Below are 72,089 nucleotides of genomic sequence, written 5' to 3' on the forward strand. Positions count from 1 at the left end.
CATTAATTGATGAAATGGGTGGAAGGTATATTTTCTTTAACTGTTATAGTATTTTTAGATATAATATAACTCAAATTAGTGATTCAAAAAATGGTAGAGAAGTTTTAAATTTTAAATTTCCATATAGAAGGTCAATAAACTCAACCCTCTGGAGAGTTAAATTTAATTAGATAAAAACTATTGTTTATTTTAATTTTATTAAAGGTTTTAAAAGTTTAATATTATTTTTATTAGTGATGATATAAAATAATTGTTTATACTTTTAATATAAAGCAAATGATAAAAAAAATCCCCTAATCAACTTAACATCAACATTACTGGGATTTGGTGGGACCTGAGGTGGTTAGAGTGTGTATCGGATGGCTGGATAGTGGTAGTTTTCCGAGAGAGATACATGACACGAATCTGGTGCTCATACCAAAAAAACGGAACCCTGAGTACGTATCGGAACTAAGGCCGATAGCTCTGTGTAACGTCATTTACAAGATCTTGTCTAAAACTATTGCAAATCGTTTGAAAAAAGTGCTTCACCTAATCATCTCCCAGGCTCAAAGCACTTTCATTCCAGGGCGGCTGATTACAGACAAGGTGATGCAAGCCTTCGAGGTTAATCACTATCTCAATAGGAAAACACAAGGGGTTAAAGGATAAGTGTCGCTAAAGTTAGATATGGCAAAGGCATATGATAGGGTGGAATGGGATTTTCTCAGGGTCATGATGCGGAAGTTGGGTTTTGCTGAACGCTGGATTGAACTTATCATGGAATGTGTTACAAAAACTTCCTATCATATTACGAATGGTGGCCACAGGATTAGACCAATCACTCCCAGCAGGGGCCTAAGACAGAAAGACCCACTCTCTCCCTATCTTTTTCTGATCTGTGCAGAAGGGCTTTCTACTTCGCTTACTGCTCTAGAATCTCAGGGTCGAATTCATGGCTGCAGAATTGCTAGGTCGGCTCCATCTATCTCACACTTATTTCTTGCAGATGACAGTTATCTTTCTTCCAAGCCACCCAGGAAGAGGGTAGAGTGGTTAAGCACTGTCTACAACAGTATGAGAAAGCTTCAGGGCAACAGGTCAATTTCACTAAGTCCTTTATTGCATTCAGTAGGAATTGTAGCCAGTCTTGTAGAGTCAGTTTGAGCTCTCTCTTTAATATCTCACAACAGACAACTCCTGGAATGTATCTAGGCCTCCCATCCATTATTGGCAGAAACAAATCACAGGTGTTCGCTTACCTAGCTGACCGGGTTCGGTCTAGAATCTACAGCTAGAAAGCAAAATGTTTATCAAAAGTCGGTAAGGAAGTTCTAATCAAGTCTACCATCCATTCATTACCTGCTTATGCTATAAGCCTCTTTCTGCTACCTAAAAAGCTGTGTTCTCAACTTGAAAGGATGATGAATTCCTTCTGGTGGGGTTCTTCGAAAGTTGACAGTAACGGACTACATTAGAAGTCCTGGCCCAAGCTATGCAGACCCAAAGCTTATGGGGGTATGGGGTTCCGTGATTTTCATCATTTTAATATTGCCCTACTAGCAAAACAAGGTTGGTGGCTACTGTCGGAGCTTGACACTCTTGTAGCTAAGGTTTACAAGGCCCATTACTACCCCGAACACCTCCTTTCTGGACACTGAGCTCGCTAACAACCCCTCCTTTGTGTGGAGAAGTATAATGGCTTCACATAGCCTACTTATTTTGGGGGCTAGATGGGTAACGGGTACTGGGAATGACATAAGAATTTGGGAGGACCCATGGTTGCCAGACGACACATTTCTATATGTGGAGAGCCCGCGGCCTGACGGCGGAACTGTATGACGGTCAGTAGCCTTCGCACCCCTGACAGCCGTCAATGGGACATGAATATTGTAAATGGATTATTCAACGAAAGAGACGTTGAGTTTATCAGAAGTATCCCTTTGAGTCGTCGAGAGGTAACTGATTCGTGGGGCTGGCACTAGGACAGACGATGGATATTTTCAGTAAATGCTGCTTACCGAAGATTGAGAGAAGTAGAGGAAGGAGATCTTTCTATTGGTTTAAATATTAACTGGGCTGCTGTGTGGCGGTTATGAATACCACTGAAGGTCTGTGTTTTTTTATGGAGATCACTGTTCGATTGTCTCCCTACAAAGGTGGCTTTATCGAGGTGCCACGTTCCGGTTACGGTAACCTATCCGATGTGTCGGGGGGAGGCGGAAACAACATTGCATGCTCTGGTTAATTGTCCATCCAGCAAACGCGTGTGGAATTATGCAGCGACGGGTATAGGTGGAAACCGATTCACAAACTTTGCTGAGTTCTAGCACTATATCTGTAGGCCTAACGTCTTGGTAGATACAGCTCAGACGACGGTAATTTGCTGGTGTATCTGGTTAAATCGGAATAATATGGTTTGGAGGAGTGCAGGAGTTCGAGCAGGTTTAACATATCACAAAGCGGTTACCCTTCTTCAACAATGGCGAGCTGCTACCCGTCGACAGATGTGCAAGATCAGGCCGTACCAATTCAAACCAGAAATGGGTGGCTCCAGCTGAAGGCTCGTGGAAAATGAATGTGGATGGAGCCTGTTTCAACGAGGCGAACCTGGAAGGTTATGGCTTTGTCCTCCGAGACTCGTACGGGAGGTTTGTAGCGGGGGCTAATGGCGTTTTGCAGTGCTCTCTCGACCCTTTTCTGATCGAAGTCCTCTCGTGCCGTGAAGCTCTTAGCTGGATAAAAGAGTCGGATTGGGAAAATATAATTCTGGAATCGGATTTTCAAACTCTAGTGTATGCCTTAGAGCGAGAAATTAGTAGCAATTCGTGTCTGGACCTGTTAATCGACGACTTCCAGTACCTGATACAAAGTATTACTAGTTGTTCTGTCACCTTTTTCCGTAGATCGGCGAATCGGTTAGCTCACACTTTTGCTAGAGCTGCGGTTTCCCAGTCTGATAGAGGGATTTGGTTAGACTTTCCCATGTTTTTGCATGTACTACTCTTTCAATTGATGCTTAATAAAGACTAGTTCTTTAAAAAAAAAAAACTTAACACCAACAATATTTCAAAAAAAAAAACTTAACATCAACAAATAATAGAATTATGTTTATACTTTAGAGGTGGAGAAATTAAATAGCAAAATTGAACATAATTATAAAAAAAATACAATTGAACCCTTCTCATTGCCTTTAATTTTTTTTAGGTATTCATCTTTTCCTATTATCCACATTTGAAAACCACCGCATGTGCATGTGGATACTGAATTGGACTTAGGTGCTGTTTGATAAAACTGAAAATTAAGTGCTGAAAAAATAAATATTGAATTTTAAGTGCTGAAAATATTGAATGATTTCATTTTAAAAAAAATATTAGTTGATAATGTTTAACTTAAAATGATAAGTTAAATATTTTGACTTATCAAAATAAGTGGTTTTTAACTTAATTAACTAATTTAAGTGGTGGAAAAACAACTGTTATCAAACACACTTAAATTAAATAAGTGCTTAACATTTTAATTTAAGCAATTAAGTGGTTTATCAAACAAGGCCTTAGTCTTTCGCTTGTTTGACTAAACTGAACTATTGGCGTATTGGAATTCCTCAAAGTCATATATTATTGGTTTCTTTAAACTAACTTATTGGTATGGTCAAAATTATTTCAAATATTTATATTTGTTATGATTTCCCACCCCAAAAATAGTTTACTTCATATTTTTTTTTTTTTGAAAGAAATTTACTTCATATTTGATAGTTATTAAACCACAAAAATTTACATTGCCTTAGTATGGAGTATAATATTGTAAGATCATGTTAACACTTGGCACTTGTATATTCTATCCCAAAATGCGGGAAAAAATTATTATATGCTTGATGTACTATGTCGTTTATGCGTCCAAACAATAACTCAATGTCTCTTACACATTTTAGCATATTGACATACATTAATATTTTAGATGATCAGCGCAACAACTCTACAAGACCTCCAATCACAAAGAAAGCACTCGCAAACAGAGAAATTAAAAAAATCCTTGCAGAACAAACAACATCAGCATCATGATATTCTTACAAAGAGTATCTTGTCAAATGGATAGCTCAAGAAGAAGAAGAAACCTGTTGGGACAAAGAGTGTAAGAAGGCGATATCTTTGTAATCATACTATATAATGGGGGGAGAATGACTCTAGTGTAGTATTGGAACATTGTAATGGTCGCTGCATATAGACCTCGACTTGGTATAAGAAACATTATAGGGGGGACTGGCCTGTCACCTTGGACTTGTCACTAGGTATTTCAGTATTCTACCATCTCTACTAGTTTTCCTCATACTACTACGAGATGAGACCTTTTGGATGTAACAATGCTGCTTATATATGAATGAGATCATTCACGTATTATTCACTCTTTAATGCTTTATATCTTGCCTATGATTGTGTATGAATGTAATAGTTTGCCTATATGATTGTATTGTATGTATGCCATTATATCTCGTATATATGGCTTGTTTCTAACCCTTATCTGTGATTATTATAGATAGGGTGAACTATTTCTCTCGGCTGGCTTATTTCGGGAAGGATAAGCAAGCGTCACACGGATCCCTTCGACTGGTCCTGTAACACATAGGCATCGTAATAAGCATTTATTGCTAGAATCCCTTATTAGGCAGTAGCGTGAATCCACTCCCCAAAATTTTACAACAAATACTTTTCAATTATCTATATTAAAAAATAAAAATAAAATTAGTCAAATGTTGATTAATTTTTTTTTATGGAATATTGATTAAAAATTAGTTTTTAATAAATTATGATTAAATGTGTATGATTATAATTGTTAAAATCGTACTTGTCAAATTATTATTAATTATCATTTTAGACTTTCCAAATATCAATTATGTCAAAGATATTTAGTGTATTACTACAAAAATTCTGTTAAAATGCCAAAAACTAATTCTTCTATATATAAGTTAATCACAATTTCTTTCGTCAAATTGTCTAAAATATTTTACTATGTTATTAATATAGTTACAAAAAATCAACAAAAAAAATGTACGAAATTGTTTTAATTTATCGACGAACTTGTTTGAAATGTTTGATGTGACGGTTAAATAATAGTCAACCCAGTTTTTTTTTTCAAATTTTATGTAGCGCATTATTAGAATTGATCTTGTCTGGAAACGTTAGTGTTAAATTTGCGCAATTTTATACATTAGGACTAAATCTGTACTTCATTTGAAATGTTAAGGTTGAATATTTAGTGTATTACTAAGAAAATTTATGTTAAAATGCGAAAATCTAAATATGCTACATATGAGTTTATCACAAAAAAGTTTTTGTGAAACTATCTAAAATATTTACTCTATTATTAATATAGTTACGAAAAAACCAACATAAAAATGTATGAAATTGCTTCAATTTATTGATAAACTTGTTTGGAATGTCCGATGTGACAGTTACTTAACAGTCAAACCAGTCTTTTCAAATTTTCGATAGCACATGGCTAAAATTGATTTTGCTTGGAAACGTTATAGTTAAATTTGCACAATTTCATATGTTATAGCTGTTGGAAAATTTTGAATAAAATTATATATTAATTTATATACCAACAAATATCTCCTTTCATGAGCAGTCGTGTTCGTACGTGAACAGTCGTGTCTGTCCGTGTACAGTCGTGTTCGTTCGTGAAAAGACATATCCTTTCGAGTTCTATTTATATAAAATGGATTGTCAAATTTAATACTGTTGGAGAAAATATTCTCTATATTCTCTGGAATTCTACATGCTCTCTGTCTGTTCACATTGTTCTTATTTTCCTACTCCGGTGATAACTAGGCTACACACGATTTGAGTTCGTTTGCGTAATCTGTTGTATCCTGGGAGATGATCGTCAATAGCGACGACATCTGTCTTAAGGAAACTGCTAATACATGCCTTAGATTTGTCTATCTCTTTCCTTTTAATTTCTAGTTTTACTGTTAGTATATTTTTCTGTGTTTGTTTTATTTTTTGGTTAATCACATCTAATATTTTTAAGACAGACGTAAATGTTTGTCTAACAATAGCTAAATCTGCAATTTGTTTGAAACGTTACGGTTAAATATTTGGCTCTTATCACATAATATATAAGTCATATCCTTTTTACCTAACACGATATTTAATCATCCTATTTTGAAAACACATTATAAGGTGTCCATCTTTTGTTACTATTAACATTTTAGTCCTTTCGTCCATTATGTTAGTATTTAACCGTTCTATTTAATATAAATAGACAAACAGAAAATTGTTGGTCCCTTATAACGTGACAAGGTTAGTTCCAAGAGGGGGATAGGAACTATTTAAAATTTTGTCCGTAAAAGCTGACTTCTTTTCTTGAAAAAAGGTTTACACAGCGGCGCTAAATAATTCTAAGATACAAGGTTAGTCAACTTGTGACTAAGTTTGCTTCTTTACTTGAGTCAGGAGATAGCACTTAGAGTCTATTCCTGAACTCAGCTTCTTAGTGCACTCAACTCAGCGTGAGTTTGTTACTTAGTCAGTTTTATAGCAAGCAATATATGTAAAGGAGTTTAAGGTTAGAAATAAGTTACTCAGCAGACTTATCCTGGTTCGGCCTCTCCGCCTACGTCCAGTCCCCGGAACTCGTTCCGAGCTTTTTGAATTCTCTACTAAGCTCTTTAAAGGTAGAGCACCAAACCTTTTACAATAGAAGCTGAGTATACAAGAGTATCTTCCTCTATACCTCTACTCACTCCTATATCTACCGCTGAGTACTATAACCGAGTACTCAGCCTCTCCTTTCTATTCTTCTAGAAATGATAAAGTGTTTGTCCTAAACAACAATTGCTAAGACACTTTAGATGATTGAAAATCACTCTAGACTTTTACACAATAATATGGAAATTGGTGTAAGGTTTTTGCTTTGCTTTTCTCACAGAACTTCGTGTATGAATTTGGACAGCGTTTCGGCTAATTGAAGATCTGCGTCGAATGAAGCAAATGAGAGGCCTATTTATAGTGACACTTGAGGCACCGGTTATTTCGAATTTCGAAATACCGTTGGAGGGAAATAGCTTCCTGTCGTTGTCACTCAGTACGCGCTCAGTGTCGTTGGCCAATGATATTCTTGCATCTTCTGTCCACGGCAGTGCTCGGCATCTTTTCGTCTGGCAAACAGAATGTTTCGACATTTTTGGCAAAGTCTTCCAAACAGCTTCCTGTGCCTTCTGAACTTTACCCAAAGTAGAAATACTTTGTCTACAAGTTGGTTCTTGTCTGCCGCTGTCTTGTACTTCTTGTCGACACACTCAGCAGCTTCATCTTGAAGCAATTGAGAGAAGGCTTCTCGATCCTTCTTCATGTTGAGCTTGTGCTTTGTATAAAATGACCGCGTTTTGTATCTTGGGCCGTGATGTCTTGATGTTTTGACTTGGGCTTGACTTCCACTTATGGGCTTTATATCTTAATGTCTTATATACCAATAAACTCAACATTGAACAAACACATTAGTGTAATTAAATCAAAGCATTTAAATTTAATGTGTTAGAATATTTTTTATTAATTACTTAAATAATTTTGTCAAATCAAAATCATGTGGAAAGGTGTTTCAACAAACTCCCCCATTTTGATGTTGGCAAAAATATTCAGTCAAGAACTTAGTGTTGAGCTCCCCCATGATATTTGACCTTATATTACTCAATATGCTCCCCCGTAAGGGTTGAGCGGCTGACTTAGATTTACTTTAAACATTCCAAGGTTTAATCAAGTAAGTCTAAGGCCAGTTTTCAGAATTAGGTCAGCTCATGGAACATATTCTTTTTAACTCAGTTTATGCAGAAGGTTTAGATATCAGAGAGCGCTGAGTATTTCTTTGTTCAATGTGTTTTAAGAAGACATGTAAAAGAGGTCAACTTATAGATCAACACAGCATACAATCATAAAGCAATGTAGACAAATAGCACAGTTGATTTAGTGAAGATGCATTAACTATTCAGCACAAAACATAAGTATCACATAAGATTAGTCAGTTGTTGAAAAGATAGATGCATGCATTAGTTTTGTATTCAGGTCAGCATAACACACAGAAATACATAAGGGAAAGACTACAAGTTTAACAAAGAAAATTGAATCTAGTCAATCCTAGTCAAGCTATTTCTTCTTGTAGTTAAGTTGGGCTTCATGCTCTTTAGCTTTACCCTTTCCCTTGTATTTTTGCTGACTACCTGAAGCTTCCTCTGAATGTTGAGTTCTTTGTACTTGTTCTTTCTCCCCCTTTTTGCCACCATCGGCAGGAGGAGGAATGAAGGTGTCTTCAATGGCAGCTTGAGTTAAGCGTTTAGAGAATGCCTTAAGCTTTCGTGTGCTTTCATTTATGCCGTCAAAGATTGGAACACCATCATCCAGAATAGGACGTGGAATACTGATAGCTGCAACACTCATCATACTCAGAATATATGCTTGAGACTTTCCAACCCAGTGAATGCTGTCAGTGAGCATTGCAAAAGCTTGATGAAACATCTTCAGCAAAGACGAATCAAAATACTGACGCTGAGCATTGGTGTGTCGCACGTGGTTGAAAGTAACTCGAGAGTACTTCAGGATTTCGTTTGTTTTGAGCTGTTCAGTTTCCATCTCTTCCTTGCTTAAGTTAGCAGACGCACAGCCTCACTAATTTGCTCAATGGAGGATTGGGAGGAGGAAGAGAGTTAGTGATTGGTTTTCTCCTGCTCAGTATGAAGCTGGTTGAAGAGTTGATGAACTTCGGTAGAAGTTGCATACATTGTGTTCGCAGCTGACAATTGATGAAGTTGACCCTGTAGAGAGTTCATGTGATTTACCATGGTCAGCTGGAATTCGGCCAGCTTCGTTATAGAGTCCTGTCTGGGCTGTTGAGATTGTAATGAAGTCATGACACTCAGAAGATCCTTCAGACCTTTGATCTTAGTAAGAAGCTGAGTGACAGATGAAAGCTGAGTGGGCTCAGCATTAATAGACCCAGCGGCATCGGCGTTTGTTTGATGAAGGTCCTGGAGAAGGGCTTGAGCTGAGTCAATGATTCTTCGACCAGACTCAGAGGCAGTGAGATAGCTAAAGGATTCATCATTTGTTGGCCCAGATGCTGAAAGAGGAGTAAAACCGAATGGAGGTGGTGTTTGGTTCTGCTCAACATTAGGAGTGCCAGTATGATCAGTGGCTGGTCTTGAATTAAAATTCCCAGTAGAAGCTGACTGGATTAGATTCTGCACTTGGATTTGTGGAAGAGGAGGATCGGCAGAATGTGTTACTTGCTCAGGGTCAGGCTGAAGCTGACTGGATGTTGGAAGTTGAGGAAGTTCAGTGTTCACCTGAGCAGGTAATTCCTTAGCTTGCTCAACATGTTGAGGAGCAAGATCTTCGAGCATTTGCTCGGCATCATTTTGGCTGGGGGAAGCAGTTAAGTCGGCATGTTCCTTCGGCTGAGAAACAGAGGCTTGATTTTCTTGTTGCTCTGGTTGAGACTCAGTAGGCTTAGAGAAGAACTTAAGGTGAACTTCTGTTAGGTCAGTGATCTCATCCCTCAGAGGTGAGTCACCCATGAGGTCAATGACGGGGGCTCGATATGCCTTCTTCTTCTTAAGTCTTCTTAGTCTCTTTAGCTTTGGAGGAGTAGGGTCAGCAGGGATGGGCTCAATAGAGTCAGTAGGTGAAGTTTCCCTTTGAGCAGCGGGATGATTGGCCGTTGGATCAGCGTCTTCTTCCTTAATCTCCTTAGTGTAGATTGTGCCATGTTGGTCAACGTCTGATGGCTCATCATGCTCATCCTCTACTGTTACCTCATCATCGAACTGACCACCCAGTTCTTCTTCTTCTTCAAACTGACCACCCAATTGGTCTTGTTCTTCCTCTTCATCTGACTATTGTTCATTGTCAATGTCTTGACTCTGTACATAATGTGAGTTAGGAGGAATGACGACGTTAGTTGGAAGGGCATCGATTGGACTTAATTCAGAAGAGATCTTCTTCTTCTTTCTTAATGGTTGCTCATCAACATCCTCTCTTTCTTCTACCTCAGGCTCAGCTTGCCTTGGTATTTTCTCAGCTGACATAGGTCCATCCTGAATTTGTTGGGGTTGAGGCTTAGTTCCTCTGGATACAAATTTAAGCTTCTTTGGTGCAGAGACAGCTTCTTTAGAGGTGCTTTGAATAGCTTTCCTCTTTCTTTCCGTCCTTCCCTTTCGAGTCACCAGCCCCTCAGTTTCCTGGACAGCGGCCCCTTTCCCTTTCTTGAGCACAATAGGTTGATCGTAGAATAGACCAAACAGTGTAGCTGCAGCTATCTCAGTGCCTATTGTGTGGATTTCCTCAACTAAGCTCACCCTGTGATCCTTAAGGATTTTGGTGATGATGGAGCCTAGCCTAAGGGTTCCAGTGCTTTTTTGAAACCCACTGATTAAGAAGACAGGCATGTTTATCGGCGTGTAGGTCAGCATGTGCCAGATAAAGCACTGCTCGAAGTTTATCACTAAGTTGGTGCAGTTGATTTTGGGGAAGATGAAATTGGTCAGTATGTAGTGGGCCATCTTCTGATTCCGACCTATGGAGGTACTTGAAATTTCCCCTATATGACCAGGAGGTTTGCAGAACTCAACGGCGTAGTTGGTTTTGTCTTGGTCACCAGATTTACGAAGAATTGCTCCTTCGTTTTTCAGCTTGAGTAGCGAGGCCAGGTAAATAGGGTTGATGAATATGTCCTTCCCTTTAACCTTGGTAGCCATATAGTCCCGGTCATCATCCGCGACTTTTAGGTTAGCGTAGAATTCTTTAACTAACTCTGGGTAGGTTTCTTCGCAAACTGAGAATAGCTCGGTCCAGCCGTTGTTCTTTATCCAGTCACAAAAGGGTTGCTCAGCTTCCACAAAACCCCTTGAGAACCATCTGGAATGGTCTACCTTATACCCCCTCACACTCTCATAAACTTGAGTGTAGGTGCGTTCCACAGGCTTCTTTGCCTTATCCTTCTGTTGTTTGCCTTTTGAGGAGGCAACTTGGTCAGCTTTGGTTTGCTTGCTCGGCGTAGTGACCTTGGAGTGGTCACGCTGGGCAGGGGATGAAGGATTTTCATCGGAGCGATTAACGGCACCGGAGACATTCTGAGAATCTTTCGTCATGATTCTTAGAGAAGTTTGAGAAGTTTGGGAGATTTTAGAGAGAATATGAGAATACCAGAAATTTCTAAGCGTAAAGAGATAAAAGTGGGAAATTATCCACTATTTATAGAGGTGTCGAATTGATCCTAAACGTTGAGGTGGCCGTTTGACCTCGAGATACTCAATCGACAAGTATTCTGGCATTTATGACACATTCGGGGCATGTGTTTTCTAATCATCGCGCTTATGTCATCCTAGGTGGCTATTTAATTCGCGTGTTATGCATTAAAGTTTGCAACGGATCTTTACTCAGTGTTAAAGATCTCAAACGTTTAAATTTCTGAGTTGACAGTGTTACGCAAAGGAATAATTCTTATGCTTAGTAGCTCAGCTTAAGATAAACACTCAGCATGTAAATTTACTCAGCATGTGATGGTTATTGGTTTAGCATAAATGATTCATCATGGTAATTTACTCAGCATGCATACATACTATACTTGGAATTTATTGAAGAGGATTAAACATACCAATGGCTTCTCTAAGTATGTTGAATTGCTCACGAGCTAATGGCTTTGTGAAGATATCAGTAAGCTGCTCATCCGTTGGGACATAGGTCAGCTTGATCTCTCCCTTGAGTACATGATCTCTGATGAAATGATGTCTTATGCTGACATGCTTCATCCTGCTGTGCTGGATTGGATTCTTTGATAAGTCAATGGCACTCTTGTTGTCACATTTGACTTCAATCGTTTTAGTCCGAACGCCATAATCTTCAAGCTGTTGCTTAATCCATAGGACTTGAGCAACACAGCTTCCAGCAGTAACGTACTCAGCTTCAGTGGTTGACAGGGCTACTGACGCCTGCTTCTTGCTGAACCAGGACACAAGACAGCTCCCAAGGAAGTGGCATCCTCCTGAGGTGCTTTTTCGCTCAAGCTTGTCTCGTCCGTAGTCATCGTCAGTGTATCCAATGAGTGTGAAATCATGAGTATTGGGATACCACAAACCTGCATTCACTGAGCCTTGCAAATATCTAAGGATTCTTTTTACAGCTATGTAATGAGATTCCTTAGGGTTAGATTGATATCTAGCACAATAACATATAGAGAACTGAATGTCCGGCCTACTAGCAGTTAAGTAAAGTAGAGAACCAATCATACCTCGGTACAATCTGCTGTCTACTGACTTACCATTTTCATCAGCGCAGAGGACAGTGTCAATGCCCATTGGGGTAGATATTGACTTACAATTCTCAAGTTCATACTTCTTCAATATCTCCTTAGCATACTTAGTTTGACTGATGAAGATGCCATTTTTCCCTTGTTTGATTTGAAGTCCAAGGAAGAAGTTGAGTTCTCCCATCATTGACATTTCAAACTCAGTCTACATCTGGTTACTAAATTCCTTGCACATTGACTCGTTAGTGGCACCAAAAATAATGTCATCAACATATATTTGAGCCAGCAGGGTATCTTTACCCTTCCTCTTAATGAATAAGGTTGTATCAGCTTTACCTCTGACATAATTTCTAGTCAGCAGGAAACTGGTCAGCCTCTCATACCAAGCACGTGGTGCTTGCTTGAGACTATACAGAGCCTTTTTGAGCTTATAAACGTGGTTTGGGAACTTGGGATCCTCAAACCCCGGAGGCTGATTAACATAGACTTCCTCGTTTATAACTCCATTAAGGAATGCACTCTTAACATCCATTTGAAACAATTTAAAGTTCATATAACTTGCATATGCACATAAAATTCTAATAGCCTCTAGCCTTGCCACTAGGGCAAAGGTCTCACCGTAGTCAATACCTTCTTGATGACTGTAGCCCTGAGCTACAAGTCTTGCTTTGTTTCTGACCACGTTCCCTTGTTCATCCAGCTTGTTGCGGAAGACCCATCTTGTTCCTATGGTCTTCTGGCTTCTTGGTTTTGGCACTAAGTCTCATACTTCATTTCTTCTGAACTGATCAAGTTCTTCTTGCATTGCATTCATCCAGAATTCATCATACTCAGCTTCAGCGAAATTCTTTGGTTCCTGGACTGAGACGAATGCCACGTTGCTGAGGTATCTCCTGAGTTGATTTCTCGTCATCAGGGTGTTCTCAGCGGCATCAAGAATGGCACTCTCTGAGTGTCCTCTTGGTATTCTGATCTCTTTTGGTAGATTGATGTCGTGTGCTGGTTGTGTTTCAACAATCTCTGTAGGTGTAGATTGGTCAGTGAAAATAATTTGAGTTTCACTTTTACCTTTGGTCAGCCCTTGAGGTAATGACTCAGCGGCTGTTTCTTGGTCAGCGGGAGCTGAGTGGGGATCATCCTCAGTCAGCTGCATGTCTCTTCCTGCAGGGTTAGTTTCATCGAACTCAACGTGTACTGACTCTTCTAAGACCTGAGTTTGTTTATTGAAAACTCTGTATGCTTTGCTGTTTGTTGAGTAGCCTAAAAAGATAGCTTCATCAGCTTTTGAGTCAAACTTAACTAGGCTGTCTTTGGTATTTAGAATGAAACATTTACAACCAAAGGCACGAAAGTATCAAATGTTGGGCTTTCGTCCTTTCCAAAGTTCGTAGGGAGTCTTCTTTAATATGGGTCTAACTAGAGCCCTATTAAGTATGTAGCATGCTGTGTTGACAGCTTCTCCCCAAAAGTACTTTGGAAGCCTATGCTCACTCAGCATTGTCCTGGCTATTTCAACCAAGGTTCTGTTTTTCCTTTCAACAACCCCATTTTGTTGAGGCGTTCTAGGAGCAGAAAAATTATGGTCAATGCTGTTGGCTTCACAGAATTCAACAAACTGTTGGTTCTTGAATTCTCCACCATTATCACTACGGATGTGAGCTAACTTAAGGTCTTTATCATTTTCAAGTTTTCTTACTAAATTTGAAAACGTCTCAAAGGTTTCATCCTTGCTACTCAGCAAGATGATCCAAGTGTACCGAGAGAAGTCATCTACAATGACCAAGGAAAATCTTCTTCCACCCAAGCTCAGCGGCTGGACTGGACCGAAGAGATCCAAGTGTAGCAACTATAATGGACGTTTAGTTGAGACAATGTTTTTACTATGAAAAGATTGTTTGGTTTGTTTTCCAGCTTGACAAGCGTGGTATAATTGATCTTTTTCAAACTTAAGTTCTGGCAGTCCCTCAACCAATTGCTTTCTTGCTAATTTGGCCAGGAGGTCCATGCTTACATGACTAAGTCTCATGTGCCATAGCTAGGAATTTTCTTCCTTTGACACTAAGCATACAGTTTTTGAAAACTTCTTTTCTAAGTTCAGCATAAAGACATTATCAATACGAGGGGCAGTTAAAATCAACTCATTTGTTTTACCCTCGAATATTTTACATCCAGTGTCATCAAATATAACTTTTCTCCCATTGTCACATAGCTGAGCTACGCTGAGTAAGTTATATTTGAGTCCGCTGACTATGGAGACTGACTCAATAGTAGGATTACCACCAACGGTTCCTGACCCTACTATCTTACCTTTTTTGTTGTCTCCAAAACTTACACTTCCACCTCGTTTACGCAAAAATGTGATGAACTGAGTTTCATCACCAGTCATATGCCTCGAGCATACGCTGTCAATGTACCACATCTTTGACTTCTCAGCACACCTCAGGCTTACCTGCAATATAGCTAGTTGCTTTTAGGTACCCAATTCTTTTTGGGTCCTTGTTTGTTAGGTTCAACAGGTAAAGCATCATATTTCATTTTATGACGACACACTTGGACAGTGTGTCCATTTTTCCCACAGAAGTCACAGCTGACCTTCCGTTTAGGATATCTCACTGACTGGTCAACACCCCAGTGCTGAGCGTGCCATCACACCTTAGTGGCGTGTCCTTTCTTCCCACAGAAGTCACACTGGACATTCCGCTGAGGATTCCATCTCTGCTGACTAGTACTTCGGTACTGAGTGTTCAGAGGAATATTTCTTTTATTCGGAACCTTAAGTTGGTTCTGAATAGATGTGACGTCCTTTTTCAGTTTCTGAGAATCTGATTGGACCTCAGACACAAACTTTTGCATAATTTCTACATTACTATGCAAAGTTGAGTTGTCCTGGAGAAGATATCAAAGGTCACTCAGCTTGACCTCCTCAATCTCGTCACATCGCCTGCTGAGTGCTCTAACCTTTTTGTTACACTTTTTGACAAGTGTGTAGAGGTCTGACGCGGCCTCAGCGGTTGTCGCGATGAGGCCGATCTTAGGGATAAGTGTACCCCATCCTTATCAAGTAATAAAATCTGAAAAGTCCAGGTATCGAATCCACAGGACTTATTTACCACAAGTATCGAGCTACTTGGTCTCAGGTGTCATCTAGGCTTTGTGGGTTTTGAGTTTGTTTGTTTAAGTTAATCTACTCCTAGGTTGAATTATGCTACTCCTAGCTAAGTTATACTAATTCTAACGAAGTTATTCTATGCCTAATTAAGTTAAACTACTCCTAATTAAGTTATACTACTCCTAGGTGATCTTTCACTAATGCAACTACCCGAAGGAACATGGTATGAACAATAATAATGAAGATAGATTATTAGGTCTATTGATTAAAAACCTAATCTAAGTCACTTGTACTCAAGGCGATTAACTCTACTTACCCTCCTGAAGTTCCTAGTGCGTGATTCCCTTGTAAGGCCGAAACTAGGTCTAAGGCTCAGCAATTTGGGCTTAATCAACTAAGAGGTCGTCAATCTCCTAGGCTCTGACTAGGTTAGATTCAGCTCGCAATATGTGCCTACTAGATTTTGGGGCTTTTGAATGAGTTAAACCAATTGAATAAAGCGTAAGACAAAGATTAAACAAATAATCATAGAACAAAATAAGAGCTAAAATATTATTAAAGGCGAAGAACAATGTCACAGGATACAATTAGCCTAGGATTCATAGACTGTATCAAAGAGTACAAATAAGGAAAGATAAAAGGAGATACGAAAAATCCCTTTCAGGGAACCTGTCTACTCTGCAGCCGGCTTCCTAGGTCTTAAGGACGGACCTTGAATATTCCTCGGTGAGCGGAGCTTCGAGGGTGCTTCAATGGAGGTTGAAGGAGATGGAGGAGGTGGAGAGGAATCTTCAAGGGTGAAGGCTAAGGTAAATTTACAATAATGAAAGATGTCTAATTTACAATGGAAAAGTTATATTTATAATTGTAGCTCGGACCCTCTTTTTGACCTATTTCGTGTCCTTATGTAGGTGGGAAGTCGTGGGACCGGTCGTGGAGTCGTGGGGTTAAAACTGCTAATTTTGACCAATTCCCGCAGGTCAGCTCGTCGAGTAGGGCGCGCTGCTCGGCGAGCTGGCCCCCAGCTCGCCCGAGCAGGCCCCCGGTGAGCTGGCATAGCCAGCTGGTCGCGAGCTGGCCTAAAAAGGCCAGTCCGACAAGCGGTTTTGCCCTGTACGCTTCTGCACTGTTGCTCGATGTCCCATGATGTAATTTTTGCCCGAACTTATCCCTGCACATGCACGAAAACTCCAAATAGCATTAGTCCAAAGGCTAAACTGACCCGCCAATCGCTCATTTTGAGCAAACGCTCTGTTTGGTGCGGCTTTTGGCGGATCAATTAGCTATAAAAGATGACGGAATTATAACATACATGCCATTTTGGCCTTATTTGCCTAAAATGATCAGAAAATGAGCCTAAACAACGAAAAGTTAATAAAAAATTTCCAGTTCCTAACTAACTCACACAAAGGTATATAAATGCGAGAATTGCTCGCTTATTCATGAAATAACACTGAAAACCGTCCTAAAACCGTACCCAAAGATATGGATTTTTGACCCCTATCAAGGTCACTCAGGGCATTAACCATTTCATTTTTGAGCAAGGGTAGTGATATTACCTCAGTTGAGTGTTCCTCATCGTCAGATGCAATGGAGGGGTCAGCATGCTCAGAAACACAAGGCTCAGCAAGCTCATTTGCCATGAAGCAGATCTTTGCTGACTCAGTGGCATCAGCTTCTGATGATGATGACTCATCACTATCACTCCAGGTTGCCACCATTGCCTTCTTGTCGTTCTTCCTTTCTTTCCTCAAGGTAGGACAACTTGATTTGATATGGCAGTCTGATGACATTCAAAGCATGTAATGGGCTTTGAGTTGTCCTTCTTGTACTTGCTGTCGCTTGACTTAGATTTGTACTTATCAAACTTCTTGTAAGGCTTCTTGGAATATTTATCATTCTTTCTGAACAGCCTTTTCATCTTTCTAGTGAACATTGCCATTTCTTCATCGTCTGTTGAGCTCCCATCAGTGGAGTCAGCTTTCATGACAAGAGACTTTTGCTTCTTGTCTTCAGACTTCTCCTTCACCTCGAAATTCTTCATTGAGATCTCATGGGTCACCAACGAGCCAATGAGTTCATCATACTTGTAGGTGGTTAAGTCTTGAGCTTCCTCAACAGTAGTTTTCTTGGCTTGCCAGCTTTTAGGAAGACTCCTCAGTATCTTCTTAACTTGCTCTTCCTCAGTGAAGATCTTGCCAAGTCTCTTGAGCTCGTTGATTATGTTTGTGAATCTTGAGTTCATGTCAGAGATTCCTTCATCATCATTCATTTCAAAGAGCTCGTACAACCTCATGTGCTGGTTCACCTTGGACTCCTTAACTTTGTTGGTTCCTTCGTAGGTGACCTCCAGCTTCTTCCAGATCTCCTGCGCTGACTCACAACCTGAAATTTTATTGTACTCTGCAGCATCTAACGCACAGTGAAGCATGTTTATAGCCGAAGCATGATTTTGTAGCTTCTTGAGATCATCTTCTATCCATTTAGTCTCAGCTTTAACAACCGTTTGGCCGTCAATAGTTTCAACAGGAACAAATGGGCCTTGGACTATAGAAAGCCATGCACTCATATTTATTGCCTGAATGAAATTTTTCATTCTGTTCTTCCAAAAGGTATAGTTAGACCCGAAGAACAGAGGAGGCCGAGTAATGGACAGTCCCTCAGGTAAAACCTGAGTTGTCTGATTTCCTGGGAGGAAACGAGTGTTGTTCTCAGCCATAGTGGGGATCAGCTCAAGATAGTTATATCTTGCACAATGAGCTATTAAGCACTGATACCACTTGTTGGTCCCTTATAACGTGACAAGGTTAGTTCCAAGGGGGGGATAGGAACTATTTAAAATTTTGTCAGTTAAGGCTGACTTCTTTTCTTAAGAAAAGGTTTACACAGCGGCGCTAAGTAATTCTAAGACACAAGCTTAGTCAACTTGTGACTAAGTTTGCTTCTTTACTTGAGTCAGGAGATAGCACTTAGAGTCTATTCCTGAACTCAGCTTCTTAGTGCACTCAACTCAGCGTGAGTTTGTTACTTAGTCAGTTTTATAGTAAGCAATATATGTAAAGGAGTTTAAGGTTAGAAATAAGTTACTCAGCAGACTTATCCTAGTTCGGCCTCTCCGCCTACGTCCAGTCCCCGGAACTCGTTCCGAGCTTTTTGAATTCTCTACTGAGCTCTTTAAAGGTAGAGCACCAAACATTTTACAATAGAAGCTGAGTATACAAGAGTACCTTCCTCTATACCTCTACTCACTCCTATATCTACCGCTGAGTACTATAACCGAGTACTCAGCCTCTCCTTTCTATTCTTCTAGAAATGATAAAGTGTTTGTCCTAAACAATAATTGCTAAGACACTTTAGATGATTGAAAATCACTCTAGACTTTTACACAATAATATGAAAATTGGTGTAAGGTTTTTGCTTTGCTTTTCTCACAGAACTTCGTGTATGAATTTGGACAGCGTTTCGGCTAATTGAAGATCTGCGTCGAATGAAGCAAATGAGATGCCTATTTATAGTGACACTTGAGGCACCGGTTATTTCGAATTTCGAAATAACCGTTGGAGGGAAACGGCTTCCTGTCGTTTTCACTCAGTACGCGCTCAGTGTCGTTGGCCAATGAGATTCTTGCATCTTCTGTCCATGGCAGTGCTCGGCAGCTTTTCGTCTGGCAAACAGAATGTTTCGACATTTTTGGCAAAGTCTTCCAGACAGCTTCCTGTGCCTTCTGAACTTTACCCAAAGTAGAAATACTTTGTCTACAAGTTGGTTCTTGTCTGCCGCTGTCTTGTACTTCTTGTCGACACACTCAGCAGCTTCATCTTGAAGCAATTGAGAGAAGGCTTCTCGATCCTTCTTCATGTTGAGCTTGTGCTTTGTATAACACGACCGCGTTTTGTATCTTGGGCCGTGATGTCTTGATGTGTTGACTTGGGCTTGACTTCCACTTATGGGCTTTATATCTTAATGTCTTATATACCAATAAACTCAACATTGAACAAACACATTAGTGTAATTAAATCAAAGCATTTAAATTTAATGTGTTAGAATATTTTTTATCAATTACTTAAATAATTTTGTCAAATCAAAATCATGTGGAAAGGTGTTTCAACAAAAATAACAAAGTAAGATGATCATTTTATATCACAATATAGCTATCCTGAAAATGATCATTTTATATCACAATATAGCTATCCTGAAAACTAAGATATGTTTGACTAAAAATCTAAAAAAAAAAAAAGACAAAGACCTTATAAAGTATTTTTCAAAATAAAGTGACTAAATAATGTGTTACGTAAAAGACAGTGGGTAATAAATATATATATATATATATATATAATTATGATTCATATTAATTTATTAAAATAAAAAACAAATTTCTAATATTTTAAAAAATACTTATCATAAAAAAAATATACATAACTATTTTTTAATTTATTTAATATGCTAATTTTTCATATATAAAAAATTGTAATATTTTTTTTGTGGAATTACTTTTAGGCTTAATAGGCACCCAACCACTTAAACTTGTAACTTTTTTTCACCTGGTCTCCTCAACTTAGGGGACAACCTCTCAACCCCCTCAACTCTCCAAAAACATCACATACAGCCTCTTACACTCCTATGTTCGGTCAAAATATTGACCCGTGCAGAAAACTCGCTTAACTGTTGACCACACCAATGCCACGTGTCATTTTTGTAACAATCACTTGGATACATTTCACCTCGACGACCACTACCGCCAACCTCAACATCTCGACAAGGTTGTGACGACAAACAGCGACAACACCTCGCACGAATATCGAAAAATTTAATAAAAAAAATAACAAGTGGTATTGGTGTGGTCAACAGTTAAGCGCGTTTTCTACACGGGTCAATATTTTGACCGAACATAGTGGTGTAAGGGGTTGTATGTGATGTTTTTGGAGAGTTGAGGGGGTTGAGAGGTTGTCCCCTAAGTTGAGGGGGCCAGGTGAAAAAAGTTACAAGTTTAAGGGGTTTGATGCCTATTAAGTCTTACTTTTAACCATGAGTTAAAAACAGCCCTTATGAGAAATAATGCAAAAGGCAAGGCATTAATTTGCATATATACATAGAATGACCACAATTTATTTGGTAGCAGGATCCATGTGAACACTATGAATAAATGACATCAAATAAAAGAGGATTCTCCTTTCGCAGGTTTCTTATCGCTATACTTTTTTTTTTAATATTCACAATCACAATCATATTAATAACTTACCGAACAGAAATCTAATAAACGTTTGGCGAATGGCGAACCCATAAGTTGCAGACTCCGTGAGATAGGAGGAGATATAAAGTTAAGAATGAATAAAGGATTAGGGATTTCATTTTCATTTCAGTGATAAATTTAGATTTCAGTTTGAATTCATATAAGTGTGGGGTTAGACTTTATAAAATATCAAATTTGATTTTATGTGGACTAAAAAGAAGTTTTTGCATCAAAGAAAATATAATCATATTAATCCATGATAATTAAAATAAAAAGAAATAAAATAGAATATTGACATGAGAAGTAAAGATTCAGGATATAAAAGTATTAACGGGGTGTTTGTTAGAAGGGATATAGGAGGTGAGATAGGAATAAAAAAAACACGAGATAAGTTATCCCGTGTTTGTAGATGAATTATAAGCCTCTTATCCCTCAAATCCTATACCCAGGAGGGGATGGTATAAGGAGGTGGGATAAGCTCATGCGATTTCTTATCCTTCAAATTAATGTTATGTAGTTTAAATAAGGTTAAAATAGTAAAATGTATTATTTTATATCTATCCCTATCCCACATGCTAAACATTGAATAATAATTCTCGACTATTATATTTTTATCCTTATCCCAACCATTTATCATTGTTCATATCCCAACTTTTATTCTTATCTCTATCCCAATGAAATGACGTATCCCAATGAAATACCAAACGTCATGTAAGATTAAATAATTTTTTTTAGTAACTTTAATGTTGATGAAAAATCACATATAATATAACAAAGAACAAAGATGTATTTAAAGTAAAATGATATGTAGTCCTTACAAAAACAAATACACAAATTATAGACTGTGACAATGATTATTAAATCCCCGACTATGATTATTGAATCCGGGATTATTAAATCCCTGACTATGATTATTAAATCCCTGACCATGATTATTCATAATCCTATCAGGATTAAAGACTTCATTGTTGATCCCAAAAGAGGACATTGCAATTGCTTGATTCGAACTCAAACCTAAAAACTGCAGACGAGCTTCTGAATTTTGGATCCGAATCATATTTGTTACATTCTGCCTCAAATCTTCCATTGATGCTTTCAACAGTTGAAGCTGAGCCAAATCAAGTTCATCAATAGGCTTTTCCCACCAAAACTTGTCACTGCTTAAATTTCTAATTCTCTTCAGTTCTTCTCCTCTTTTCTTCTCCATCTCCAGTTGATTCATCACCTGACATATATGATTTTCATAATCAGTATTTCGAAGCGCTTAAAGAGTTTTGACACGTGTTTTGAGTGCAGAATCACTTCATCGGACTCGTATACACCCTATAGCAACGCTTAAAAGGTAATAAACTGATGAGTATATAAAAAAAAATTACACGTGCATTTGTAAAAAAAAAAGTTTTTATTAAATCGAACTTGTTCAATTATTTTTTTTTGGTATATATGCGTGTTATAAATTGAATGGTTAAAAACTAATTTTTAAATATTAATGTACAATTTCTCAAAATTAAGCTAGATTTCATTTAATAGTCCTAACATGTAAAAAATTTGGATTTAGGGAGGGTTGAACAGGTAAAAAAAATTGATTTCAGAAGTCAAACCAAGCTAAAAAAATTTAATAATTTGGATTTAAAGAAGCCTAACATGTCAAAAAAAATCAGAAATTTAGATTTAGGGGGTCTAACAGGTAAAAAAAAATTAGAAATTTGGATTTAAAGAGTCCTAATAGGTAAAAAAAAATAGAAATTTGGATTTAGGGAGCCTAACAGGCAAAAAAATTAGAAATTTGGATTTAGAGAGACCAACCGGCCAAAAAATTTAGAAATTTGGATTTATAAAGGCCTAACAGGCAAAAAAAAGAAGGGTAAATTCCAAAAAAAACCCTGTGGTTTGATGTTGTTCCAAAAAAACCATTGTGGTTTGGTTTTACAAAAAAAAAGGACCGTGGTTTCGCCGTTACCCCGAAAAACGGAAAATGACTTAACACCGTTAAAAATGCTGATGTGGCAAGGGGTAGAGTTGGAAAAATATTTTTTTTTATTTCCCTCTTCTCTCTCCTCCTCCTTCTTCTTCATCTCTTCTCTGAAATCTGGAAATTTCCAGATTTCTCCGCCAGAAAAAAACGCAGCCATTCCTTTCAAAGATTACTACACCGACTGGTTCAACACTCTCAAGAACCCTCTTCTTCCTCTCCTCACTCAATCCCTCTCTTCCTCGGCTCTTCTCTTCACTCCTCCCATCGCAATCTCCTCCTCCACCACTTCCTCTCTTACTACGACGCTCTCGATCTCGCCGTCACCACCGATCCAAACAATCTCCCTCACCTCCTTTACCCTTGCTGCTAATCGATTAAGGAGGAACATTGAGTTTGTGCGTTTGGGATTCTGATTTTTCATGGAGCAATTAGGATTATTGGAGTAGAATTTGGGGGATTATTGAAATCAGAACAATGATGAGAAATAATCAGCAAGATCAATTATCGAAGGCTTTCCATGAGCTATCTGTTATTGTTTTGAACCTGCTTCGATCACCACAATCGCCGATGACGCTCTCCGATCAATCTTCGGATGTTCCGAGGAGGAGATCATCTGCGCCGCCACCACAGATCTCGCCGGCGGGATTTGCGTCTTTGATGTTGGGGATTTCATTGGCTTTGATGTTGTGTGGATCATTGACGTTCTTTATTGGATTTTTGTTGATGCCTTGGGTACTTGGATTGGTTATGGTGTTTTATGTGGTTGGGGTTATTACTACGATCTCAATGTTAGGTCGTTCTCTTCTTTGCTACGTTTTGGCGCCTTCGTCTTCCGGTAGCTTTCAGAGACGATCTGGAGATCAGAAGAAGAGGAAGGAAGGAAGAAGAAGGAGGAGAGAGAGGAAAAAGAAAAAAGAAAAAGAAAAAAATAAAAACAAATTGATTTTTCCAACTTTACCCCTATGCCACGTCAGCATTTTAACGGTGTTAAGTCATTTTCCGTTTTTCGGGTAACTGCGAAACCACGGTCCTTTTTTTTTGTAAAACCAAACCACAAGGGTTTTTTTGGAACAACATCAAACCACTGGGGTTTTTTTTGGAATTTACCCAAAAAAGAAATAGAAATTTAGATTTAAGAAAAGCCTAGTAGGCTCAAAATATTGAAATTTTGAATTTTGGAAAACCCTAACATTGTAATATGCCATTTTGGGAGGGCTAATACTCGATAAAAAAAAAATTTACTACAGAGACCGAAACTATGTGAGATCAAGGTGGTTTGGGCGCCCGGAGGAGCCCGAACCCCCTAGGCCACCCCTATCTACGCCCTACTTCAAAGGTAATAAACTGAGGAGTACATAAAATCTCAAGTAATATAATATTAACCTGAGTGAGTTGATTATTAAGGTCACGGATGTTGGCATTCCGATGAGACTCGATGAGCTGCATAGTCGGGGAAGGATGAGCCTGGTTGTTTCCGCTCAGGTATCGATCAATCACCGTTTCAATAGACGGATGTCCGAAGGAAAACACCTTCTTCCCCGGCGAGAAGACGATGATGCGGACATCCTAACTGGGATCGCTGATCACACGCGCTCTGGCGGATCCTCAGACATCAGACCCACGGAGGTTGTACCTAGGAGGGCGGATCCCCAGGACATATGAGCGGGGCGGATCTAGGAGTACACAAGGAGGCGAATCAACATCTACCCCTGGGCGGATCTCGGTTTACTTCCTCCCGAAGTAATTCACCAACAACCGTGACAATCCGTACATGTACCATTGTACTGATTGTCGGGGCGTATCACCTATTTTACCCTTTTATGGATAGCCTTATTGAAACCCTAGTTGGGGTAATCCTTGTCTTTTATTATCATTAGGGGGATGTATTTAAACCCCCATTTTGTAAGGATGAAACAACTTTTAATCAATCAAAATCATTCTCTTTGAGAACCTAAGGTTTATACCTTGTTTATTGGGATTCACTCCTTCTAGTTTAGCTAGAGAAGAACCTCTTTGTTGGTTTATGATTAAAACCTTCATTTATCGCTTTCAATCTGTATCAGTTGGTATCAGAGCCGATCGTTTCCTGAACCGAAACTTCTTTTGGCAATGGTTCAACCCCGACAACCGCAAGATTCCATGGAAACCAGTGACCGGAGGTATGAGGAGCTGAGGGAGCACCTCGCGGAGCAGATCCAAGCCAGCCATGAGCGGTAGAGGCAAACCGACCAACGGTTCCTGGAGCTAGCCACCTCCCTAGAAAACTTCAAACTGGAGGTTCTGGCTCTAATCCGACCAACCGCGGGAGGATCAACCCAGAGAAAGGAAGGAGTCCCTGAACAACAGCTTCCACAAATGGGTCCTAGGGATCCTGAGGTAAGAAGACCCAACTTTGTCCTTATGTATAACGCTGATAGTGATAGTGATGACTTTGAGGGTATCGGGAATGATGATACCGTTAGAACTATGAGGGATGTTGGGCCTGTTGACAATCGACGTGTGGAGGTTGCTAGAGTATACCCAGGTCTAGGAAACTTTGATAGAGATGATGCCTTTAAGCTAAAAATAGACTTACCATCTTTTGGAGGCGAATTGGATATAGAGGGATTCTTAGACTGGTTATCGAAAGTGGAACGTTTCTTTGAGTATGCTGGGATTCCTGATGAGAGGAAAGTAAGGCTGGTGGCATATCGCTTGAAGGGTGGCGCATCAGTTTGGTGGGATCAGATGAGGGAAGAGAGAAGAAGAGGGGGCAGAGATCCGATTCGATCTTGGCTACCGATGAAGGCAATGTTGAGGGAGCGGTTCTTACCGCCGGATTATGAGCAGTATATTTACAGCTCCTACAGGGGATGCTCTCAAGGGGCCCGAAGTGTCTATGAGTATACCTCCGAGTTCTTGAGGCTTTCGGCAAGGGCCAACTTGTCAGAAACTGAAAGCCAAAAGACCTCTAGGTATCTAAAAGGGTTGAGATACAACATCTAGGATCATATTGGCACACAGATGGTGGTTCGGGTATAAGACGCCAGGAATTTAGCCCTCAAGGCTGAATCCCAACTAACCGGGAGATCCAGGAGATCCGCCACTGTTGAGTATACGCCTGGAGGAGGAGGCAATATGAAGCCCTATGACAAAGGCAAACAGGTGGCGAGTGCCAGCGGGGCAAAGTTAAGCAACGTTGGAAGAGGATCTGGGGGAGATACTAGGCCTTACAATGAGGTACCCATACCACCTAAGAACAACAACCCATACGCCAGGCCAACCCCTTTTAAATGTTTCAGGTGCAATGAGCCAGGCCATAGGTCCAACGAGTGTCCTAGGCGGAAGAGCGCCAACGTGGTGGAAAGATATGAAGATGATTATGAAAAGGGGGATGAAGTGTTTTGTGAACCCTTAGGGGAATACGATGATGAGGCGGATGAGGAGAGACACGCCATTCATGTGATACGGCGATTATTAGTCTCAAGCCGGGTAGAGGGCGATCAGAGGCACCAACTATTCAGGACTCGCTGTCTTGTGAACAGTGGGCGATGCAACGTAATAATTGATAGTGGTAGCCAGGAGAACATTGTGAGCAGCAACGCCGTTCGAAAATTTGGATTGTTGGCGGAGGCGCATCCTGACCCCTATAGAGTTGGATGGATCAAGGATGTGGGTGAACTCAGAGTGACCCAGAAGTGTAAGGTCCCAATTGAGATCGGTGAGTATAGGGATGAAGTCTGCTGTGACGTGGTCGATATGGATGCCTGCCACCTATTATTGGCCAGACCATGGCAATTTGATAATGATGCCATCCATGCTGGAAGAATGAACACTTATAGGTTTATGAAGGATGGGGTGAAGTTCGTACTTACGCCAATGATGAGGGAACCAAAGGCCGATGAGAAGTCTACCTTGGTGGTCTGCCCCACACACAAATCATTCGTTAGCGAATGTGAGGAGAGCCAGATGGTGTATGTTGTAATGGTGAAGGCGAATCACGAATCTTCCCAAAGAGGCGAAAGGGAGATGCCGAATGAAGTGACCCGCCTACTTGGCGAATATCAAGATCTGTTCCCTGAAGAGCTGCCAAGTGGGTTACCACCTTTGAAGGACATCCAACATCATATCTATCTTGTGCCCGAGGCTAGTTTACCAAACCTTCCCCATTATCGAATGAGTCCAAAGGAAAATGACATCATGAGGCAGAAAGTGGAAGAGCTCATTGAGATGGGATACGTTAGAGAAAGCATGAGTCCTTGCGCCGTTCCATCTTTACTTACACCTAAGAAGGATGGGTCTTGGCGGATGTGTGTTGACAGCAAGGCCATTAACAAGATCACCATCAAGTACAAGTTCCCAATCCCAAGGTTGGATGATATGCTGGATCAGCTTGGTGGATCCAAAGTCTTCTCCAAGATTAACCTCAGGAGTGGCTATCATCAAATACGGGTTCGGGCTGGGGATGAGTGGAAGACTACTTTCAAGACCAGAGATGGATTGTATGAGTGGTTAGTAATGCCCTTCGGGATGACTAACGCCCCCAGTACATTTATGAGGCTGGTGAATCAGGTGCTCCGCCCGGTAATTGGCAAATTTGTAGTGGTGTATTTTGATGATATTCTGATTCATAGCCAGACCTTGGCGGAACATGTGGAGCACTTGCGGACAGTATTTGACCTGTTAAGGAAGCACCAGCTATACGCCAACACTAAGAAGTGTGATTTTGTCATAGAGAGCCTGGTTTTCCTTGGGTTCGTGGTCAGTGGCGATGGAGTCCAAGTTGATGGGGAGAAGGTAAGAGCTATCCGAGAATGGCCTACTCCGAGGAATGTGGGGGATATCAGGAGTTTTCATGGGCTAGCAACATTTTATCGCCGATTCATCAAGAACTTCAGTGCCATAGTGGCCCCGTTGACGGAATGTTTGAAGAAGGGAAGGGGGTTCGAGTGGGCGGATGCCCAAGAGAAGAGCTTCGCCCTGATCAAGGAAAAGTTGAGTACAGCGCCCGTGCTGGCGTATCCCAATTTTGATAAACTGTTCGAAGTTGAGTGTGATGCCAGTGGAGTTGGGATTGGTGGAGTCTTGATGCAAGAAAAGAGGCCCATTGCATATTTCAGTGAGAAGCTCTGTGAGGCACGGCAAAAGTGGGCCACGTATGATGAAGAGTTTTATGCTGTAGTGAGGGCATTGAAAGTGTGGGAACATTACTTGGTGGGGAAAGAATTCATTCTCCACACTGACCACCAAGCTCTCAAGTACCTGGGAAGTCAGAAGCAACTTCGAAGCTCCATGCATGCCCGGTGGTCCGCCTTCATAGATAAGTTCCCCTATAAGCTTATCCATAAGGCTGGAAAACAGAACAAGGTGGCAGACGCCTTGAGTCGAAGGGTGTCACTAATAAAAACAGTCAACCTGGAGACCGATTGTTTTGAACACATCAGAGGAGAATACTTGGCGGATCCTGACTTTGGCAGTATCTGGGAGAAGTGTCAACACTAGCCTGGGGATGGGGCGTATCATCTGATGGATGAGTATCTCATGAGGGGCAACCAACTTTGCTTACCCTGCACTTCCATCCGCGAAAAGGTTGTTCGTGATCTACATGGCGGATCCCTTGGAGGGCATTTTGGGCGAGACAAGACATATGAAGCAGTGAGTTCTCGTTATTTCTGGCCTAAGATGAGAAGAGATGTTGCCTACTTAGTAGAATGATGCTATATTTGCCAGACCGCCAAAGGACGCACTACAACTGTTGGCTTGCAGCTACCTTTGCCGGTGCCAGAGACCATATGGGAGGATCTATCCATGGACTTTGTCCTAGGGTTGCCCAAAACTCAGAGAGGCATGGATTCCATCTTTGTTGTGGTTGATCGGTTTTCAAAGATGGCCCACTTCATACCTTGTCGTAAAACTAATGACGCCTCAGCGACTGCTAAACTATTCTTCAAAGAGATTGTCAGGCTACATGGCGTACCTAAGAGCATTGTCTCGGATCGTGATACGAAGTTCCTCAGTCACTTCTGGCGAACGTTGTGGGCTCTGTTTGATACGTCTCTAAAGTTTAGTACCACCACCCACCCTCAAACAGACGGACAGACCGAGGTGGTCAATAGAACTTTGGGAAACTTACTACGCAGCAAATGTAAGGATAAGCCCAGGATGTGGGATGTGGTTTTAGCCCAAGCTGAGTTCGCCTACAACGGCTTTGTACATTCGGGAACCGAGAGATCCCCATTTGAGGTAGTATACACAAAGACCCCAAATCACGTCCTTGATATAGCCCATCTCCCTAAAGGAAATGTGACTGCCAACCAGCTGGCTAAGGATTATGTACAGATGCACCAAGAGGTGAGAGAGACTCTTGAGGAGAGAAATAAGAAATTAAAGGCTAAGGCGGATGAGCACCATCGGGACCTACAGTTTGAAGTTGGGGATGAGGTTATGGTATATTTGGGCAAAGAGAGACTCGCTAACGCCACAAGCAGCAAGCTTCGGCCTAGGAAATACGGGCCATATAAGGTCACCAAGAAGATCAATGCCAATGCCTATCATATAGCATTGCCGAATTGGCTTGGTAAAATCTCACCGGCGTTTAACATCCGTGACCTTAGCTCGTGGAAGTCGGATGGTCCTTTGGAGTTTAACACAGACAAATCAGTGCCGAATTCTTTTAAAGAATGAGAGAATGATGCGGACATCCTAACTGGGATCGCTGATCACACGCGCTCTGGCGGATCCTCAGACATCAGACCCACGGAGGTTGTACCTAGGAGGACGGATCCCCAGGACATACGAGCGGGGCAGATCTAGGAGTACACAAGGAGGCGAATCAATATCTACCCCTGGGCGGATCTCGGTTTACTTCCTCCCGAAGTAATTCACCAACAACCCTGACAATCCGTACCTGTACCATTGTACTGATTGTCGGGGCGTATCACCTATTTTACCCTTTTATGGATAGCCTTATTGAAACCCTAGTAGGGGTAATCCTTATCTTTTATTATCATTAGGGGGATGTATTTAAACCCCCATTTTGTAAGTGTTGAACTACGCTTCGAACGATCAATCAACCACACAGAGAAACAAAGTACACAAAGATCACAGATTGGATCTTGAAACAACAATCAAAAGAATACACACAGAATTTACCCTGGTTCGGCTTAACTGCCTACATCCAGCAACTTCACTAATCAATGGAGATTACAACAAGATTGAAACAGTTTCTCCTTTTCCAGAAACTCTTGTGTTTTCCCAATCCCCAATTCAGATTATCACAGTGTACACTTATGACTTAGTCTAAGAATCTCTCGTATGAAACTACTTCCCAACCCATACCTTTTATAGCCTTTACAAAGTTGTGAAAATACCCAAAATATCCTTACTCAAAAATGTACAAACTCAGCAAGACCTACTGACCAGTGGTAACACAGCAAGACCATGTTGACCTGTATTATCACCTCAGTACCATGCTGACCACAGCCATGCTGACTTGATAACTCAGCATTCCGACTTCTTGATTTTACTCTTGCCGACGGGTTGACTCAGCATCATCATCAGCAAGTGATAGAAAACAACGGCTTACAATCTCCACCTTGTCTTTCTATTCACTCCATCAACTAGTGAAGAAAATACACTCAAGGACCACTGACCATCCTAACCAGTTTCAAGCAATGTCTTACTTGAAACAGATTTGGTCAGCATGTCGGCTGGGTTATCCTCAGTTCCCACTTTCACCACCTAAACAGTACCAGTGCTAATCACATCCCTGACGAAATGCGTTCTCACATCTATGTGTTTGGATTGCTCGTGAAAAACTTGATGTTTTGACAGATGTATAGCTCCTTGGCTATCACAGTAAATCTTCAAACCATCAATCTGTGTCACTCCAAGTTCCGTTAAGACTCCTCTCAGCCACATAGCTTCTTTTACTGCCTCTGTAATAGCAATAAACTCAGCTTCGGTTGTTGACAAAGTCACAACTGACTGTAGACTTGCCCTCCAACTTATTGCAGTTCCAAACACAGTGAATACGTACCCGGTTTGGGATTTTCTGGTGTCAATGCTACCAACATAATCAGAATCAACAAAACCTGCTACATCATCCACTAGGGCTTCAGCTCCACCATAACTCAAACCTTTACTCAGTGAGCCTTTGACATACCTCAGCACCCACTTCACCGCTGACCAATGAGCTCTTCCTGGATTTGCCATGAACCTGCTGATGAGACTCACAGCATGAGCCAAATCTGGACGTGTACAGACCATCGCATACATTAGACAGCCTACAACACTCGAATATGGCACCCTCTCCATGTCTTCCTTTTCCTCATCAGTTTGAGGACTTTGCTTACTGCTCAGCTTGAAGTGACTTGCAAGTGGAGTGAGAACGGCCTTTGAATTCGTCATACCAAAACGTTCTAACACCTTGCTCAGATAAACTGACTGACTTAGGAATAGCTTCTTTCTTCCTCTGTCTCGAGAAATTTGCATCCCTAAAATTTTCTGTGCTGACCCGAGATCCTTCATCTCAAACCGTGTGTTTAGTTGTGCCTTTAACTGATTTATGGCTGCTTTGTTTTGACAAGCTATAAGCATGTCATCAACATATAACAAGAGATAAATCTTAGAGCCATCACTAAGGTCTCTACTATACACACACCAGTCATAACTAGACCTATGAAAGTCATGACTTATCATAAACTCATCGAACTTCATGTACCACTGTCTAGGGGACTGTTTCAGACCATATAGAGACTTCTTAAGCAAACATACCCGCTGGTCTTTATCTCCTATTTCAAAACCCTCTGGTTGTTGCATATATATGACCTCATCCAGGTTTCCATGAAGAAAAGCTGTTTTGACATCTAACTGTTCTAATTCTAGATCAAAACGAGCTACAAGAGAGAGAATAATCCTGATAGACCTATGTTTAACAACCGGTGAATAGATTTCATTAAAGTCTATACCTTCCTGCTGAGTAAACCCTTTGGCCACCAACCTAGCTTTAAACCTAGGTTCCTCTACACCAGGTATCCCTTCCTTTCTTTTAAACACCCACCTTGAACCGACCAACTTCTTATCAAAAGGTTTATCTACCAAAATCCAAGTTTCATTTTTATCAAGGGATTTTATCTCATCCTTCATAGCGTTAAGCCACTGTTCCTTGTCAACCGAATTCACAGCTTCCCTATAGGTTACAGGTTCAGACTCTTGTACTTCCTTAGCAACACTAAATGCATAAGCTACAAGGTCCTCAAAACCATATCTAACCGGGGCCCTAGGGACTCTTCTTTCACGGTCTCTAACAAGTCTATAGCTTTGACTGGACTCAGTATCATTACCATCACTGACTTCTTACTCGGTTTTACGGGTGTTTTCACTATTTTCTTCAAGCTCCACCTCATTCTTAACACTCTCAAGGTTTTGAATGGACTTAGGACTACTCGGTTCTAACTGAGTTTTTTCTTGGTTTTTCCGATAAGGAAAATCCATCTCATTGAACACAACATTTCTGCTGACTATGGATTTCTTATAACCAGATTCTATGCACCACAACTTATAGCCCTTGACTCCTATAGGGTAGCCTATAAAAACACATCTTAGAGCCCGAGGTTCTAATTTTCCATGTCTAACGTGTGCAAAAGCTGAACAACCAAACACTCTATGTTTTCCATAATCCTCTGGGTAATCAGACCACATTTGCATAGGTGTTTTAAAACCTATAGCAGATGATGGGCACCTATTGATTAGGTAACACGCAGTTTGCACTGCTTCAGCCCAGAAAGACTTAGGGAGACTGGATTGGATTAACATGCACCTAACTCTTTCTAGGATAGTCCTATTATACCTCTCTGCTAGGCCATTCTACTGTGGAGTTCCAGGAACGGTATGATGTTTAGTTATACCTGACTTCTTGCACAAAGTGATGAAATCTTTGTCAAGAAACTCCAAACCATTGTCGGTTCTCAACCTTTTGATTTTCTTTCCTGTTTGGTTTTCCACTAACACTTTCCAATCCTTGAACGTTTGCAAAGCCTCATTCTTATGAGCTAGAATATAAACCCATACTCTTCTAGAGTAATCATCAATAAGAGTCATAAAATAGGTCCTCCCACCATGAGACTTAGTTCTTGTTGGCCCCCATAGGTCAGAGTGAATGTACTCAAGAATGTCCTGGGTTCTATGTATTGCTGACTTAGGAAACTTGACTTTACTAGACTTCCCTAAGACACAGTTCTCACAGAAATCTATCTTTCCTATGTGATCTTTACCAAGACAACCCTGCTTCCTAAGTTCATGTAAACCAACTTCACTCACGTGACCTAGTCTAAGGTGCCAAAGATTGGTTCTATCAGTTTTAGACTCGGTGAGATTTGCGGTAGAGACTAACACAGTACTACCTAGGAGTGTGTATAGGCCATTACTCATGGTACCTTTCATAACAACTAAAGGTCCTCTAGATATCCTTATGATACCCCCTTCGGCTCTATAATTGTATCCTTGTTTATCAAGCGTACCCAAAAAAATTAAATTTCTTTTCAGTTCTGGCACATACCTCACACCGGTCATAATCCTTTCTTGACCATCGAACATCTTCAGCCTAATGGAGCCTTGACCCAGTACCTTGCACAACTTGTTGTTGCCTAGAAGAACCCTCCCACCTTCCTCTTGAAAGTCTTCGAACCACGTCCTGTTGGGAGTCATATGGAACGTACATCCGCTGTCCAAGATCCAGTCAGTTTTTGGATCTTTATCAGTGACAGCAAGGACCTCAGCGCTCTCATAACCTTCTTCTACCACAGCGGCTTCGCCTTGATCTTTAGGCTGACCTTGACTCTTCTTCCTCTCAGGACAGTTTTTCCTGAAGTGCCCTTCCTTATGGCATTGGAAACACTTGTAGACCTTGCCTTCTTTGTTACTTGAGGATGGAGTCTTGGACTTTTTCCCGTTCTTATTCTTTGGCTTGTGAGAGTCCTTTTTCTCAGACCTTCCACGAACAAATAATCCTTCTGCAGCTTCAGTGTTGGTGTTGGCCTCAATCTGTTTTGACTTTAGCGCCATCAGAACTTCTTCCAGACTTAGTGTTTCTCTAGCGTACTTCATGGTTTCAACAAAATGACTGAAAGACTGGGGTAAAGAATTCAAGATCATTATGGCCTGATCTTCATCTTCAATCTTTACCTCTATGTTCTCTAGGTCAATTATGATCTTTGAGAAATCATCAAGATATTCTTCTACTGGCTTGTCCTCGTTCATCTTGAAGCCGAAAAGCTTTCCCTTAAGATAAACCCGATTGGTGAGTGTCTTCGTCATGTACAACTGTTCAAGCTTGAGCCAAACCCCAGCAGCTGAGGTTTCCTTCGAAACTTCTCTTAGCACTTTATCGCCAAGATACAAGACGATCGTACTGTAAGCCAATTCAAGAAGATCTTCTTTCTCCTCCTTCGTCATTGTCGCCGGAAATTCCTTCTCGCCCTTCAGAGCCTTCGCAACCTTCATTTGAACCAAGATTGCCTTCATCCTCTGTCTCCATAGAGCAAAATCTCCCTTACCATTGAAACGCTCGATCTCGATCTTTGTAAAACCCATTGCTCTGTTCTTGATTAGCTCTGATACTAATTGTTGAACTACGCTTCGAACGATCAATCAACCACACAGAGAAACAAAGTACATAAAGATCACAGATTGGATCTTGAAACAACAATCAAAAGAATACACACAGAAATTACCCTGGTTCGGCTTAACTGCCTACATCCAGCAACTTCACTAATCAATGGAGATTACAACAAGATTGAAACAGTTTCTCCTTTTCCAGAAACTCTCGTGTTTTCCCGATCCCCAATTCAGATTATCACAGTGTACACTTATGACTTAGTCTAAGAATCTCTCGTATGAAACTACTTCCCAACCCAGACCTTTTATAGCCTTTACAAAGTTGTGAAAATACCCAAAATATCCTTACTCAAAAATGTACAAACTCAGCAAGACCTACTGACCAGTGGTAACACAGCAAGACCATGTTGACCTGTATTATCACCTCAGTACCATGCTGACCACAGCCATGCTGACTTGATAACTCAGCATTCCGACTTCTTGATTTTACTCTTGCTGACGGGTTGACTTACAATTACGCTGACTTGTTGACTCAGCATCATCATCAGCAAGTGATAGAAAACAACGACTTACAGTAAGGATGAAACAACTTTTAATCAATCAAAATCATTCTCTTTGAGAACCTAAGGTTTATACCTTGTTTATTGGGATGCACTCCTTCTAGTTTAGCTAGAGAAGAACCTCTTTGTTGGTTTACGATTAAAACCTTCATTTATCGCTTTCAATCTGTATCAGACGATGATACCAATTTCGGCACCGCAGAGAGTAGAAAGTTCAATGGCTTTGTTGAAAAGTCCGGCCCGTCTTTTGGAGAAAGTTACCTGCAGATTGTTTTCGTTAGCCATTTTCACCATCGGAACCTTTTGTCTACCTCTGGTCTTCTTCCTCTTCTTCTCCGTCGTAGCCGTTAAAATGAGAAAACACAGATCAAAATTGGGGGATTTCAATTTGTATGGAAAACACAGATGAAATGAAAATTGGGGAATTTATATGAAATTGGATTTATGAAAAGCTGTCTGGATTCATGAAACATCATGTATATTGGCATAATTGGAAAATTTAATTGGCATTCCATTTTGATTAATCAACATTCAGAGTTTCTTGCTGTCACCGGAGGAAAGAATGGGAAAATTTATGCTTATGTTTTGCAATCTGAGATATTTTCTTGATTTGCTAATAGTATAAATTAGATTTTTTAATTTTAAAATGTTTTGTGATTCTTTACTTTTATATTAATAAAACAACATTTATTTTTATTTATTTTTATTACTTTTTAAATTTAAATTTAAAATAAATAGTTTAATGACCTAATACACAAATAACCCCATGAACTTGTCCAAATGTTGCAACTGCCCCCTCCAACTTTCAATTGTAGCAATTTACCCCTCAAACTCGTCCAATTGTAAACATAACCCCTCAAACTTGTCCAATTGTAAAACATAACCCCAAATTGCTGACATGGACTGCAATTGAAGAAACACGTGAAATACAAAATCTACAATGCTCGTGGAGTGTGATAATCAGATCTTTAGCGTGATACGAATCCAGGGAAACGATTTTACGGTTGCTTCAAGTACGGGGTAAAAAAATTTCCAATTTGGGGTTATGTTTTACAATTGGACAAGTTTAAGGAGTAAGTTGTTACAATTGAAAGTTGAAGGGGACAGTTGCAATATTTGGACAAGTTCAGGGGGTTATTTGTGTATTAGGCCTAGTTTAATTTATTTATATATATAGTTTTTAAAGGTAAAAGGGTGGATTGAAATTCAAATCAAGTTTTTTAGTTTTAAGTTGGAGAGTTAAATTTAATTAGATAAAAGTTACTATTGTTTATTTTAATTTTATTAAGGGTTTTAAAAGTTTAATATTATTTTTATTCCTGATGATATAAAAAAAATTGTTTATTGTTTATATTTTTAATAGGGAAAATTACAAAGCTAGGTCAAATGGGAGGCTCATTTACATATTTAACCTATTTACTCAACCTATTACATATCTAGACTCATTTTGTGTGACTTTCCCGTAATACCCCTACCCTTCCCACTTCCCCTCACTCTATCGGTTTCTCTCCCCTGTTCTCCTTGGTGCGCGAAAACGGTTTGGCTCCTCCATTAATGATTTGAAGACTTTTGATCTTCCTATTTGCCTTTAAATTGCATGAAATCTGCACCATGTTTCCAAATCACAATGAAGTTCTCTTTTCATCTCTTGATTCTGCAACTTCCTCACCCTAGAAAACGAAGCCATGGTTCTTCATCTTCCTGTTCGTTAATTGGTTTCTTTCTTCTTGTTACCATTCCAGAAATGGTTATTCTACGTTATTTCCGTCGTTCTTCCCAGTTTATCATACTGTTAGGAGCGAAAAATGTAAGTATCTGCTGTTTTTCCTGCGTTTTCCATGAATTCACTTCGCGTAGTCGATGAATTCGCGGAGATCTGCGAAGAGAACGAGCCTGAAACTTGATGATCTACTTCGCGAATCGATGAATTCGCGACGTTCTGCGAAGAGAAAGAGTCTGAAACGTATGGATCTACCTCGCGAATCTATTAGTTCGCGAAGTCTGCGAATAGATCCTTACGTTTCAGACCTCGCAGACTTCGCGAAAGCATCGATATGCGACGTAGATAGTCACATTTCAGACCTCGCAGACTTCGCGAAAGAATCGTTATGCGAAGTAAAATCACCTCTTCCCATGCACATTTACATTCGCATGCTTCGCTAATTTTCATTTCGCGAATCCAAAATCGTCCTTTTTCATAACTAACACGGTTAATTTTTTCTGTAGATGGTTGAATACGTAACATCCCTTTCTGGAAGGCGGCGTACTGGGCTGCAGGGAAGATGATTTTCCTTCCTGTATAGGGATGAACTTCCCCAAGATTGACACATTCACTCCTGAAATGATTCGTTAGGAGAGATTGTGTCAATCTCGGGGTGCACCATGGGACACGTCCATCCTATGGTGCCAATCTTCAAAGTGGACCTAACTTAATCCGGTGCCAATTTTAAAGCGGATGAGTAATCTTCGTTTCAAAATTGGTACCGGATTAGTTATTGTGGCAATCTTGTTGTAAATTTTGATAATGTTATGATTTGAATGTTGTTATTGTGGCAATCTTTTTGTAAATTTTGATAATGTTATGATTTGAATGTTAGAATCCGTTGTTGTTTGCCCTTTTTTGTTATATACTACTTCGCGAATTAGCTTCAAAACACATCCAGGCTTCGCATATGCGAACTAAATTCATCAAGCAAACCCAAACATTTACTTCGCAGACTTCGCATAGTATGGAATATGCGAAGTTAGACGGGATGGGGCGAGCCGCGCGTAAATATTGGGGGTATTTTTGGAAAGTCACACAAAATGAGTCTAGATATGTAATAGGTTGAGTAAATGGGTTAAATATGTAAATGGGCCTCCCATTTGACCTAGTTTTGTAATTTTCCCTTTTTAATATGCAGTGAAGATCTAAAACAAATGATAAAAGCCTCTAATCAACTTAACATCTCCAAATAATACAAATAATAGAATTCTGTTTATAGAGATCAACATAGTAAAATTTACAATTGAATTCCTCTAATTCATCTGTTGCCTTTTATTTTTTAGGTATTTTCGTGTTTTCTACTTTCTTCACCCGGTCATGTCCTTACTTTTTGCCTGACCGCCTACTCTTTATTCGCCTACTCTTTATTGTCATTTCGCAAGCCCAATGACCCAATTGCTCCTATAAGCGTAATTCCATAAACATTCCTGCAATTAGGCTTACGACGGATACTCGAACGACGTTGCTTTGACAAAAACAATATTGAATTCAAAATCGCTTACTTAGTACTGAATCCTGTCTACGACCCTCTCTCCTTTTATTATAATTTTGTTATTTCATTTAATGTGATGTATGTGTATCTGAACTTGATATTGAGAGTCCAAAATTTTATCAAATTTTTTGAGGTTTGACCTGTAAAACAGAACATAGTGTTAGAAAGTGGTATGAGTCCAACGAACATGCTCTGATGTCTAAGTCAGTAAGCGTTTGGAAGGGTTCAAGAGTATGGACTAGTTGTGAGATAGTAGTGTTAACGTACATTTGGTGTGACCGTACCTGTCTATCTATAAGGTTAGGTTGAACCATTCTTCTTCAAGGAGTCCCTTTTGTATTGGCTCCCCTTCTTCTGTTAAGAGTCTTACTTTGGAAGAAGTCCTCCGTCATACGATGCTTCTGCGCTAGCCGTATGTGTGTTTCCCTTAGTGAGGAACGTTCTATAGAAGTGCTCTTGTTGATCCGAATGTCTGTATTGCTACACATTGCAATTGATCTGATGGTCGTTATTGAGTTATTTCATACGATATCAGATGTCCCCTTTTCTTTTCCAAATCCATGCAGGGTTCCGTATAAGGGGGAAACAAAAATTTGTTTTTTTCCTTTTGGTCTCATGCCTTTGTCTGTAATCCTCAATATTTGCACGTGTTGTATGAATTTTCTCGAAACTTGTTTTTCCGTTAGGCACGTGTTGTCTAGGTGGCCTTGCGCTTGTCAAAGATTCTGGAACAGTGGCTAGTCTAATCGTTTATAGGCATTTATTATGCCTATTTGAGATGTTGTTCTCTTTTCGTCTTCCTCTCTTTTCTTACAAGAGGTTTTCTTAAACTATTGATTTGTTTCTACTACTTTCATTTTCTAGAATTCTGCCATTTTTGTTTGTGTTTCGAGCTTCTATCTACCAGATTTCTTCAATAAGTTTCATTTTCCAGTTTTTTTCCATTTCCCTTCTCTACTTCAGCTTGCACTGAGTCTTAGTTTATTCTGTATTCATTTACTTCATCACGCCCAAAGTTACCCAACTCAATTAAACTACTTCTAAATTCATGCCACTCCAAACACATTTTAGAGAAAACCATTAGTTGTTCTTTAAAAGATTGATCAAATAAACTTGACAATGCTCTATAAGCATATAGAATAGATTATAAAACATTTATAGGGATGCCACCATATAAACGTTCTTTGGTAAATCTTGTCTCCTTCTTGTTGAGCTAGGACAAAAGTTTTGTGGGCCTTCAAATTTCTAAACTTTGACGAACATGTAGTAGGTGATAATCAACGGTTGCAATTAGATTATCTTGATGAGTTCATGTTGTTCTCTTATGAAAATGCTCAAATATACAAAGGGAAAAACAAAAGGTCACATGACAAGAACATTCAAGTGAAATGATTCTTCTCGGCAGAACAAGTATTGTTTTTCAACTCTCGTCTCAGATTACTCCCTATAAAACCCAAGCCACAGTAGTCTCGGATCTTCACAGTAACCTAGATTGTTCTCTCATTGAGCGTTTGAGATTTCAAATTTTGTCAATGAATTGTTCAAGGTGAACCGAATACACTTATGTCTTAGTTTGTGAATGAGAACAACTTAGTGGAGAGTATTCATGAACCTCCATGAAGAATAGTGAGGATTGGTGTTCGCTCTAAACACTAATTGTACAACAGTATGGAAGTTTCCCAACTACTTTTATATTAGTATTCTTAATTAATTTATTATTTAATTTTTTGAAGTATGGTAAAAATATTTTTTCAAATATTTTTATATTAGTATTTTAATTAATTTCTGATTAATTTTTTTGTGGTATGGTTGTTTTGTTTTTCTTTCAAGAATTTTTATTGAATTACAAAATGAATTTTCTTTTGAAAAACTTAAAACCTAAATTTTAATGTTCCTGTTCATTTTGTACATATTCAAACCAGAGATACTTGTTTTTAATAGATTTAAGAGTTAAGGTGCAAAAATACCCCTAACGTTTTGGGTCAGGAGTAATTTTGCCCCTAACGTCTAAGATGGTGCAATTTTACCCCTAGCGTTGGAAGCCAGGAGCAAATTTACCCCTAACGTTGATAAATTGGATCAATTTCAGACACTATTATAAAACACATATATTTTTGTTTCTTATTTTGCACCAATTGTATAACAATTCGTTTAAAAAAAAAGGATTTCATATTTTTTATAATTTAACAATAGAATTGGAGATTAATATTTATAAATTCGGTGAATTTTTTGAAATTTTTTTGTCTAGTTCGTACAAAAAGACAGTATATTTTTTTCACATCCCAACATATGCTTGCGATCTATTACTGATAAAATGACGTACATGTGAAGTGTAAATGACAAAATTCATGACCGAGAGGACAGTTTGATCAATTATTTCTTGAATTGAACCAATTTATCAACGTTAAGGGTAAAATTGCTCCTGGCTTCCAACGTTAGGGGTAAAATTGCATCATTTTAGACGTTAGGGGTAAAATTGCTCCTGATCCAAAACGTTAGGGGTATTTTTGCACCTTAATCCTAGATTTAAACAAACTTTTATTAATTTAGAAACTAATTTTTATTTTAGAAATCTCCCTACTTTTCTTTGAATTTTTCTTAGTATATTGTTTTTAAAGATAACAACGTATTCTACCTAGAAAAAATTTAATAGCTTTTAACCACTTGTATTTTAGTATTTAAATGAAAAAATTTCAGCCCAAACCCATTAGCTAGGTCCAGTCGAATTCCATCGACTATTTAGGGAAAATTACACAGAAATTCATATTTTAAAAACTATTTACAATTATGTCAAGTCATAATTTTAGATTATGTCAAACTAGTAAAATCAGTACTTTTAATATATTTTAAGGATTAGAATTTATAAATTAGAAATCGAAGATATATTTTTTAGCGTTTATGATTTATGAATTGGAGTCTAAATTTTCTAAATTACAGTGTAAAATCATAATATATAGAGAATAATGATATATTAAAAATTATGTTTGGTGATATGATTTAGTGGTAATTTTGTACTTATTCATATAATTGACCCTTATTTTTACCTAGGTGCATTTCAGCCCAAGCCCAAGCCCATTAACTCCCGCTTTACTTTTCACCCACTCGGGTACCTTCTTTGTGCGGATCCCACGTATTATTAGTATTATGTTTTAAAGATATTTGTTTTAGAATATTTTATTTATAAATCAAATGTTGATTTTAAGTTATTTGATTCATTAGATGATTATTGAAAGATATTTTATTTTCTTTATCACATAATTAATTAGATAAAAAAAAAATTAGTTTATATTTCATAACATAAAGTGTTGATATAAGATAAAATGATACTATATTTTATGTAACGATCCGGTCTGGAGAGGGTGGCACCGGGGTAGAAGGTCTGAGCAAGGAGCGGTCCTAAGAGATGACGATGGAGACAAGAACTGAATCCTACATCGGAAATGGAGAGGCAGTGATTGGGGCTTATTAGTAAGATGTCAATCCAATACATGTAGACGCGTTTTAAAGCCGTGAGGCCCAAGGTGTTGGATTTGGGCCAGAGCGGACCATATCTATATGGTATTGGACCAGGGTGTTACAATTGGTATCAGAGCCGACTCTCCACGTACGATGTGTGGTTTCGGGATGAACCAGGCGGAAGCTGGTGGGATTGTAACGACCCGGTCCGGAGAGGGTGGCGTCGGGGTAGAAGGCCTGAGCAAGGAGCGGCCCTAAGCGATGGCGATGGGGACAGGAATGAACTCAATCCCACATCGAAAATGGAAAGGGAGTGATTGGGACTTATTAGTAAGATGTGAATTCAATACATGCAGATGCGTTATAAAGCTGTGAGGCCCAAAATATTGGATTTGGACCAGAGCGTTATATAGCATTGGATCAGGATGTTACACTTTATGACTCTAATTAAATGATAATAAATTTAAACAATCCAAGTCAAGCATTATTTTACAGAATTGATGTGATGCTGTTGAGACATTATGTTTATTTTTTTGTTTTTAAATCATAACGACCTATGCTTATTTCTTTGTTTTTACTAGTAATTAGACAAGTAAACTCATTAAAAAATTTGTTTTATCAAAGTAAAAAAACCTAATACATCTACATATTTTTGTTTAATTTAATCATTTTAGTAAAATAATATTTAACTCATTAGTTTTACTTTATTACCCTATTAATTTGATGAAATATTTCATTTTGTCTGAAGGTACTGTCTCAAGCTTTAACGGATCTCTTTCTGATGGAAAATAATTCTGTAACATTCCGTCAGAGATTGGGTTTTTTCTAGTAGTGAATTTGACATCTGATATTTGTCTAATCGAGAACCAATTTAATCCAAAATCAAATTTAAATATCAAATTGACCATTTTATTTGACATTTGGGATCAAACTAATACAAAATCATAAATGTCAAATAACTATTAAATTTATACATTGTCATGTGTTATTTTAGTTGATTTGACCCCAAATACTAACATAAAAAAAACAAGTCATAAATTCGAAGCATGATAATGGTAAGCTTGATTAATTAGTTCTTCTTCATTTTTAACTGGTGTCACCTTTTATCTAATTTCATCTTCAATAATGGTATGTAAAAGGAATATTAATCCATGATAATTATAAAAAAAAATATATATACATCAAGGACATTGACATGATAGTTTAGGGGGTGTTTGTTTCACTTTTTGAAACAGCCTTTCTATTGCATTCAATAAAATTTTATTTTAAATTACAATTTATTTATTTATTTTTATTGATTTTTACGGATTCGTTTGAAACATGTCTAGGGCCGGCTCTAGGGGAAGGGCGCATAGGCGGCCGCCTAGGGCCTCTGATCACAATTTGTTCCAAATTTGATAATTATTAAGGTTGCTATAGCTATGAGGAATGGATTTATAACAAAATGTTGTGCTATGCTAAATGGTAAAGACACAGTGAAGTTGTTTACGAAGGTAGGAGTTTGATCCTTGGATCTGTATAATTACATAACAACCTGTATCAATCAAGTTTTTTACAATAATTCATAAGAAGTCCCAAATGTTTATGGACCGACTTTGATCTATAGGCTAGGAGTGCGACCGTCTACGGTCTGAGCCAAGAGGGGTCCAAATTGTTTTCTTACTGTATATATAATAGAAAATTTAAAAGTAGTTATAATACTAATTCATAACTAGAAAATGTTAGATATTGTTATATATGTTAATATTCTCTCTTTATTGTATTTCCTATTATAATTACCTCTAGCATAATTATAGAGGTAATTATAATAGGAAATACAATACAATTATGGTATAATTCCTATAATTATGCTAGAGGTAATTATAATAGAAAATACAATAAAGAGAGAATATTAACATATATAACAATATCTAACAGAAAATGGCCAAATAATATGATATTTTAGGTCTAAAATAGATTCAAATTTCTATTTTAAACATTTAAGTACAAATTTATTTATTTAGAGCTTCTTTATCTCTTTTTTCGCCTAAAACCTATAAAAATATTAGGACCGACCATGCTTAGGGCTTCTAAAATACTGGAGCCGGCCCTGAACATGTCCATATTAGACATTTATATATTAACAACAACAGTTCAACATAATTTTACGACAGCTAATAACGATCAATTCACAGCAACATCAAACAGTATACATTAATTTGATGAAAAACCACATATAACAAATAACAAAGGATAAATGATAAATGCATAGATGGAGACTTGAAAATTACAAAAAAAAAAAAAAAAAAAAAAAAAAAAACATACAACAATACTGTGATAAATTGTGTGCCTGTGGTTAATTAATTATTCAAGCCTCCAAACAACAAAAAAAATTCAGAAAAACCCATGATTATCAAATCCCTGAATCTGATTCTGATTATGAGCAATATTCATGCTCCTATTGTTGGTCTCAAAAGGGAGCATTGGTTGATTCGAACCCGAACCCAAAAACTCCGGATGAGACTGTGAATTCTGCATCAGTAGCATATCAGTTTGTTTCGTAACGCTCTTCCTCAAATTTTCCAATGATGCTTTCAAATATTCTAGCTCAGCCAAATCAAGTTCATCAATTGGCTTTTGCCACCAAAACTGCTCCCTGCCTACCTTTCTAATTCTCCTCAGCTCTTCCCCTCTTTTCTTCTCTATTTCCACTTGGTTCATCACCTGATTGTTCGATCAAAAAATAAAGTTTCAGAAGTAGAGAGGAAAAGTATAATTGATGGAAGAAAATTCTCTTGATCTAATATTTACAGACTAAAAGCATAAAGTTTCAGAAATACAGAGGAATAGTATAATTGCTGGAAGAAAATTCTCTTGATCTAGTATGTACAGATTACAAAAAAAAAAGTTTCAGAAATACAGAGGAAGAGTATAATTGCTGGAAGAAAATTCTCTTGACCTAGGATTTACAGACTACAAAAAAAATAAAGTTTCAGAAATACAGAGGAAGAGTATAATTGCTGGAAGAAAATTCTCTTGATCTAGTATTTACAGACTACAAAAAAATAAAGTTTCTGAAATACAGAGGAAGAGTATAATTGCTGGAAGAAAATTCGCTTGATCTAGAATTTACAGACTACAAAAAAAATAAAGTTTCAGAAATACAGAGTAAGAGTATAATTACTGGAAAAAAATTCTCTTGATCTAGCATTTACAGACTACAAAAAAAAAATAAGTTTCAGAAATACAGAGGAAGAGGAAGAGTATAATTGCTGGAAGAAAATTCTCCTGATCTAGCATTTACAGACTACAAAAAAAAAAGATATCCAGAGATACAAAGGAATAGTATAATTGCTGGAAAAAAAATCTCTTGATCTAGCATTTACTGACTACAAAAAAAAATAAAGTTTCAGAGATACAAAGGAAGAGTATAATTGCTGGAAGATCTAACATTTACACTATGTGCACGGAAACCGATATGGAAACTGAAACGAAAACAATACTGGAAAACGTAATTTCTAAAAAACATAGGAAACGGAAACATGGAGGAAACGTGTAAATATTAAAAATATAATAATATATTAAATAAAAACAAGATTGAAGAACAAGATTGAAGAAAGTCCAAGCTCAATCAAGATTCAAGAGACAAAGATTACTGGATAAAGAAATATGGATAAGTTCTTTAAATTGAAGTATACAAGGAAATAATTACCTCTCAGATACAAAGTTTCAATTTTCCTAATCTTAAATTAAACATGAACTGTAAAATAGAAAGTCTGAATTTCCATAATTTTAATCCAAATAGGTGGGGAACAGTTTAAAAACTGAAACGTTTTTCATATTTTTGGTAATTACAGAAACATGCCCGGAAACGTTTCGTATCAGTTTCCGAGAGTTTCCTTTTCCCACATCTGCTGGAAACGGAGAAACGCTTGTCATGAAGAGTTTCTGTGCATTATAGTTTATATACTACAAACATGACTGTTGTAAATAACATGACTCTTGGACGGAACAACACAACTCTTAATAAATACAGATGACTCTTAGAATCGGTTAACCTGAGTAAATTCCATATTGAGGTCACGGATGTGAGAATTCCGATGAGCCTCAACGATCTGCATAGTGCGGGAAGGACGAGGCTGCTGGTTTCCGCTAATGTAGCGATTAATCACGGATTCAACAGACGGATGTCCGAAGGAAAACACCTTCTTCCCCGGGGAGAAGACGATGACAGCAATTTCAGCACCGCAAAGAGTAGAAAGCTCACTGGCCTTGTTGAAAAGGCCGGACCGCCTTTTCGAGAATGTTACTTGCAGATTGTTTTCGTTAGCCATTTTCACCATCTCCACCTTTTGTCTACCTCTGGTCTTCTTCTTCTCGGTAGCCATAAAAAAGGAAGCAAGAAAAAGTCACAGATGAAAAGGGAATTTCAATTTCTATGAAAAACAGAAATGAAATTTTGATGTATGTAACGGAATTTATATGAAAATATTTATTTTTTTTGAAATTTTGAAGAAATAAAGTTGACTTCGTACATGATGATCATGAAAATTGGCATTTTTGGAAAGAAAATTTGGCATTCCATTTTTATTTATCAAAATTCAAAGTTTCTTACTGTATTTATCTGGCTGTGATGGTGTTTATCTCACAATTTCTTACCGGATGTTGATATTTCACGGGAGGAAATAATCGGAAAACTTATGGACGTCGGACACGGAAACCCTTTGTCACACCCGACCTTAGACGACCTCAATCGGCATCGGACGTGAAATAGAAAGATCATAATATATTACTATCAAGGTATAAATTCTAGAAATTTAGACACAGACGTGACACCCTTCATCCACGGTGGGAGGTATCGTAAAAATCGGGGGTTAAAAATATGTTTAGGGTAGTGGGGAGAGCTAATTACAAAATCAATTCAGGAGTCAAACACTTGGAATAGGTGTCAGGGAGTATAACTTCCGGACTTGAAAAATATTTATTAAGCTACCGGGACTTAAAATCACCTATGCTGTTTGATGTTGTTGTTTGATGGTGGGAGGTGCTCATACTGTGAAAAATCGGGGGTTAAAGATATATTTAGGGTAGTTGAGAGAACTAATTACAAAATCAAAAAAAAAAAAAAATTATACTTTTTGTACTTTTAGGATAGTCAAACACTCGGAAAAGGTATCCGGAAGTATAAATTCCGGACTTGAAAAATATTTATTAAGCTACCGGGACTTAAAGTCCGAGATACTGCTTTTTGCCGCGTATCTGAGACTTTAAATCTCCAACAATGCTTGCAGAGACGGAATATGTCTCTGCATGGATGCATGCATGACAACACACCTGTCGGGACTTAAAGTTCCGGATAGGTAATTCGAACTAAATTCTTAAACTTAGTTTCTGGATAGGAAAGTAAAGTGATGTGAAATTTAAAAAAAAAATGGATGGGGTTTAATTCTCGGACGCTAGAAAAAATAGTATTATTTTTCAAGTACGGAAGTTATACTCTCAAACACCTATTTCGGGTAGTTGACTCTACCCGGACGTTAATCTTGTAATTAGTTTCCTCAACTACCCTAAACGTATATTTAATTCTAAAAATCGCGACAACTGCAAACAAATCTGTGATGAATTAATCATTTAATCTCATAGAAAAAAAATAATAGTTGAAATATATAGTTTATCTTAAATGGCAAATTTGGAAAAAATAGTTGGCCTTCCATTTTTATCAATCAACATTGAAAGTTTTTTACAGGATTGATCTGGCTGTCATGGTTATCTCACAATTTATTAGAGGATGTTGATATTTCACCGGAGGATAGAATCGGAAAACGTATTCGTAGATGGACTTCGGACACGGAAACCCTTCATTCGCGGTGGCTAAAAATCGTGGGTTAAAGATATATATGTTTAGGGTAGTTGAGAGAACTACTTACGAAGTTAAGATAGTTATAAGGTAGTTAACTCTAAATTTCGGGAGTCAAACACTCGAAATAGGTGTCTGGAAGTATAATTTCCGGACATGAAAAATATTTATTAAGCTACCGGGACGGACACTTTTTTTGTTTTTTTTTTTTGCAGTGTTTCCGGAACTTTAAGTCTCAAACAATTCTTGTGGAAGCAGAATCTATCGATGCATGCATGCATGACAACGCACATGTCGGGACTTAAAGTCCCGGATACGTAATTAGAACTAAATTCCCGGATAGGTAATATTTTTCATGTACGGAAGTTATACTCCAGGACACCTATTTCGGGCGGTTGACTCCCGAACTACTTGGTTGACTATCTAAAAATTAAAAAATGTATTAAAAAAGTTCTTAATTTTGTAATTAGTTTCCTCAACTACCCTAAACAAATATCTGATGGGTTATTCATTTAATCTCATAAAAAAAACAGAATAATTAATAACTGCAGTAAATATATAGTAATTTAATACAAGAATTATCTACAATCATTTGGTAAAAAACCTGCCACGTCATATTGAGATAAGTAAACTTGATTATTTATCCATTGAATTAGGAAAGGACAAAAAAATTATATCAACTATGATTACTAATGGTTTTTCTTTAATTGGTAATAGTATAAATTAGTTTTTTTAACTTTAAAATTTTTTCTAATTTTTTTACTTTTATATTAATAAAAAAGACATTTAGTTTTTCTTTTTACTTTTTAATTTAAATTAAATTAAATAATTGAGTTTAATTATTATTTTTTTACGGAAAAGCTATCCCAATAATAATAAAAAAAATATTATAGGTTTCGGGAATAACCTTTTATCAATAATAATCACTATTCCATACTTTTTATTCTCCGTACCAATTCTATTTTGATTGCACAAATTTTATTTTTCAAAATTAAAATGACACTATATGATAAATTTAAATATTAAGTTATAGAAAATGTAAGAAGTATGCTACGTTTATATACTTAATAAAACATAGTGATAGAGTTTCTTATAACATATGTGAGTTCATATTACAAATGATAAATTATGTATACGGTTCTTCATTTAACATGGAATACTCAGTATTTCTAATAATTTCTCTTTTTCTTTTGATGAAGAATATGGGTCTATAGGCCAAGTCCACCCATTTCAGCCTCATTTTCCCATTCAAATGGCAAGCCCAATAGGAAACAAGTCCATTAGGCCAGGGCCTAAGGGTGTAATGGACATTCTACCAAATGTCTAACCTTTATAAATAGTATGATCTCATTTATGGTAAAGGACCTTTCAACTCTCTCCCTCTCTTACTCATTCATTAATTGTGAAGGTGGAGACAGACTGTTAAACAATGAGCAGAAATCCCATATATTTATTGATAAGGCATATGGGTCAAGTCCACGAAACCCAAAAGCGAAGCATACATCCATACAATGGGCTTGTCCAGATCCGACCCAACTTAGAAGCTTTATATAAACACAGTCAAATCCTATTTAAAAAGGTATGTTCTCTCTCTCTCTCTCTTACTCATTCATTAATTGTGAAGGTGGAGACGGACTGTTAAACAATGAGCAGAAATTTCATATATTCATTGATAAGGCATATGGGTCAAGTCCATGAAAACCAAAAGCGAAGCATACATCCAGACAATGGGCTCGTCCAGATCCGACCCAACTTAGAAGCTCTATATAAGCACAGTCAAATCCTATTTAAAAAGGTATGCTCTCTCTCTCTCTCTCTCTCTCTCTCTCTCTCGTTAGTCCTTTTTCCTATCTAACTTGGGCGCCGCAGTATTTCTCAGGGAACTATCCCAGCGCAGATGGCGTCTGTAATCGGAGGGCCACAGATATCACATGAATGTCTCCTGAACATGCCACCCATCAACTAGGTATTAACTTTACACACGTCAATCAAGTAGAAGAAGAGGCTTCACACCCAAAACAATCAGTAGGCCATCACGGCTAAAATTAGCAAGCTATTGGCAGTTAAATTTATTAGGGGGGTACATTATCCCAATTGGCTCTCTAATTTTGTACTTGTAAAAAAAGCAACAATAATTACTGAATGTGTGTAGACTTTGCCGATGTTAAAAAAGCTTGTCTAAAATATTGTTATCAGTTGCCTAACATTAATCAACTCGTCGACCAAACAATTGTTTGTAAGATATTATCTTAATTTGATGCTATTGTGGGCTTCCAATAGCTCCTCATGGACCCTCAGGCATGGAGAAAACATCATTTATCATCCAGGAAGGCACACACTATTACAATGTCATCTTAATCCCTATATAGGAAAATGAGGAGGCCGATGCCATTGTCGCGACAACAATGGTTGAGCATGTAAACTGCTTAGACATTCTCATTGAAGTTGCCTCTGCACTGGCCATTTACGAAGCTCCCATCTTCCAAATCGACATGTTGATGCAACTCTAAGAGGATGGAGAAGCCCAATCATTAAATTCCTCACCGAAGGAATCCTACCTGAGGATAAAACCGAGGCAACCTTAGTTGTCCGTCGTTCATGGCGCTACACACTCAATAGGAACATCCTCTATCGAAAGGCAGTTGTCCTTCAATGGCTAAAGTGAGGAAGAAGGGGATCATTATCTTAGAGAAATTCGCCAAGGGTTTATGGGTCGTCATGGGGGCACGGACTGGGGTAGAGCTTTTCTTTAACGACGAAATGTATATTACGATAAGTGCGTTACGACTATGGATGTGATCTTTCTAAATGCTCTAACTCTGCTAGACGCCACTACTTAGGGGCAAGTGTACCCCGTCGTATCAAGTAATAATCCGGTTAAGACCGGGTATCGAATCCGCAGGATTTATAACTGCAAGTATTAAACGACTCGGTTTTATAAGTTATCTAAACGGTGAATACTTTGGGGTTGATATGGGAACCAACTACAAACTACTCCTAACTATGGGTGAGACAAGTTTATATAACAAAACTCCACGAAATGATATGGGTAGCGATAAGTTATAAATATGATAAATAATGACTCTCAATATATAAACGGTTAATGTTTTACTCTTGCAATGACGACTATGTGTAGTGTGACCGATCCGTGAAGTTCTTAGACTACGTGGTTCCTAGTCAAGGCGTGTCTAATGCTTGGGACCGAAATTAGGGCCCGTAAGTTCCGTGGTTTGTCAATTCCTACGGTTTCCAGAACGTCACTTCCGGTAAGGCAACACCTATATGAATCCGTAAAGATAACCCCGAATGGCGTCGAAAATCGTGTTTTCCTACACAATTATCAATTACGAGTATCAAAACAAGTAGCAAACATCAACAAAAATATAGAGAAAGAGATTATGAATCATAAATTATAAATATGGAGAATGTATATGTGAATTACAACCAAGCCTAGTACATAGAAAGAGTGCAAGCTAGTTAGCAAGTAAAAAGGGAAGAATCCACCCTCGGAACTAGCTAACCGGACTCAAGGCCTTCTCTTAGGACTTGGAGGTGGAGCTTTCGAGCTTGGTGAGCGGAGATGGAACGAACTTTGATGGAATGCCGGGATCAACGAACAAGCTCTCAAGGTGGAAGAGAATTGTTATGTAAACTATAATCTCCAACAAAATAACAAGAACTTAAACTATAATAACAATGGTATAAAAAAAGATGTCTAAAAAGTGTTCCTAAAACTTAAGGTTCAGCCCCTATTTATACACATCAAGCTAGGGCAAAGTTGTAATTTCATAAGATACAAGCATGGAGGAACATGATTTTCTGCAGATTTCCCATGATACGCCTCGCTATGGTGGAGTACGCCCCGCGTAATTGCCCATTCCGTCAGAAATCTCCTGCATGTGGACTAAGTCCAGATCTTGTTGTCTCAATCACGCCTCGCGTAGTCTGGGATGCGCCCCGCGTGTCTGAGTTTCTGAGATTTTATTGCTTGATTTGGCCCTTTTACGCTTCGCGTAGTCTAAACACGCCATGCGTAAATGAGTCTCTGAGCTTTTTGCATTGAAGAACTTCCTTACACGCCTCGCGTGTAAGGTGGTACGTCCCGCGTAGGGTAGTTGACTCAGGGAGACCATGCAGTCTGACTTTCAGGATTAGGCTTATCATTTCTGACACATGTTCCACGCCTCGCGTGGTTGTTGATACGCCTCGCGTATTGCTGAGTAGATCCCACGTGGTACCTGTGGATAGGGCAATTATTTCTGACTAAATGTTCCATGCCCCGCGTGAGGAGTGATACGCCCCGCGTATTTTGGTAGATTTTCACTCCTTGCTTGTACCTGAAATACAATTCTCGAGAGCCGAGTTAGCTTGACGTTTTATTTTCTAAATTAATCAAAAATAAGGAAAATTATCCGAAAGTACGGAATTTATTTTTATTTCGTTATTTTATTTAAAACACTCTATTTTTTCAATTAAACTTATTTATTTCATCCGAAATTAAACCGTAAATCACGCTAAAAGATATGGGTAAAATACCCCTATCAAACCTCCTCGGACTTTAAAGTTTTACTTGTCCTCAAGTAAAAGAAATCGAAAGACAAGGGATTGAGATTATTAAGAAACAAACCGTCGGTTGGTTTTACCAAGTGCGTGATTCCGAAGCTAAAGTTTTATACAAAGTTTTCGGTAAGTACTTACGCAAACAAATGAGTGACCAAAACTTGCTTGAAACCTCCATGATCAAATTTAATAGGCAATATTAACGGGGGTCGATTATCTTTTGAGAACCCGATAGTACTTCACCAAGGGATTTCACTCTTACGCTCAAATTTTGGTGGGTCGGTGTTTTTGCACTCTTCTTTGCACTCTTCTTTGCACTTACTCGAAGTCACTTTGAGTTTGCATTTTTATCCGGGTTTTTCCTCCTATGTTATGGTCTAGGCAATATTAAAAACGAGCCCAGAGGGGGGTTGTAATGTGGGTGGCTTTTCAGTGGTTAACAAATGAAAACTCGAGTTTAAACACCATTTTGATGATCGCACCGTGCTTTTATTTTGGTCTTAGTAAGTTTGTAAAATATAACTCGAAATTGCTCGGGTGGAGCTTGAGAATGCCTTTTGCTCTTTATTGTGTTTTTCTTTTTCTTTTTGTTTTGAGAGCGGCACAAAAACGATCTCGAGGACTTATGGTGCTTACTTATCTAGGCCTTGGCTTATTTCGGGTGTGAATTGATTTTGTTGATATTTAAACAAGAGGAAAAATGGTTAATTGTTAAAAGGGTATTAACAAGAAAAGTCGGTCAATAGGCTCGAGGGGGTTTCCTAGAGGTTGATGAAAACGAGAAAAATAAATTAAGAAAAGAATTAGACTAAGTGGGTTCGTTTTATCATCTATTGCCATTTTAACCAAAATAAGTGTACTTAACCCGGTATTAGATGCAAACTCTATGAGTCGAGTGAAGTCAAAGCTCTCGAAAAATTGTGAAAGAATTAGAGTTCTCGTACGAACTCTTTTAGGCTCAAAATTACCTCACAAAATTTCGGGTTAAATTGTGTACGTTCAAGTTCTCGTCAAATTTTCAACTATCCCGTTTTTATTGCCTTTTTAAGTTTCATTATGGGGATAACCTTTGGATTAGGACTCAATGCTTTTGTTTAGTACGAACCTAGGCTTTGCATAAATTCTAGAGTTTCAGAATTAAGACTAAAATTTCTTACTAAAACCGATCCTTTGTATTAATGTCTTTACATCTAAGGACAAATAACGGAACTTTTAATTGATTTCCGAGGGAGGTAGTGTGTCGGAAAAATTAAAGAATCAATAAATTAGTTTAATTATTTTGTTGTTTATTTAATTTTTTTATTTTTATTTTTGTTAGTGCAAAACAAACGGTACGTGCGGGGTTGCACGGCCCTCCGCGTTATTAAAATGACGCCTATTCCAAGGGCATCGCAAAAGAAAATAAAAAAAACAAAAATAAAGATGGAAGTTGAATTAAAAATAGGACACTTGAAGGTTAGGTCCTACGTGCGGCGTGCCCAGGGAGGCGCCCCGCGTAGGAGGTGCATTTTTAACCATTTTTGGCCAGAGACTCAAATACGCGGGGCGCAGTAAGAAGGGCGCCCTACGTGTTTGAGTTTCTGAGATTTTCATGCAAGAAAAATGACTGACATGCGGGATGTACTTAGAGGGGCGCCCCGCGTGGTTTGTCAAAATGGTGCCAGAGACCCAACTGCGCGGGGCGTGCTGGTGTGTACGCCCCGCGTAAGGAACTTGTATCAAAATGGGATTTGGTTTTGTGATTTTTAATGTGAAGAAGAAAGGAAAGAAAACAATCGGATATGATACATATATACAAATGGTTTGAGGGGCGCAAACCGAGGCTACGTTTAGAGTCGGAGTAGCTCGACTTTTTCCGGATGTGTGCATGCTTACGGTGTTTGGAGGAGTGTGGCTTCACCGTGTTGTGGAAGAGTGCCTCCGCAGTATATTTTCAGGTGGTGGTCGTTCACCCGGTGAGTTGCGTTGTCGGAACCTTGGATGTCGACCGCTCCAGACGAGTGGGCATTAACAACGGTGTACGGTCCCGATCACCGACTTTTTAATTTTCCTAGAAACAGGCGGAGGCGAGAATTATATAGGAGGACTTGGTCTCCCTTGTTGAATTCCCTGATTTGCACGTGCTTGTCGTGCCATTTCTTCGTACGTTCCTTGTAAATCTTGGCATTTTCGTATGAACCGAGACGAAGTTCATCAAGGGTATTGAGTTGGAGGAGACGTTGGTCCCCGGTGGCTTGCACATCAAAATTTAAAAATTTCAGAGCCCAATAGGCCTTACGTTCCAATTCCATCGGTAAATGACATGATTTCCCGAAAACTAAACGATAAGGAGACATCCTAATGCAGCGAAATCAACAGACTTTCGTCCTAAACAACTGTTCGCGCACGAACAATGCTTAAAACCTTCAACGAGCCTTTATATAGGGGGGAATCGAGCCTTTATATAGGCTGACAAATAAAACGTAATTCGAAACCTAATAGGAAAAGCAACAAAATAGGAAAATAACTGAAAGTGCGATAAAAACACAAAACTGCTGTTTTGAGGCCCTAAACGACCTCGGATGGCTAAAAAACACGTCCACCATGGGTCTATAGACCCCGTTTTAACTTCAAAATTTCAGTTTCGCCACCGGGTCCGCTTTCTCCAAATAGTTCAAGGCCCGCTCCACTTCATCATTCTCCCCTGGGTGAACAGAATTCCCCTCGAATTGTCATCATCAGAAGAATCACCAGAAAAAGGAATCAGATGCTTCACATTAAAAACATCTGCAGTGCGAATATGACTAGGCAACTTCAACCGGTAAGCATTTGGGTTGATTTTCTCCACAATCTCCACGGGCCCTATCTTCTTAGCAAACAGTTTGTTATAATCTCCCACAGAGTACCTTTCTTAGTCAGGACAGCCCAAACAAAATCCCCAACTTCGAACTCTATATGGCGACGCTTCCTATCCGCAAATTTCTTGTAATTGCCTGCTGACGTGACGAGATTATCATGGACTTGCTTATGTACCTCCACCAAACTGTTCACAAAAGTTTCTGCCTTCCCATGCACGCGCGTCTTATCTGGTAATGGTACCAAATCAAGTGGACCTCTAGGAACAACAGAATAAACCACAACAAAAGGACTGAAACCCGTACTGCGATTAACAGCATGGTTGTGTGCAAACTCAGCTTTGCTCAACAATACATCCCACGTTTTATCCTTGTCACCAATTAAATTAGGGTCTGAAATCACTAAATTCCAACGACCCCGTTTTAACTTCAAAATTTCAGTTTCGCCACCGGGTCCGCTTTCTCCAAATAGTTCAAGGCCCGCTCCACTTCATCACATCCATATAGGCGTTTTAAACGCCGTGCGGTAGGCCCAAAGAGCGTTGTCGAGCTTTAGGCTCCAGTCTTTCCTAGAGGAACTAACCGTTTTTCTAAGATACGTCTTAGTTCGCGGTTAGAAACCTCGACTTGCCCGCTAGTTTGCGGATGGTAGGGTGTGGAGACTCGGTGTGTAACCCCGTATTTTTGTAAGAGTTGGTCAAATTGGCGATTGCAAAATTGGGAACCCCCGTCACTAATGATAGCTCGAGGGGTTCCAAACCGAGTAAAGATGTTTTTCTTTATAAATTTCCCTACCACCTTAGAGTCGTTTGAGGGCAAGGCAACGGCCTCCACCCATTTGGAGACATAGTCAACCGCCACAAGAATGTAGGAGTTGTTATGCGACTTAGGGAAAGGCCCCATAAAGTCTATCCCCCAAACATCAAAAAGTTCGCAAACTAGGATTCCTTGTTGGAGCATTTCATGTTTACGGGAGATGTTCCCGCTCCGTTGACAAGCGTCACATGATTTGACGAAGTCTTGGGAATCCTTGGACAAGGTAGGCCAATAAAAACCACATTGTAGAACCTTTGCCATGGTCCAACTAGGGCCAAAGTGGCCCCCCGGCTCTTGGGTGTGACACATATGCAACACATGATTTACCTCTTCTTCTGGTATGCACCTACGAATGATATTATCAGCACAAGATTTAAACAAGTAAGGTTCTTCCCAAAAATAGTTCTTAGCGTCGTGAAAGAACTTCCTACGCTGCTCGTAAATAAGGTGCGGGGGAAGAATATTACCGGCTTTGAAGTTCACCATATTAGTGTACCAAGGTAAAGGTGTTACCGCATAGAGAGTTTCATCGAGAAAGGTCTCCTTGATCTCCACAACTTCCGGAGGTGCGGCTTGCTCGCTTTGTAATCGGGAAAGATGGTCGGTGACGACATTCTCCACTCCTTTTTTATCCCTAATTTCGATGTCAAATTCTTGTAGGAGTAGAATCCACCGTATCAGTCATGGTTTGGCATCCTGCTTAGTCATTAGGTACTTGAGAGCTGCGTGGTCAATGTATACGATAATTTTGGATAGCACGAGATATGATCTAAATTTATCGAAAGCAAAAACTACAGCAAGCATCTCTTTTTCCGTAATGGAATAGTTTTGTTGGGCTTCATTGAGCGTTTTGCTCGCATAAAAAATGGGGCGGAAAATTTTATCCACCCGTTGGCCCAAACAAGCACCTACAGCCAAATCACTCGCATCACACATAAGTTCGAAGGGGAGACTCCAATCGGGTTTCACCATGATGGGTGCATTAATTAGTTTTTCCTTTAGCGTGTTAAATGCAAGCAAACATTCGGAGGAAAAACTAAATTCCGCATCCTTTAAGAGGAGTTGGGTCAAGGGGGTTGCTATTTTAGAAAAATCTTTAATGAATCGCCTATAAAACCCCACATGACCTAAGAAACTCCGAATCCCTTTAACATTGATTGGAGGAGGCAATTTCTTAATCACCTCAATCTTGGCCGGATCGACCGCGATTCCCTCCCCGGACACCTTGTGTCCTAAAACAATACAATCTTGAACCATAAATTGACACTTTTCCTAACTAAGAGCTAGGTTAGTGTCCTCGCAACGTTGAAGGACTTTATCAAGATTGCTCAAACAAATTTCGAAGGACGACCCAAAAACAGAAAAATCATCCATGAAGACTTCCATGAAATCCTCAATCATTTCGGAGAATATAGCCGTCATGCACCGTTGAAAGGTGGCGGGAGCGTTACAAAGCCCAAATGGCATCTGCCTATATGCAAATGTCCCATATGGACAAGTAAATGTCGTCTTTTCTTGATCCGAAGGATCAACGGGGATTTGCATATAGCCGGATAGGCCATCGAGGGTACAAAAGAATTTATGTCCCGCCATTCTTTCCAACATTTGGTCAATGAACGGTAAGGGAAAATGATCTTTTCGGGTGGCTTCATTAAGTTTTCTATAATCAATGCATACTCGCCACCCCGTTATCTTTCGTGTGGGAATTAATTCCCCTTGATCATTTTCCATCACCGTAGTGCCCCCCTTTTTGGGAACGCATTGGACCGGACTAACCCACGGACTATCGGAGATAGGAAAGATTATACCTGCGTCGAGGAGTTTGATTACCTCGGCCTTCACTACCTCTTTCATGTTGGGGTTAAGCCGTCGTTGCGGCTGCATGGAGGGTTTGACTTTGTCCTCCATAAAGATGCGGTGTGTGCAAATGGTGGGGCTAATTCCTTTAATGTCGTGAATGGTCCAACCGAATGCGCCCTTGTGTTTTTGTAACACCGCAACCAATGCTTCCTCCATTTCCGCTGTCAAAAGTGAAGATATAACAACGGGTAAGAAATTAGGAGGTTGCAAAAATACATATTTTAAATTAGGAGGCAAGGGTTTAAGTTCCAAAGTCGAGAGATGACTTTGATTTTGCTTTGCTATCCCGGTCCAAACCCTCGAACCGGCTCCTTGCCAATAGACATTGTTCAATCTCGGAGGAGAACTCAAATGGCTTGTTTAATGGCTCCTCATCCAAATGCTCATTACCATCTATTTCCGAAGAGGTTCCCGTTGAAGACCTATCACAAAAATTCTTAACAAAAAGATCAATAGAGTCTATGGAATTTAAAAAATTGCAATCCTCCATGGTATGAGACGGGAATTTCATGGAGTTGTACACGTTAAACTCTACCTCCTCGTCTTGCAACCGTAGGATGAGCTTACCTTCGTGGACGTCAATGAGAGTCCTACCCGTTGCAAGAAATGGTCGTCCTAGGAGGATTGGTACCGAATCGTCTTCCGCCATGTCGAGAACCACGAAATCGGCGGGGAAAATGAACTTGTCCACTTTCACTAAGACATCCTCCACAACTCCCTTTGGTCGGGCAATGGATCTATCGGCCAATTGAAGTGTTATATTGGTAGGTTTTGGTTCTCCCAAGCCGAGCTTCCTAAATACAGACAAAGGCATTAGATTGATACTAGCACCTAAATCACATAAAGCTCTACTAAACTCAACATTTCCAATTGTGCATGGGATAGAAAAACTTCCTAAATCCTTGAGTTTAGGTGGGAGTTTATTTGTTATAATCGTGGAGCATTCCTCCTTAAGCGCGACCGTTTCGTTGTATTCTAACTTCCTCTTTTTGGCGAGGATTTCCTTAAGAAACTTCGGATAGGTGGGCATTTGTTCTAATGCCTCCGCAAGCGGAATGTTAATGTGAAGTTTCTTAAAGATTTCCAAAAACTTGCCATATTGATGGTCCAATTTTTCCTTTTTAAGTCGTTGTGGAAAAGGGAGCTTCGGTACGTAAGCCCCAATTGGATCACACACATTCTTATTCTTATCCGAGGAAGTCGTATGTTTCGGATCCGAACCGGGGTTGCTTACCACTTCCGGTTCATCACTTACCTTTGGAGCGGTTGTAGTCGCCTTTGGGACCGGTGGTTCCAAACCCTTACCACTACGGAGAGTTATTGCTTGTGCGGTCTCCCGGTTCTTTGGTCTTGGGTTTTATTCGTGTTAATTGGGAGAAACGCATGTCATTCCTCTTGTCGTTGGCGACTTAATTGGGCCACTTGATGTCCCAAATCCCTGCAAAAAGCTTCATTGTCAGCAAGACGGGAAGATATTTCTCGTATGAGATTAATTACCATAGAGTCTTGCGCATTGCTAGGAGGTTTAAAACTTTGTCCTCCTTGGTCATTGGGGGATTGGCCCAAACCTTGCTCCCTGAACTCATTATGGAATCCGGATGGGGGCTTCAACGCCTTTTGATTATTGCCATAAGACAAACTCGGGTGTTGGTGTTGAGGCCTCCATCCGCTGTTATTATTATCACGGTGGTGATAAGCATTCGAGTTATGAAAGGAGTTGTAATTAGAATTATACCTCGGTCTTCCCCCTACATAACTTACGCTCTCGGCATCGCCGGCGAAAGGGCTTCTGGCTTGACAATCCTTACCATGATGGTCACCACCGCAATGTGAGCATAATAGGGCTTGTGCTGTATTCTGGAGGCTCAATTGCGCCATTAAGGCGTCTAACTTTTTACTCATCTCGCTCATAGAGATCTTAGGAGCCTCGTCTTCTACGATAAAAGTTTGATGTCGCGAGGGCCCGGTAAGCCGATCTTCTTGCCATTGGACACTTTTCCTAGCTAACTCGTGGATGAGCTCGTAGGCCTCACTTGCCGATTTTCGAAACAAATCCCCACCTGCGGCAGAATCAACAGTTACACGATTAGTGAGAGTTAAACCATGGTAGAAGGTACTTACCAAATCATGCTTAGGAATGTCATGGTGGGGGTGATGCGCCTCACGGCGTTCGGTACCGCAAGGCTCACTAAGGGATAAGTGTACCCCGTCGTTATCAAGTAATAAATCTGGAAAGTCCAGGTATCGAATCCACAGGACTTATTTACCACAAGTATCGAGCTACTTGGTCTCAGGTGTTATCTAGGCTTTGTGGGTTTTGAGTTTGTTTGTTTAAGTTAATCTACTCCTAGGTTGAATTACGCTACTCCTAGCTAAGTTATGCTAATTCTAACTAAGTTATTCTACACCTAATTAAGTTAAACTACTCCTAATTAAGTTATACTACTCCTAGGTGATCTTTCATTAATGCAATTACCCGAAGGAACATGGTATGAACGATAATAATGAAGTTAGGTTATTAGGTCTATTGATTAAAAACCTAATCTAAGTCACTTGTATTCAAGGCGATTAACCCTACTTACCCTCCTGAAGTTCCTAGTGCGTGATTCCCTTGTAAGGCCGAAACTAGGTCTAAGGCTCATCAATTTGGGCTTAATCAACTAAGAGGTCGTCAATCTCCTAGGCTCTGAATAGGTCAGATTCAGCTCACAATATGTGCCTACTAGATTTTGGGGCTTTTGAATGAGTTAAACCAATTGAATAAAGCGTAAGACAAAAATTAAACAAATAATCATAGAACAAAACAAGAGCTAAAATATTATTAAAGGCGAAGAACAATGTCACATGATACAATTAGCCTAGGATTCATAGACTGTATCAAAGAGTACAAACAAGGAAAGATAAAAGGAGATACGAAAATCCCTTTCAGGGAACCTGTATACTCTGCAGCCGGCTTCCTAGGTCTTAAGGACGGACCTTGAATATTCCTCGGTGAAAAGCTTTGAATGAGCTTCAATGGAGTTTGAAGAAGATGGAGGAGATGGAGAGGAATTTCAAGGGGGAAGCTAAAGTAAATTACAATAATGAAAGATATCTAATTTACAATGAAAAATTTCTATTTATAGTTGTAGCTCGGGCGCTCTTTTTGACCTATTTCGTATCCTTATGCAGGTGGGAAGTCGTGGGACCGGTCGTGGAGTCGTGGGGTCAAAACTGCTTATTTTGACCAATTCCCGCAGGTCAGCTCACCGAGCAGGGCACGCTGCTCGGCGAGCTGGCCCCCAGCTCGCCCGAGCAGGCCCCTGGAGGCCTGCTCGGCGACCTGGCCTAAAAAGGCCAGTTCGACGAGCCGTTTTGCCCTGCACGCTTCCGCACGGTTGCTCGATGTTCCACGATGTAATTTTCGCCCGAATTTATCCATGCGCATGCACGAAAACTCCAAATAACATTAGTCTCGAGGCTAGATTGACCCGCCAATCGCTCATTTTAAGCAAACGCTCCGTTTGGTGTGACTTTTGGCGGATCAATTAGCTATAAAAGATAACAGAATTATAACATACATACCATTTTGGCCTTATTTGCCTAAAATGATCAGAAAACAAGCCTAAACAACAAAAAGTTAATAAAACATTTCCAATTCCTAACTAACTCACACAAAGGCATATAAATGCGAGAATTGCTCGCTTATTCATGAAATAACACTAAAAACCGTCCTAAAACCGTACCCAAAGACAGGGGTTTTTGACCCCTATCAGGGGGCAGTTTTGGAGCAACTTCCGGAACCTAGCCCAAGCTGAATGGAGGGCCTCGTATTCAAGTTGCCTAAAGGACGTGATATCGTTTCTCAACTTAACTGTTTTGGAAGGCGGGAAGTAGTACGAAATGAACTCCTTCTCGAGCTCCTCCCACGATGTGATCGATCCCGCCTCCAACGAGTGCAACCACTCCAACGCTTGTCCTGTCAAAGAGAAAGGAAATAACTTTAGTTGGATGGCCTCAACCGGAACACCGTTTTGCCGAGAAGTTTCGGCACACATAAGAAATTTATCAAGGTGTTCGTTAGGGTTTTCATGGGGTTCCCCTCCGAATTGACCAAGTTGTTGGATTAGTTGGATCATGCCAGTCTTTATTTCATATGTGTCGGCCGGAATGGTGGGGGCAATGATTCCATTGCGGTTTTGAGGACGGTGCGGATCAAGAATCTCCATCATCGAGCGCATGTCATTGCCTCCACCATTGCGGTTGTTATTCACGGGTTGCACCGGCGGCCTTTGTTGGAAATTAAGGCTAAGGTATAGCAGCGGAAATATAAAAATTTTAGTCTACTTCCTTTTTAACCATAGGATCCGTTAATCGTTATTTCATATAAAGAGGGATAAGAAGAAATACCTTTCGATGATCAATCTACCGTTGCAAACGAAGTGCCCACAACTTCAAAAGAGATGTAAACTGTTTACCAATCTGCCCCTATCCGAAACAGACCTTCCAGACCTCCGAACGACAATCCCTTCGGTGGAAACGTGGAAGAATATGTTTAGAAGCTACTGTCCAAACATCGCGACGATCCGACGGTTCAATCTCCGGGAATCCACGAAATAGTGAACTGACCTGATGTAGGTGAAGAAAAACGAATTTCTCCCTTTTATTTGTTTTTCCTTCTTTCGTGAACACGGTGAGATTAAGTTAGAATCAACCCTTATGAGATGCAACCAAAATAGATTGCCTCTAATTAACCAACACAAGATCAAAGAGAAAAGGAGATGAATGAGATTAATCAATCGACGGAAGCCGTATGAATTCTTGTCCACGAACTTGGGGATGCGAATTCACTTTCTCTCTCTTAATGTAGGTTTCGAAAATCACATAGAGGGGAGTAGGAGGCTTAGTCGAAATTCTCATAAGGAGGGGGTATATATAGTCACTTGTATCTAAACCCTAGTTAGATAGGAATAGGTTACTTAATAGGAATTCCATTCGGAATAGGATTCCTAATTATTATCTTATAATATATCAAATACATTTAGGATAATAATAAATAACCTAATTGGATAATAATAGGAGTATATTAATCTAATTAAAACTCCTAACTTAATTATCTCTTAATTAATTTAATTCACAAACCTAATCAAATTAGGATTAATGAAATTAAAATAATTCCTTATTTACTATATATAAATTTCGGCCCCCTCTCTATATAAATGGGCCTTACTGGGCTCATTTGGGCTTCCATCTATTAATGACATCCATCTCTCTTTTGGTTCCAAGTCTTATGTGTGATCCATTAGGTTCTTACTACTTCTGGCCATATGCAACTATTAAATTAATTTCTTCAAGAATTATATTTAATCCTTGCATAACGGAATGATGTACTGAGTATGTTATTGGCAAGTCTGTAATCATTCCCCCAGAGTCCGTTAAGAAGACAGGTTGATTCTGTCGTTAACCCTTCCGTATTAGTTACAGTATAATTCGATCCTTTATCAACTGCATCCTTGAACTGAATCTTATGACTATGGGTGATGTCAAGTCACATATAGCGAGACGTTCATTTTACTTGTACAGGCCGAGTCAACTCAAATAGATAGGTTAAGTGAAATCTGTATTTCTACTCTTAAGCTATCACTTTGCAAGGATTTAGAGTCGAGTCTTCCACAAGCAATCCTTGGATGTATCTCCTATTAATCGGGAGTAATAAATGCTCAATCCAATGTATAACTACCCTAACATTACCTCCTGTGATACCCAACCTTTGCAGTTCACACCCCAGAGTCATCTCTGTTAAGGATCGTGGGACCACAGGATCAAAGTCTCACATTCAGTAATTCAGGATGACCAATTAACATTCTTTTGAGTCTGAGGATTAGTTATACCTATTAATACCAATGAGATGAACAGGTGACAAGGAAGAATCTACCCATCCTGTTATCTCAAATCGGATCCCCAATCCTAATGAACGACGTTTCATTGGATCTATGTAACTGTCCAGATATCTATATATATGAAGCTTGTGAGATCAGCTTTCTGTCGGACAGAAGACATTGTTACATACAAGTCTCAATAGTGATATATCAATCCTAAACATATCACTTGACTTAGGATGGTTTTAAGTTTATTAGTTTATTATAAAGTTTTGTCTCACTTCATGCTTGTATGAACACTTTATAATCACTTTAAACAAACTTGCGGATTTCCTTTTATTAGACTTTATTTAGTGCTTAAAAGGGATTGCCTTTATATAGTTATAAAACATATATCTCATTAAAACAAATGATATAAAGAACAATTCATTTACATCAAGTTTGTATCCTGCAACAATTGTCTATAGGACACTAAACCCCAACATACTCCCACTTGGACTAAAGCCAATTGTTTCTAAAACTTATCCCAGTAGAAGTTAAATGACGATCATGTACTTTCTGTGTTAAAGGCTTTGTCAACGGATCTGCAACGTTGTCCTCTGTAGGTACTCTTTCTATTCTCACATCTCCTCTAGCCACAATCTCTCTAATGATGTGGTATCGCTTTAGGTAGTGCTTGGATGCATTATGAGACCATGGTTCCTTTGCTTGCGCAATGGCTCCATTGTTATCACAGTACAGAGTAATGTGATTGACAATGTCAGGCACCACTCCTAGTTCTGTAATGAACTTTCTAATCCAAACTACTTCCTTTGCTGCTTCCGCAGCAGCGATGTACTCTGACTCGGTCGTAGAGAAAGCTACGCTTCCCTGCTTGGAACTTTTCCAACTGACCGCGCCCCCATTCAAGATAAACAGGTATCCTGATTGGGATTTAAAATCATTCTCATCTGTGAGATGACTAGCGTCTGAAAATCCTTCAATTTTCAGATCTCCTTCTCCGTACACTAGGAACATGTCTTTAGTCCTTCTCAAGTACTTAAGAATGTTCTTGACGGCAATCCAATGCTCGTCTCCCGGATTCCCTTGGTAACGACTCATTACAGATAACGCGAACGCTACGTCAGGTCTAGTGCATAAAATAGCATACATAATCGAACCGATCGCGCTGGCGTACGAGACTACAGCCATGCGTCGTTTGTCATCATCAGTTTTAGGACATTGATGATTGTTTAACTTTACTCCATGTACCATGGGTAAGTTACCTTGTTTCGATTCAAGCATGCTAAACCGATTTAGCACCTTTTCAATGTATGTAGCCTGTGAAAGACCAAGCAGTCTACGCGATCTATCTCTGTAGATCTTTATACCAAGTATATAGGCTGCTTCACCAAGGTCTTTCATTGAGAAGTTACTGGATAACCATACTTTTACCGACTGTAATAGAGCAATTTCATTTCCCATTAACAGTATATCGTCCACATATAGTATGAGAAATGCTATAGAGCTCCCACTTGCTTTCTTGTAAATGCAAGCTTCTTCGCAATTTTGTTCGAAACCAAATTGTTTTATGGTTTCGTCAAAACGCTTATTCCAGCTTCTAGATGCTTGCTTGAGTCCATAAATGGATCTCTGAAGTTTGCAAATTTTATTTGCATCCTTTGATATGAAACCTTCAGGCTGCATCATGTATACATCCTCAAGCAGATTTCCATTTAGGAAAGCTGTTTTCACATCCATTTGCCAAATCTCATAATCAAAATGAGCGGCAATTGCAAGCATGATTCTGATTGATTTGGACATAGCAACAGGAGAGAAGGTTTCGTCATAATCAAAACCTTGTTTCTGACGATATCCTTTCGCTACCAACCTAGCCTTGTAGGTGCTAACCTTTCCATCCATGTCAGTCTTCTTTTTGAAGATCCACCTGCACCCAATGGGAATTATCCCTTCGGGTGGATCAACCAAAGTCCACACTTGGTTAGTATACATGGAATCCATTTCAGAATTCATGGCTTCAAACCATGCTTTAGAATCTGGACTAGTAAGAGCCTCTTCGTAGTTTTTGAGTTCGTCGTCTAACACGGGAACCTCGTCATCATCTCCCACTAGAAAACCATATCTAACTGGGAGTTCACGAACTCTTCGTGATCTACGAATAGGTGCCACTGGAGTCTCATCTAATGGGACTTCTTCGGGTACCTCAACCGCTTCTGTTGTTTCAGTCGGTGTTTCTTCCTCTTGAACTTCGTCGAGTTCGATCACGCTTCCCTTTTGTGTTTCTTCGAGAAACTCTTTCTCTAAGAAGGTTGCGTGCTTGGATACTATTACTTTCTGATCATCTGGATGATAGAAGTAATACCCTACGGTTTCCCTGGGATATCCAATGAAGAAACATTTATCAGATTTAGAATCTAGTTTGTCGGACGCAATGCATTTGACATACGCTGAACAACCCCATACTCTCATAAATGAGAACATAGGTTTCCTACCAACGAACAATTCATATGGTGTGGAACTAGCGGATTTAGTTGATACTCGATTCAGGGTGAAGAGGGCAGTGTCTAAGGCATAGCCCCAGAACGAATTTAGAAGTAAGTGATGCGGACATCCTAACTGGGATCAATAATAACACGCGCCTTGGCGGATCTCCTCTCGGCGTTCCCATAGAGGTTGTATCTAAGAGGGCGGATCCCCTGGACACGCGAGCGGGGCGGATCTAGGCGTACGCCATGAGGCGTACCAACAACTACACTGGGCGGATCTCACGTTTACTTCTTACCGAAGGAATTCACCAATAACCTCTGACGCTCCGTACCTGCACCTCTGTACCTGTTGTCTAGGCGCATCACCTATCTTACCCTTTTATTGTTAACCATATTGTAACCCTAATAGGGGTAGTCCCTGTCCTTTACTGATCAATTAGAGGTTGTATTTAAACCCTCATTTTGTAAGGATAAGGGAACTTTTATCAATCAAATATCATTTCTCATTGAGATTAAGGTTTATACCTTTGTTTATCGGGATTCACTCCTTCTAGTCTAGCTAGAGAAGAAGATCTTTGTTGGTTTACGATTAAAACCTCCAGTTATCGCTTTCAATCTGTATCAGTTGGTATCAGAGCCAATCGTTTCCTGACCCGAAACTTCTTTTGGCAATGGTTCAACCCCGACAACCGCAAGATTCCATGGAAACCAGTGACCGGAGATATGAGGAGCTGAGAGAGCACCTCGCGGAACAAATCCAGGCCAGCCTTGAGCGGCAGAAACAAAACGACCAACGGTTCCAGGAGCTAACCGCTTCCCTGGAAAACCTCAGATTGGAGATCCGTGCAGTGGTCAGACCAGCCGTCAGGGAGTCCGACCAGAGGAGGGAAGGAGTCCTTGAACCACGACCCCAAAGGCAACCCACGCCACCTCGACTACCATTGGCAAATGTTCAACTTCCACGAATGGGTCCTAGGGATCCTGAGGTAAGAAGACCCAACTTTGTCCTTGTACATAACACTGATAGTGATAGTGATGATTTTGAGGATATTGGGGATAATGGTGCCTTTAGAACTGTGAGGAATGGTGGTCCGATTGACGACAGACATGTGGGTATTGCTAGGGCAGAACCAGATCTAGGGAACTTTGATAGAGATGATGCCTTTAAGCTAAAAATAGACTTACCGTCTTTTGGAGGCGAATTGGATATAGAGGGGTTCTTAGATTGGTTATCGGAAGTTGAACGTTTCTTTGAGTATGCTGGTATTCCTGATGAGAGGAAAGTTAGACTGGTGGCGTATCGCCTGAAGGGTGGCGCATCAGTTTGGTGGGATCAGATGAGGGAAGAGAGGAGAAGAGGGGGTAGAGATCCGATTAGATCTTGGCTACGGATGAAGGCGATGCTGAAGGAGCGGTTCTTACCACCGGACTACGAACAGTATATCTACAGCTCCTACAGAGGATGCTCTCAAGGGATCCGAAGTGTCCATGAGTATACCTCTGAGTTCTTAAGGCTTTCGGCGAGAGCCAACCTGTCTGAAACTGAAAGCCGAAAGACCTCTAGGTATCTAGAAGGGTTGAGATACAATATCCAGGATCGTATTGGCACACAGATGGTGGTTAGAGTACAAGATGCTAGGAATTTAGCCCTCAAGGCTGAGTCCCAACTGACCGGGAGATCCAGGAGATCCGCCACTACTGAGTATACGCCTGGGGGAAGAGATAACGTGAAGTCTTACGACAAAGGCAAGCAGGTGGCGAGTGCCAGTGGGGCCAAGGTTAACAGTGTGGGAAGGGGATCCATTGGAGATACTAGACCATACAAAGAAGCACCTATACCACCCAAGAGCAACAATCCGTATGCAAGGCCAGCACCTTTCAAATGTTTTCGGTGCAATGAGCCAGGACATAGATCCAACGAGTGTCCTAGAAGGAAGAGCGCCAACATGGTGGAGAGGTATGAAGATGACTATGACGAAGAGGATAAAGTATTTTGTGAACCCTTGGGAGAAGATGATGAGGTGGCGGGTGAAGAGAGGTACGCCATTCATGTGGTACGGCGTTTGTTAGTCTCCAGCCGGATAGAGGACGATCAGAGGCACCGACTATTCAGGACCCGCTGTCTTGTGAAGGGAGGGCGATGTAATGTGATAATAGATAGTGGGAGCCCAGAGAACATTATGAGTAGCAGCGCCGTTCAGAAGTTCGGGTTGTTAGTAGAGGCGCACCCTGATCCCTACAGGGTGGGATGGATCAAGAACGTGGGCGAGTTGAGGGTGACCCAGAGATGCAAGGTACCGATTGAGATTGGTAACTATCATGATGAAGTCTGTTATGATGTAGTCGACATGGACGCATGCCACCTATTGTTGGGCTGACCCTGGCAGTTTGATAACAACGCCACCCACGCCGGAAGAGAGAACACTTACAGATTTGTGAAGAATGGGGTGAAGTTTGTCCTTACACCAATGGTGAGAGAGCCAAAGGCCGACGAGAAGTCTACCTTGGTAGTCTGTCCTACACACAAATCGTTCGTCAGCGAATGTGAGGAGAGCCAGATGGTGTATGTGGTGATGGTTAAGGCAAATCACGAGGCCGCCTGAAGGGGCGAAAGAGAGATGCCGAATGAAGTGACCCGCCTACTTGGCGAGTATCAAGATTTGTTCCCCGATGAACTACCGGGTGGGTTACCACCTTTGAGAGATATCCAACATCATATCGATCTGGTGCCTAGGGCTAGTTTGCCGAGGCTCCCACATTATCGAATGAGCCCAAAGGAGAATGATGTCATGAGGCAAAAAGTGGAGGAACTCATCGAGATGGGATACGTTAGGGAGAGTATGAGTCCTTGCGCTGTTCCAGCTTTACTTACACCAAAGAAGGATGGGTCTTGGCGGATGTGTGTTGACAGCAGGGCTATTAACAAGATCACCATCAAGTATAAGTTCCCGATTCCAAGGTTGGATGACATGTTGGACCAACTTGGCGGATCTCGAGTCTTCTCCAAGATTGATCTCAGGAGTGGGTATCATCAGATACGAATCCGATCTGGGGATGAGTGGAAGACTGCCTTCAAGACAAGAGATAGATTGTATGAATGGTTAGTTATGCCCTTTGGGATGACCAACGCCCCTAGTACTTTTATGAGACTGATAAATCAGGTGCTTCGCCCAGTGATTGGGAAGTTCGTAGTTGTGTATTTTGACGACATTTTGATCCACAGCCAGACCTTGGCGGAACATGAAGAGCACTTGCAGACAGTGTTTGACCTGTTAAGGAAACACCAACTATACGCCAACACCAAGCAGTGTGACTTTGTCATGGAGAGCTTAGTTTTCCTTGGATTCGTGGTCAGCGGGAGTGGAATCCAAGTTGATGGGGAGAAAGTCAGAGCCATCCGAGAATGGCCTACTCCGAGGAACGTGGGGGATATCAGGAGTTTTCATGGGCTAGCAACGTTTTATCGCCGATTCATTAAGAACTTCAGTTCCATAGTGGCCCCGTTGACGGAATGTTTGAAGAAGGGAAAGGGGTTCGAGTGGGCAGACGCCCAAGAAGAGAGCTTCGCCTTGATCAAGGAAAAGCTGAGTACAGCGCCAGTGCTGGCGTATCCCGATTTTGACAAACTGTTTGAAGTTGAGTGTGATGCCAGTGGAATTGGGATTGGTGGTGTCTTGATGCAAGAAAAGAGGCACATTGCATACTTCAGTGAGAAGCTCTGTGAGGCACGGCAAAGGTGGGCAACGTATGATCAAGAGTTTTATGCTGTAGTGAGGGCATTGAAAGTATGGGAACATTGCTTGGTGGGAAAAGAGTTCATCCTCTACACTGACCATCAAGCTCTCAAATACCTGGGAAGTCAGAAGCAACTTCGAAGCGCCATGCACGCCCGGTGGTCTGCCTTCATAGATAAGTTCCCCTATAAGCTTATCCATAAGGCGGGAAAACAGAACATAGTGGCGGACGCCTTGAGTCGGAGGGTTGCACTAATAAAAACAGTCAACCTGGAGACCGATTGTTTCGAACACATCAGAGGAGAGTACCTAGCGGATCCTGACTTTGGAAGTATCTGGGAAAAGTGCCAGCGCCAACCTGGGGATGGGGCGTATCACTTGATGGATGAGTATCTAATGAGGGGCAACCAACTTTGTTTACCCTGCACTTCTATCCGCGAGAAGGTGGTCCGGATCTACATGGCGGATCCCTGGGGGGACATTTTGGGCGAGACAAGACATATGCAGCAGTGAGTTCCCGTTATTTCTGCCCCAAAATGAGAAGAGATGTGGCATACCTAGTAGAACGATGCTATATCTGCCAGACCGCCAAGGGACACGCTACAAATGCTGGCTTACAGCTACCCTTGCCTGTACCAGAAACCATATGGGAGGATCTGTCCATGGATTTTGTCCTAGGGTTACCCAGAACTCAGAGAGGCATGGATTCCATCTTTGTGGTTGTTGACCGGTTTTCGAAAATGGCACACTTCATACCATGCCGTAAGACTAACGACGCCTCAGCGACTGCCAAGCTATTCTTCAAAGAGGTTGTCAGACTACATGGTGTACCAAAGAGCATTGTCTCAGACCGTGACACAAAGTTCCTGAGTCACTTCTGGCGGACCTTGTGGGATCTTTTTGATACTTCTCTGAAGTTTAGTACCACCGCCCACCCTCAGACAGACGGACAGACAGAAGTGGTCAATCGGACTCTGGGAAACTTACTGCGAAGCAAATGTAAGGATAAGCCCAGGATGTGGGACGTGGTTTTAGCACAAGCTGAGTTTGCCTACAATGGATCTGTACACTCGGGAACTGGGAAGTCACCCTTTGAGGTGGTATACACTAAGACCCCGAATCACGTCCTTGATATAGCCCATCTTCCCAAAGGAAACGTGACTGCAAACCAGCTAGTCAAAGACTATATCCAGATGCACCAAGAGGTGAAGGAGACTCTTGAGGAGAGAAACCAGAAACTAAAAGCTAAGGCGGATGAGCACCGCAGGGACCTACAGTTCGAAGTGGGAGATGAGGTTATGGTACACTTGGGAAAAGAGAGACTCGCCAACGCCACAAGCAGCAAGCTTCGACCGAGAAAGTACGGGCCATATAAGATCACCAAGAAGGTCAATGCCAATGCCTATCACATAGCTTTGCCAAATTGGCTTGGTAAAGTCTCACCGGCGTTCAATGTTCGTGACCTTAGCCCGTGGAAGTCAGATGGCCCTTTGGAGAACAACACAGACAAGCCAGTGCCGAATTCTTTTAAAGAAGGAGAGAATGATGCGGACATCCTAACTGGGATCAATAATAACACGCGCCTTGGCGGATCTCCTCTCGGCGTTCGCACAGAGGTTGTATCTAAGAGGGCGGATCCCCTGGACACGCGAGCGGGGCAGATCTAGGCGTACGCCATGAGGCGTACCAACAACTACACTGGGCGGATCTCAAGTTTACTTCCTGCCGAAGGAATTCACCAACAACCTCTGACGCTCCGTACCTGCACCTCTGTACCTGTTGTCTAGGCGCATCACCTATCTTACCCTTTTATTGTTAACCATATTGTAACCCTAATAGGGGTAGTTCCTGTCCTTTACTGATCAATTAGAGGTTGTATTTAAACTCTCATTTTGTAAGGATAAGGGAACTTTTATCAATCAAATATCATTTCTCATTGAGATTAAGGTTTATACCTTTGTTTATCGGGATTCACTCCTTCTAGTCTAGCTAGAGAAGAAGATCTTTGTTGGTTTACGATTAAAACCTCCAGTTATCGCTTTCAATCTGTATCAGTAAGGCCATGCTCATCATGGATCGTACCATATCTAATAGGGTACGGTTTCTCCTCTCGGATACACCATTGTGTTGTGGTGTATAGGGAGGTGTCCATTGTGAGCATATCCCACATTCAGTTAGATAATTCAGAAAATCATCAGAAAGATATTCGCCACTGTTAGACGAGGTGCCGCGGCCTAATCTCCCGGGCGGACCGGGGGGTGGACACCTCATGGCGACGTAAGCGGTGATTGGCGCCGAAAGCAACCAATCGTGGAATCAAGCTGCTCGGCAGGACCGGAGCTCGGAGATATGGAAGAGCCGCCACCCACGAATGGGAAAATGAACACCGATCCCTTGCGGGAGACCGGTGTGGGTTCGGGAAACTTAGGTACGAGCCGAGAAGGCTAGCTCCTTTCCGGAGAAAGGCTACTAGGCACCCCGACATCGCCCGGTTATGAACCACCGGCCTCCTACTCAGCATGTTAGGCGATAACGGACTAATCGTATACTTCTTTAAGTTTAAAATTCATTTGAAACCTTTTCTTTCTCTTTTTGGAAACCGTTTTGAGCATATATTATTGAAAAGCCACTTTAGTAAAGAATCACC

The 72,089-nt window shown here is 40.0% G+C and overlaps 2 protein-coding genes across 2 annotated transcripts; both read right to left on the reverse strand.

The window, feature by feature from the left end:
• Window positions 1-21,450: 21,450 nt before the first annotated feature.
• On the reverse strand, window positions 21,451-35,276 carry LOC136208165 (agamous-like MADS-box protein AGL62). Its single transcript, XM_065998978.1, has 4 exons — window positions 35,217-35,276; window positions 34,923-35,075; window positions 23,974-24,156; window positions 21,451-21,840 (listed from the first exon to the last, which is right to left on the reverse strand). The coding sequence occupies exons 1-4, from the start codon at window positions 35,274-35,276 to the stop codon at window positions 21,451-21,453; spliced, it is 786 nt and encodes a 261-aa protein (XP_065855050.1).
• An 8,555-nt stretch (window positions 35,277-43,831) lies between these two features.
• On the reverse strand, window positions 43,832-45,825 carry LOC136208166 (agamous-like MADS-box protein AGL62). Its single transcript, XM_065998979.1, has 2 exons — window positions 45,496-45,825; window positions 43,832-44,161 (listed from the first exon to the last, which is right to left on the reverse strand). Exons 1-2 carry the CDS (start codon window positions 45,823-45,825, stop codon window positions 43,832-43,834), a joined length of 660 nt encoding a protein of 219 aa, XP_065855051.1.
• Window positions 45,826-72,089: the final 26,264 nt, after the last annotated feature.

This window comes from Euphorbia lathyris, chromosome 10, assembly GCF_963576675.1.
Source record: "Euphorbia lathyris chromosome 10, ddEupLath1.1, whole genome shotgun sequence".
NCBI lineage: Eukaryota > Viridiplantae > Streptophyta > Magnoliopsida > Malpighiales > Euphorbiaceae > Euphorbia > Euphorbia lathyris.

Coding starts and splice junctions, on each gene's coding strand:
- LOC136208165 (XM_065998978.1), bottom strand. CDS start 35,276: ATGTTGATTAATCAAAATGGAATGCCAATTAAATTTTCCAATTATGCC. Junction 35,076..35,216: donor ATTATGCCAATATACATGAT/GTTTCATGAATC, acceptor ACGACGGAGAAG/AAGAGGAAGAAGACCAGAGG. Junction 24,157..34,922: donor GTGCCGAAATTGGTATCATC/GTCTGATACAGA, acceptor GATCCCAGTTAG/GATGTCCGCATCATCGTCTT.
- LOC136208166 (XM_065998979.1), bottom strand. CDS start 45,825: ATGGCTACCGAGAAGAAGAAGACCAGAGGTAGACAAAAGGTGGAGATG. Junction 44,162..45,495: donor TCAATATGGAATTTACTCAG/GTTAACCGATTC, acceptor TCGAACAATCAG/GTGATGAACCAAGTGGAAAT.